Consider the following 72,089-nt stretch of genomic DNA (forward strand, 5'->3'; position numbering starts at 1 on the left):
GGCCTGGAACGGCTTTAGCTTCACTTCTCCACCTTTGGGCTCTTTCCGCCACAGACCTCAGGTGTCCACATTCCCCGCGCTTTAACTCAGGTCACCCCTGCACAGCTGGTGCTTCCGATTATGTGCCCACCTGTGTGGGGCGTTGATGCTCATTTAGTATTGGGTGCTGGGTGTGCCAGGATGACTCTGCAGTTTTATTTCCCACTGAGACCGGAAAGAGTATGTGCGCTGTAAAGGCATTTCTAAGCTGTTTTGGTCCGAAGGAGTGGAGAGAGAGAGAAACTTCTACTAATTATTTTTAATACAAGTTCTCTGGGAATATGCCAACCGTGGCTGTTTCTAGGCTTCCTTTGTCAAGGACAGTGCTTGTCATGGCCACCGGAACACCCTAGAAACGGGAATTTAAGGATTACTGTGGAACACGGAGATGCAAGGGATAATGGGGACCCCCTCTTCTCGCAAATAAATGCAATATTCTTCCAGTTTCTATGTTAACAGGGACCGTGGACGGCAACTTCAGCCGTGGTCTCAAGGTTTCTCTGTATGCAACCCAGGTAGTAGAGAGATTCACCAGCAGGCCACTAGGGGGAGTGCTGGCTGGTTGCGGAGTAGAGGGCCAGAAGCAAGAGCACAGGACCTTGTAGCTACTAGGAGCCAAAGGAAAAGGAGAGAAAAAAAATGATTGGTGGGGAAAACCCAAGATGCAAATTCTGCTGTCTTTATCTGCCTGCCCTTCTTCCCTTCTTCGAAACTATTCAGCCTTCTCTCTCCTCCTGAAATCCACAACACTCTTCCCACCTCAGCTGACCATGTCAAGGCCGCCACCTCCTGCGTCCGCTGTTCTGTGCCCATGGGAAACTCCCTCCTGTTACTAGTACAAAAGGAGACATGACCGTGGTCCCGTCCAGGACTTTATACAGGATGAAGGAGCAAGAATGGTCTAAAGCAGCGATTTTCAACCTTTTCCATCTCATGGCACATATGAAGTAATTACTAGTAGCACACCAAAAAAGGTATTTTTTGCAGATCTGACAAAAAGAAATGTATATATTTTTTCTAATCCTCACCTGAGGATATATTTTATTTTTTGAGAGACTGGATGGGAGGGAGGGGGAAGGAAGAGAGGGAGACGGGGGCGGGGGGGTGGGGGGGAGAGGAAGAGATGAGAGAAAAACATCGATTGGTTGCCTCCTGCATGTGCCCCGACACGGGCCAGGGATGGAACCTACAACCCAGATACATGCCCTTGACTGGGAATCAAACCCTCAACCCTTTGGTCCCTAGCTGATGCTCTTAGCATCACCGGCCAGGGCAAAAATAGGTATACTTTTGATTCATTCACACCGACATCTATTGTTGTGTTGGCTGTTGTCATTTTTAAATTGGACAATCTAAGGGAAAAGAGGTCAGTGCCCTTGGCTGGTATTGCTTGTTTTAAAAATTCTTGTGGCAACACCAGTTGAAAATCACTGGTTTCAGGGAATCAGTTCTAGGATGTTCACGGAGCCCCAAACGGAGTCGAAGCTAGGGCCTCTGATACCCTGCCGCCCACACAGACCTTCTTGCTACACAGGGAGCCCCAGTGCCAGAATCCTCCGGGGGCCTCACCAATACCAGGGCAACTCGTCACGGAATTACATTTCTAACTTCAGTAAGACAGTTGAGGCTAATTCCAAGCCTGCTGGAATTAACCCTAACAGCACAGTTTTACCCCAAATCTGTAGTCAAAGGATTTTTACAGCAAGGCACTCTTAATTTAACAGAGAGAGTGTGAGGGAGGGAATTGGGGTGGTGGTGGGGGGTAGGGAGAGAAACACTGATGTGACAGAGACACACAGATTGGTTGCCTCCCACACGTGCCCTGACCAGGGGGGTGGGGATTGGACGTGCCCTTGACCAGGAATCGAACCTGAGACCCTTTGTTGTGTAGGCTAGTGCTCTATCCAATGAGCAGCACCGGCCAGGGCCACCCCATAATTTTTTTATGAAGCACCCTTCAGGGACACCAGAGTAATTGTTCCCCAAATATTAGCACAATTCCAGAAGAGCTGCAAGCTCCCAGGAAGGGTTAGCCCATGAAATAATAAGTTGTGGGATAGGACAGTGTCCTTGCTCAATAGGAAGATGACAATTTACTTTCTTTTAATAGGTAAATTTAACATATTCATACCTATTGTAAAAATAGAGTTTCTGTTACCGAACCTTATTTTCTTTTTGTCATATTTCTCTGACTTTTTCTAGATGGAAAAAAAAAAAGTTCCCTTTACTCCTGGTGGTTTATCTCCCTGTTGGTTTGGGTGTTCTACAACCCATTCATTCAATTAATCTTTACTGAACAAGCAGAAAACAGCACACTTGGGGGGCCTCGCCACCTGCCTTTTCTCATTTAACCCAGATTTGCTTGTTTGTGTAGCTGTTTGGCTGAACAGTCCTGATTTGAATGGAAAGTTTGCCAAGCAATGTGGTCGAGTGAGATGTTGTGACTTTTGCTTAGATACTCCTTCCCTCACCTTTTAGCCTACATCGCTTCTCTGGAACTTTCCACGGTCAGCCACCCTGAGTGGTAGCAGCTGCACACGGGAAAGACATGAGAGGTAACGTTTCCTTTGGTTGTGGATATGATGAAAGAGTAGATCTAGAGTCAGCAGCAAGAGGACAGCCTGTTGGCTATTTTTTAAACATTGTACTGACTCAAATGTTTAAGCGTTATAGGACTGAGGCTTTCACCAACCACAGTCATTCACTCATTTCTGAAGGATGGATTGGACATCGATGCAACTAGGGACTCGCCCAGGCAGTGGGGTGATGGTGGTAAACAAGACAGACAAGATTTTCCTTCAGGAAGTGATGAGAGAAAGAGATTAACAGGCAAACACATAATTCAGATCGCAACAAGCTGATGTGAGAAACAAACTGGATAGTGAGCCGAGTTGGGGGAGAGGGTAGGCATGCCACTTTAACACCAACAGGTCAGGAAAGGCGGCCTCAGCGCAGAGGAGACATTTGAGTCAAGACAGAGGAGAGAAGTCAGCCCTGCTAAGAGCAAGTAAGAGAATATTTCAGGCACCCGGAAAGCAAGTGCCAATGTCCTGGGGCAGGAAAGCACTGGGCATCTTAGAGAAACAGCAACGAGGCCTGCAAGTGGGACACATTATGAGCAAAGGGTGGGTGGCCCATGACAAGGTAGGAGAGGCAGTAAAGGGACAGAGTCCAGAGGCCGTGAAGGCTTGATCCACAGGCTGTATTTCACTGAAAGGGGAGTGGAAACTCATTGATGGATTTAAATATGTTCTTTTTATTGAAGAGAGAGAGAGAGAGAGAGAGAGAGAGAGAGAGAGAGAGAGAGGAAGGGGGAGGAGACAGAGAGAGAGACATTGATCAGTTGCCTCCTGCACATGCCTTGAAGGGGGATCGAACTGGCGACCTTTTGGTGCATGGGACCACTCTTGAGTGGTGAGAATATAGGTCATGGATATTATCTTATTTAGAATCGTTTACATCTTCTAATTTTTCTATAATAAATATGTGGCATTTTATTATCACAAAGTTTATTTTTTAAGGAACTCTCAAAAATGTTAAAAGTTTATTATAACTACAACTGTTCAAAGCCCCCCATTCTAAATAAATATATGAAGAATATTAGCATATAAAGATTTTGTCCATGTGGTTAACCGATAATTTCTATGCTCTGGAGGGAAAAAAAGATACAACTGTAGACCAGTCAGATAAGAATAAGTCAAAATGCATGTACTTTTATTTTCCATTTATTAAACTAGCAAAAGTAAAAAGAAAATTGATGAAACCCCTTAAGCATCACTCTCATAAATAATAATATGCGTTTTGTCACTGGGAAAACTGTGCCCCAAGTTGCAGTGCTGCTGGTTCATGAATATTGTTTAATCTTGCAAAGGGCTGGACAGACTTTAGGTTCAGGGCAGGCAATGGACGCCAGCCACCAGCCTCTGGCTCCTCCCCGGTGCCAGGCCTTACCTGGGCACAGCCACACACCTGAGCACTGGGAACGGCAGCACAGCCATGGCCACCTTTGTGAGGCTCAGCACCCAAGCCAAGATGCCCATCGTGGGCTTGGGCACCTGGCAGGTAAATCACACACGATTCCCTGGAGGGGCTTTGGGCATTTTCTCTTGGGAGTCAGGGGTCTGGGGAGATGCGAGGTGACTTTCCTTTCTCAGGGATGGTTGAGCTGCAAAAGCAAGTCTGGCTTTTTCCGGTGATAGTAAGAGTTCACTAGCAAGTACCCAATTTCAAGCCGCTGTTGGGCTTCACAAAACCCTGGTGGTTTTCCAGGGCAGTTTCTCTTTCAGCAGCCTTCCCTCTGAACACTCCCTGGCTCTAGGTCACTGAAAGGGTGTGAGGGGGGTGTCAGGGCGCAGAAGGCCCCGGCGCTCCTTGACTCCTTGCTGTTCGGTGTGTGCCCGCATCCCTCTGCTCTGGGGCTCGCTAGAAATGTGGAAGGAAGCTCAGGCCGCATCTCAGGCTACTGAGGTGGAATCTGCAGTTTAGCAAGATCCCCAGGTGACTGCGGTGCACCCTGGGGTCTGAGAGGTACTGTGCCCACAGCGGGGAGGTCCCAGTGTGGGCTGAGGTGCTCCTCTCAGCCAGCAAAACCCAGAAAGGCACTGTGCAGAGTTCAGGTAAGCAGATCCTGGAGCCTCTCTTAGGCTAAGTTTTAAATGCCTTCCCATCACCTTCCTGGGCCTTCTTTCTCATTTCCAATGTAAAGCAAACCTTAATTTTAGACTGTAATCAAGAATAAGAACCATTTGTTTGGGTAGAAAGGAGCTGCAGCCCAGGATACAGATTCAGGTAGCAACCTAAATTGTGTTCCACTGAGACAAAGGGGAGGACACTCTTTTTAAATCCTCACTGGAGGATATTTTTTCCAATGACTTCTAAGGAGAGTGGAAGGGAGGGAAGGGGGGGAGAGAGAGAGAGAGAGAGAGAGAGAGAGAAAGAAACATCGACATGAAAGAGATTGGTTGCTTCCCAAACGCGCCCTCACTGAGACTGGGGAACCCACAACCAGGACACAGGCCCTTGACTGGGAATTGAACCCATGACCCTTCGATCTGCCAGCCAACACTCTAACCATTGAGCAAACTGGCCAGAGCAGGGGAAAGTTCCCACACAGGTTTCCAATTAGGTCCATTTTATGTAAACAAGGTATAGAAATTGTGCAGTTCTGATTGGTCGGTGTAGGTCTCAGAGCTTCCCTGCAGCTGTTGACTTAGATGGTGGTGTAACAAATGTAAATATCCTATATAATAAAAGCCTAGGTGGCGTGATGCCCTCACATGACGTCATCACAAGATGGCTAGTAGGGGAGGGCAGTTGGGGGCGAACAGGCCTGCAGGGGAGGGCAGTTGGGTGCAATCGGGCTGGCAGGGAAGCAGTTAGATGTCAATTAGGCTGGCAGGCAGAAGTGGTTAGGGGCAATTAGGCCGGTGGGCAGGCAGGCAGGTGAGCGGTTAGGAGCCAGCAGTCCCAGATTGTGAGAGGAATGTCCCAGATTGGAGAGGGTGCAGGCTGGGCTGAGGGACACGGCCCACCCCATGCTCTAATTTCATGCACGGGGACTCTAGTAACGTAAATAAGTGGAGCGGGGGTAGTGCAGGAAACGGAGAGTTCAGCCCACGGTTCCTCCTGCTATACAGAATGCCTGAGGAGCCCCTCTCAGCATCTGGTTCTAGACTCCTGTTATTTATAAAATGTGGGTCCTCAGTGCACCTATGGGGAGTCCATCTCAGCAGATTTGTTTCTCCCCAGCATTAACATCAAAGGAATCTTTCTTCTCACACCCTAACTAGTGATGGGAGCAATCTTTGCATTTCTTCTCTCTTGCCCCTCTGCTGATTCTTTCTCCTCTGTCTCCGCCCTTCTTTGCACCCAATCTTTTCCATCTCCTCTCTTGAGTTAGAGCAGTGGTTCTCAACCTTCTGGCCCTTTAAATACAGTTCCTTATGTTGTGACCCAACCATAAAATTATTTTCGTTGCCACTTCATAACTGTAATGTTGCTACTGTTATGAATCGTCATGTAAATATCTGATATGCAGGATGGTCTTAGGCGACCCCTGTGAAAGGGTCGTTCGACCGCCAAAGGGGTCGCGACCCACAGGTTGAGAACCGCTGAGTTAGAGGGCAGAATCCCGTGTAGTCCCAGGATCGGGTCATCCCCAGGAAGCATTCTTGGTCAGTCTGGGTGAGCAGTTCTCCTCCAGTTTACCTCAGTCCCAGCTTCTCTTGCTTGAATGAGGCTGTTTTGCTTCAAATCAGGGCTTCGACCTTGATACAGATGTGACGACAAATTGCTCCCTGCCGCGTTCCGGGTGCTGTGCTAAGAACTTCACATTCCTTGTGGCAGTTAACACGATGACCTCCGGGGCAGCAACTAGTATTATTCCCATTTTGCAGACAAAGTTTAGATAAAGTAAGTCATCTGCTCAGGTCTCACACCTAGTCTGCAATGAGCCTAGTTTTTGCTGCAATGACCACTTTCCATCGGTAGATTCCTTTGGGTGGCTCAGAATCCAGTTTCCAGCCTGGTCATTAGAAGGGTTGCTGTCAGAGCCGTCGCTCCCCCGCACACCTGGAGACATTGCAGAGCTGGAGGGTTAACCTGGATTAGAAGGAAATGGGCTTTTATGAGCTGGGTTAGGACATGAGGCCATAATCAGAAGTGAATTCACTTTTCCTCCTTCCCCTTTGGAAAGTCTTCCAAGCGTGTTGTTCTTCCCAGGTGACCCCAGTGAAGCCTTGGTTGGGAGAAGCCAGGCTTGGAGCAGAACCCTTTGAAGGTGGGCTGGGGATATGATATATGTGGTCTTTCTCTTAAGTCCCCCGTAGACAAAGTCAAGGAGGCTGTGAAGGTGGCCATTGACACAGGGTATCGCCACATCGACTGTGCCTATTACTACTGTAATGAGAACCAGGTCGGAGAAGCCATCCAAGAGAAGATCCAAGACAAGACTGTGAAGCGGGAGGACCTCTTCATCGTTAGCAAGGTACTGTTACCAGGAAACCCCCGGTTGGGCTGGGGCTGCCTGTCGCTCAGTCCAATAACGAAGGCAGGGTTAAATCATATTAGGCGTTTATTGAGAAGGCCAGCCAACCGAGAAGACAGGGTGCTTACAAGCATCAAATCCTGCCTTCCCAGCAAGGTACAGGGGACAGAATTATAAAGGGGAAAGGGCTGGGGGGCTATGTGCAGCCCTGGGGGGCTGCAGACATCAGCTATTATCTTTTAGTCATTGATGAGATGATGTTGATGACATGATGTTTTGACTCCTGGTGGGTCGGTCTGACTGTGCTTGTTGGTTCTGCTTGCTGGATTCACAGCTGAGTCACCTCCTCAGTTGCTTCACACAGGCCTTGAAAAGGAAACTAAGAAAAACGTAACCCCCTATCTATAATAATAAAAGCGTAATATACTAATTAGACTGGACAGCCCAACGACCTTCCTGATGAAGCCAGGGCTGCGAGGGCCTAGCCCCTGCATGAATTTCATGCATCAGGCCTCTAGTTCACATGTAAGAAAGTTAACCCCCTATTCACTTAAGTATTTGTGTTCTAAGATTTAAAATAATATGATTATTTTTCAGTACCAGTCTCCTTTGCTGGGAGGACTGCACTTCAAGTAAAGGTGGGAGGCTTTGGATGTGGTCAGCACCCAGAACTCTGCCAGCCTTTCCTCTGAGTTCTAGCATCATTTCCCAGCCCTCTTCATCCCTGCCTTTATGACATCCCTGGGTATACACATATCCACACTGTCGAACAGCATTGGCGTGGGGAGATACTGCTGCCACCCACCCATCTCCAGGCAGTTTTTCCTAGTGGGGAGGGCTCCACTGAGCCATGGGGGCACTATCCATCTATGGGATCTACCTGCCCCATGATAGTCAAAGGCTAAGGGTGCAGTCAGGATTGATCCTGAAGCCCTGCCTTTCAGCACTGGTCTCAGTGGCTGTAGCCGAGGTATTTTGGAAAATGACCAGATTGTTTTTTGTTGTCACATGCAAATTTTATTTTAGTTCAGTCTAGTAAAAGGTGAGTTACAGCCGAAACCGGTTTGGCTCAGTGGATAGAGTGTTGGCCTGCAGACTGAAAGGTCCCAGGTTTGATTCCGGTCAAGGGCATGTACCTTGGTTGTGGGCACATCCCCAGTGGGAGATGTGCAGGAGGCAGCTGATCGATGTTTCTCTCTCATCGATGTTTCTAACTATCTCTCTCCCTTCCTCTCTGTAAAAAAATCAATAAAATATATTTTTGAAAAAAGGTGAGTTACAAAATGTTATCTATATAATAAAAGCCTAAGCGACCATTAGGGCAGAACAACCAGAACGACCAGTAGCTATGATGTGCACTGACCACCAGGGGGCAGATGCTCAATGCAGGAGTTGCCGCCTGGTGGTCAGTGAGCTCCCACCTCCACTTAGCCAGAAGCCAGGCTCATGGCTGGCGAGTGTAGCAGCGGTAGCAGGAGCCTCTCAACTGCCAGCTTAGGTAAGGAGCGAGGGATCCCAGACTGCGAGAGGGATGTGCAACTGCTGGCTTAGGCCCGATCCCCGTTGCACATCCCTCTCGTAATTCATTACGGGAATTTCGTGCACTGGGCCTCTAGTTTTAAATAAAGGGCAGGGTGAGAGAGAGGTGAGAATCACTGGATCTGTATTATATCCAACTTGCAAAACAAACACTAGTTACAGGTACTTGGAAAGTGCCCAGATCCACTGTATGCAGTGGTGGAATCTGGATAAACTTCTTAAAGAGTCAACACTTGGGGCCCATGAGCCCGGAGACATGAAAATGCAGAGAAAGGACCATTTGCTCCCAAAGACTTAAAAATGCTTGACATTTAAAAGCTACACACAATTCCTGCCCTCAGAAAGCCGATAGCCGAGGAAGAGACTTAGGCATTACACAAATACCAAGTCAGGGCCCAAATATGCTAAACAATAGGCGAGACAGACAGAAGGACAGGAGAGTTGAAAAAATAACTTGTCCTCACACTTAAAAATGTCCTTGACTTGCTGAGCAGCCTGGTGATCTCCAATACCTGGATCACGTGTCTTAACCAACTTTGCTCTAAAAGGCCCGCCTCTGGTTAGATCAGGGTATACATCCACGGCAGGGAGAGTGAGTCCCGGAGCCCTTCCTTTCCCCAGTACTGACGTCTTGCCTCTCACTCATTAGCTGTGGTCTGGCTTCTTTGAGAGAACCCTAGCGAAGAAAGCCTGTCAGAAGACCCTCATGGATCTGAGACTGGACTACCTGGACCTCTACCTCATTCACTGGCCACAGGGGTTACAGGGATTACAGGTCTGAGCTACTTCCTGTCCCCATCTCCAGTTCCCAAGTAGGTGCCAGGGCCGGGCATGGGGCGGATGGAGCAGGAGGCCTTGCGCTTTGTGACTTGAGCTGCAGGTTATCGGGAGGAGACAGCCTGGAAGAAGAGCTGAGTCCACATGTGGCTCATGAAACAACTAGGCATTCTCTCAGTCTGGGAGAAACATGCTTTCTGGCAGTCCAGGCAAGCAGCAGCTGCCACATCTCCTTCATCCTGATCCCAGGCCAATGGTTCCCTTCCCAGGGGAGCTCTTCCATGCTGATATGTCAGGGCTCAACCCTCTGGTGCCCTGGGGTGCCACCTTGGAGAAGAGCCCAGGTATGGTCCTGCTGGAAGGTAGCCAGTCCTCGCTGAAGAAATGGCCCTCGTGGCCTGGGGCTCTGCTCCTGCCGGAACCTGGCAGACAGGCGGGACACAAAGTCCTGGCTCTCTCACCTCCTGACCAGCTATGGCGACGATAGTGTACCATCCCTAACGCCAGGCTTCTTAAGGCTGCAAGAATAGAATTGGGCCAATATATGGTATTCCCCCAGGACACCACTTCTTTGGGAGCTAACCCTTGTTGGTTGATTTTGAAATTGAAGTCTGTCCCCAAGTATCTATAGGGTCTGGGTATGAAGATAGTGCCCATGGTGACAATAGTGGCTTTTGGAATGTGCTCATAATAGATTTTAAAACCATCCCAGCAGTTTCTAAAATATAAGAATATATGTTTTATGCTACAGGACTTATCCTATAGTATTCAGGATAATTCAAACTCACATTCTTGAAGTTGGCACTCTGGAACTTGAAAAAATAGGATGAAGGTGTGGGTGTTTAGCATGAGTTAGGACCCGGAAGTCTCACTGAACAAACCAAGTGCTCAGATGTACAATGCACTAAGCTCTTCGTTCTGCATTTCCAGGCTGGACAAAACTCTCTCCTCGATGTTCCGGAAAGCAACGTCCTCTCCAGTAAATTTACATTCTTGGATGCCTGGGAGGTAAGTTCCATCTTCTTCTCAGTGCGCTGGGAGTGAACCCTTCCCTTCTGTCCACAAGGGCCTGTCTGTCTACACGGGTGTGAAGGAGCCCATGGACTTGGTGCTGTTTAATTTTATCATTGCCACCATTCTCTCATTCTTTGAACTCCTTCCTAATCACCTGTAGCTTAGGGTCCACCTGACACCACTTGTGTTTTCAAAGGCTAAGACTGAGTTCTCAAAGGAGACTGGAATACAGTGCACCTCACCTGGAGGATGCCCGTGATGTCCTCAAACCAGGAAGAGGGATTTGGAACAGAGGCCTTGCCCTCGGTTTGCACGTATCCACTGAATAACCTAGCATAAGTTGTTTAATTCCTCTGAACCTCAGTTTCTGCTCCTTAAAAAAAAATCTTATAATACATGCTAATAATATATATCTTTTAGAATATGGCAATTTAAAGATTAAGATCACTACCATCTATTAAGCACCAGGAACTTTAGTCACAGAGCTTAAGAGGCAGGTACTATGATCATCCCCCTTTACAAATGTGGAAATTGAGACCCAAGAGGTTGGTGACTTTGTCAGGTCATGTAGCAAGTGTGTGGCAGAGCTGGGACTGGATGAACCCCGGTCGATCTGTCCCAAATACCCCACCTACCAAAGCCGTTCATATAGAGCTTGGCATACAGTGAATACACATGTTCAAATATTGGGGGATACAAGCAACTCACTTCTCAGGTCAGATAATGACCTGTCCCACATAATTTGAATTCAAAATTGAATTAAGGAATGTCTTTCTCTGCTCATCACCCCCCCCCCCCCCCACCCCCTGAAACCAACATGTCCTCCTGCAAATGCTAGTAGAGATGAAAGTGAATGGACAAATGACAAATCAATAGTGACAAAAGCTTCCAGAGTTCACTGTGTTACTTTGTCAGCTTTTGGTGTGGGGCACATGTAGCTCATATTTTACAGCTTAAAAGTGTAGTAAGTGTTAAGCCTAACCTTTCTGAAGAGCTTATCCTATATAATAAAAGCCTAATATACAAATTGACCAAATGGTGGAATGACCAGTTGCTATGATGTGCACTGACCACAAGGGGGCAGACGCCCCCAGCCCACAGGCCTCAGGCCAGCCAAGGCAGGTGCCAGCACCCCCCCCCCCCCCATCATCCCACCAGTCGCCCCGCAGAGGGAGGCTACCGGCAGTGGCAGCAGATTGGCCTTGATTGCTGACCAGGCCTAGAGACCCTACTGTGCATAAATTTCATGCATCGGGCCTCTAATACTTGACATAATTAAGTGTTGACTTTTCTGTGGATTATTTGTTTAAAAGTATTTATCTGTAAGCACAGCATTATTGCTGCTTTGAACTTCAATGAGTAGCAGTAAGAAAATTTAGATAGCAAAATTGATTTGATAACAGAGAAAAGGTTAATAAAGCAGAAAACTAATCATTGAATAATGACAAGGTTAACAATTTGTAAATGTATTTGAAGGGAATTATCTTTGGCAAATAAATCATGAAATTTGTCTACTAGCAGTAGAAAGGCTACATTACAACAAAGTATGATGAAAACTATCCCGTTTTCTATGGGTGAGTTTCTAAGGCTGTTATGAAGCTCTCTGGGTTGTAGGTAAAAGGAAAAAAGACAGCAAAAACTACCAGCCATGCTAAAGAGCTTCAGTATTACCATTGGACTTGATGGACGAGGATATATCATTTACACGTAGGCTCTGTAAGTCAAAATTAGCAATAATAAGACAGCCATGATTTATGTAACGAAGATCCATACTAAGGAACATCATATTTTAGGAGCCAGAGACTGTAAATAGCAATAAATGAAATAATTTTGGGAAAATCCTCTGAAGGCATCAATTCATCATACATTCTACTATCTTGATCATATAATTAATGAATCCAAGGTAAATGCAACAGAACATCACTGCTGAACAAGGTATGAGCTGATGAGCCCACATTCTAGAAAGAGGACTCAAGTTTCAGGTTGAAAAATGCTTCTTTTAGATTTGCGTATTCTTTTTTACCTTAATTATCATACAAGTCACTACCTAATTACTGTGTCTTAAATATTTGTTTGATATACTTACTAAAATAAATGTACAGTACTAAGCCTGCATTTTCAAGAAAAGATATTACTTTTTCTTTGCTAATGACAAAATTGTAGCCATAAAAACAAAAAACAATAACGAATTCTCACACTTAACTGTAGAAAAAAAGTCTACATATTTATTTTACTACCACAAACAACCTCTTATGAGGGAAACAGGTCAGGATTGATGATTTCATAAACAATATAATGGTTTATGTACATGGACTCAACTCAATGAATGTTTTATTCCTGAACATGAACATTGTGGCAAGACCTGAAACACAGCTTAAAATTTCAGCAGACTCAGCCACTGCACTAAATTTGGTAAAGGCTCTGTCATATATATTACCCTGGTTAAATGTGAGTTCTTAAATATCTTAGGAATTATTTGTGAGATGTGGAGACTAAGATATCTCTAAGGTTGTTGGTTCCACCAGATTTTTCCTCCTAGCTTTTATGATGGTATTAATTATGGCAGTTCTGTCGTTTTTCTCTGCAAAAAAAAAAAAATTCTGATATTCACAGTGCTGTCTTTTGAATGGATTTGAGAATAACTGCTAAATAAAAAATTTTGAAGGCATGAAAAGATTTTTTTTTTAATATTTTTTTTTTATTGATTTCAGAGAGGAAGGAAGAGGGAGAGAGAGATAGAAACATCAATGATGAGAGAGACTCATTGATTGGTTGCTTCCTGCACGCCCCACACTGGGGATCAAGCCTGCAACCTGGGCATGTCAACACTCAACTGCTGACCCATGCTGGCCAGGCGGCATGACAACATTTTGATGGTCAAGCTAGAGGGTCTAAGATCAGTGGTTCTCAACCTTCCTAATGCCGCGACCCTTTAATACAGTTCCTCATGTTGTGGTGACCCCCAATTTCATTGTTACAAATTGAACATAATTAAAGCATAGTGATTAATCACAAAATAATATGTAATTATATATGTGTTTTCCGATGGTCTTAGGCAACCCCTGTGAAAGGGTCGTTCGACCCCCAAAGGGGTCGCGACCCACAGGTTGAGAACCGCTGGTCTAAGATGAAACAGACAGGTCTGAATGTGTAAGCCATAGATGGTTATGTGGACGTACATACCTCCAGGCCAGTAGAAATCTCCTTGACTAACCTGAGCAGATGGGAGGGGAAAAAAGGGTAAAGAAGTCAAGATGTAGCATACACACCACTCTATCTGATCTATGACACAGAAACATTTATATTGTGTCATCACTCAACTCCAGCGTTTCAGGGCCCTTGTGGGGCTCAGTACTTCTAACCTCTTTTGCCTGGTTGGAAGACCTGCAACACTTACCCTAGTGATCACAACGTAGGCTGTGCATTAAAATGACCTGGGCGTTTTAAAAGTCTCCGTGCCTAAGCTGCATGCCAGACCAATTTGGTAAGGAACTCTGGGGGCGGAACCTGGGCATCGGGATATTTGAAAGCTGTCAGGTGGCTCCGAATTCCAGCCAGGTTCGAGGACCATCGGATAAAGTGTCCCCTGAGCACCTCCCCCTTGTCCCACCTCCAAGCCTGCTTTCCTCCCACCTGCTCTTGTTTTTTCTCTTTCCTCAAAGTTATTTTTAAGTCCCAGTTTAACCTCCACCCATAAAGTCTTCTTCTCTGGCCCCCGATTCTCGGTGCTATGCCTCTGGCTCATGCTCTCCGGCAGCCTCAGTGCTGTGGCTCCTTGCTCCCCAGAAGGGAACCCAAGCTCTTTAACTGGACTGTAAGATCCTTGGAAAAAGGAAGCACATGGTATATTTCTATGTCCTAACAACTCCTGGACAGGATCTGGACTTGGAATAAGGGAATAATAAGTACCTGTTGAATTGGGGGCTGCTGTTAACACATATGGTATCTTTGGGCAAGTTCAGAAAAGTGCCCCTTATAGACTAAATATTATAAAACAGGTATCTTTCCTTGGGGTGCAGGCACCAGGGACACAGCTTGCTAAATGAATGGTGGCCAGATTATGGCTCCACTCAGCTCCTTGCCTGGGTGCCCCTGCCAGGGCACAGTCTGCATGACCTCCCCCAGTTTGCTTGATGTGCAAAACCAAGCCACGGTTGGTATGCAAGAGGTTGACCCAGAACCCAGACAAGTGATGCATCTCCTCTTCCAGGGCTACCCGGAGCCACCAGGTTTGGGGGAAGAGGAGAATGGCAGGCATATAAAACCTTCATCTTTTACTCTTAATGTTTCATCGGGTCTGAGGAAGGGCAGGCGGGCTGGAATCGACCCGCAGGTTAGATAGAAATCTCCCTTAACTGCCTCAGCTAACCCTACGATGGTGGACATTGTACCAGCTTCCCCTGTCCCAGAGAGGACTAAGCCAAGCCAAGGTCCCCGGAGCCCCTCTGGGATGCCCAGAGTTGTTCCTCTCTGCGACAGGCCATGGAAGAGCTGGTGGACGCGGGCCTGGTGAAAGCCATCGGGGTCTCCAACTTCAACCACATCCAGATCGAAAGGCTCTTGAACAAACCTGGACAGAAACACAAACCAGTGACGAACCAGGTAAACTGCTTAGTAAGGTGTAATGATCCTGCCCATTACGTCTTAAAATGTTGGGGCCAAGTTCTGTGTTATGTACTGAGTCTTATTTATCTCAGGGCTCAGTGATCAGGACACTTTGGGGAGATATGAGACAGCTCTTGGGGTCTGGGTTAGGAGGAGGCAGTCCTTGTCTCGCAGGGTGTGTGTGTGTGTGTGTGTGTGTGTGTGTTTAGAACGCCCTGAGAACAGCTCATAAAGCAGGCCAGCTGCCAAGTGACAGGGATTGCTTGCTTTTGCAGGTTGAGTGTCACCCATACCTCACGCAGGAGAAACTGATCCAGTATTGCTACTCCAAGGGCATCACTGTCACGGCATACAGCCCTCTGGGCTCTCTGAGTAGACCTTGGTATGGCATCTGAAGGGTTTTTCTCTTGATACCCTAAAAACGTATTTCATAATGGGTTCATGTTGGTCTTAGACTATAAGCCCTCAGAAAGAAAAACGTGTCGAAGGCGATGTGCCTGGCACAGCCAAGCAATGGGGGGAAATGGGAACTTTCAAAAACAGCAACGTGCCTGACCCTTGAGGAATGCTCCAGGTCAGCAACCCAGGGCTGGGTCTGCCTTTGCAAAATGCTGTGGCTCAGAGCCCTTGGAGCTCAGGGGCGAGACCTCGCGCTTTCAGATCCTCCCGCCTCATCTCCCATGTGGAGAAGACTGACGAGCAGCCCTGGGCCCCTCACGGTAGTAATATTCCCCCGCATATGATAAAATGGTGATCCTTCTGCCTTCCTTCTGCCTGTAGGGCCAGGCCGGAGGACCCTTTCCTACTGGAGGACCCCACGATTAAGGAGATTGCTGCAAAACACAAAAAAACCGCAGCCCAGGTACAGTGTGTGCGTGTGTGTGTGTGTGTGTGTGTGTGTGTGTGTGTGTGTTTGCCCCAGTAAACCATTTCTGTTTTTTCTTCCTTATGTTGCCTTCATGTAACTCCTTGAAAGAGAAGTGAACAGGAGAGGAAGCCCTCCAGGCCTTTCCTTGGAAGGGTCTTTGCAGCCCAGGAAATACCATGGTCATCAGTGAAGGAAGGCCAGCGTCCCTCTCACAGCTGCAGTGAGGCCTTTGAGCTGAGTGGCAAGGGTGTGACCTTTGGAGCTGGTTCAGATCCCAGTTCCACCACTTACCAGCTGTGTGACCCCGAACACTGTCCCAAGCCTCTTTCTTCTTTTTTTAAAAAAATAATTTGTTAAAGGGAAGCATAGGGTGGTTGTGAGGATTAGGGGAGATAATCGAGCAGAGGATTGGCAAGTGTCGGATTGTCACGAAGTACTCAGTCAATATAGCTGCTGTCACGAGAGGCACAGTGAGCGGCAGGTTTTTTATTTTTCCTTTTCGTAGGGGAGGCATCCCTGTAGATAAGTGGGAACACGATGTCCCTTTCTGCACAGGTTCTGATCCGGTTCCAGGTCCAGAGGAATGTGGTCGTGATCCCCAAGTCCACGACACCGGCACACATCGCTGAGAACTTCCAGGTCAGATTCTGGCTGGGTGGCCCTGGTTTTCCTCGGTGGAGGAGGGGGCAGGAGAGACTCTGTCGCTGCGCTTCTCATCCCATCCCTGCGTTGTCTGTGGGCCTCACCCCCTTCCCACCACCCTGCCATCTCTCAGGCCAGGGAGCTGTCCTCAGTGGAGCTGAGAGAATGATCTGTGGGCCCAGGATGTGCTGGGGGCGCAGCGGGCAAGTCCTGTTAGGTCTGAGCACAGCTGTGCCTCTCACCACTGAGAAGACCTGCCGTTGCCCCTGAGCAGTTAGGTTCTGGGGCCACACACGGCAGTGGGCAGGCATGGACCACCCTTGAAGACCTGCCCATCAGGAGCGCAGGCATGGTTCGTGCTGATAAGCCTGGTCACTCTCCCCTTGGGAACACTAAACCCTGTCAATACTGCGGTCTTTCCGTAGGATCTAATTTAGAGCCTAATTCATATCCAGTGGACATAATGGGAGCAATGCTGTGGCCCCATTATGTGAGTTTGCTTCTGGTGAGAATGACAGAGATCTCAAAGCATACCAGGAATGGGCTTGGCGTTGATGTTTTGGAATTCTCTCTTTTCCAGGTCTTTGACTTTAAATTGAACGATGAGGAGATGAGGACCATTCTAAGCTTAAATAGAAACTGGAGGGCCTTCGATGGGCTCTTGTAAGTGGCACTGGGTTAAGTGAAGGAGGAGGAGGGATCATCAGGAGTTTTTCTAAATGGATAGAGGGTCAGCTGGAAGGATTGGAAGGCACCTGGGACTACTTTTATCTTTACATACTATTTCCTGGTAGTTTGGCAATTAAATTGGAGTACCTGGAAAAGACGCATCCCTAACAGCTGCATATTGTCTGAACTTCTAGATGTAGAGCTAGAACTTTAAGAAAGGACATGTAACTAGGGAGAAGGCAGAATCATTAATTTCGTTCACTCAATAAATGTTTATGGAGCACCTACTATGTGCCAAGCACTTTCTAGGTGCTTGAGATAGCACACTGGTCAAAGTTCTTGCCTTCACAGGCGTGCATCCTGGTGAGGGACTACAGGGACTACAGTTAAACTCAAAATAAACATGCAATTAAGACTGAATCCTATAACTAGAAACAGAGGCATGGATATGGGGAACAGACTGACAAGTGTCAGAGGGGAGAGGGGTTGGGGGACTGGATCAAAGTCGATGAAGGGATTGAGCAAAAAATATATATATATAAATACAGAGAGAGAGAGAGAGAGAGAGAGAGAGAGGCAACAGTGAACAATGTTATGGCAACCAGAGATAGAGAGAGAGATAGAAACATCAATGAAGAAAGATAATCATTGATTGGCTGCCTCCTGCACACCCCCACTAGTGGTCCTGACCTTCTGGTTCATAGGTCAATGCTCAACCGCTGAGCAACACTAGTCAGGCTGCGATTGATACTTTAAATAGGATGGATCAGGGGAAACTTTGCTGATAAGATGCCAGTTGAACAGAAACCTGGAGGAGGTGAGGGATGAACCATGTGGATGTCTGGGGGAATAGCATAGTAGGCGGTGAGAACAGCAAGTGCAAAGGCCCTGAGGTGGAACTGTGTTTAGAGGAGTTGAGTAAGGAGGCCACTAGGGCTGGAGCAGGATGAGTAAGGAGAGGCTTAATATTAGCTATTATTATGAGTTTATTCTGTGCCCGGTTCCTAGCACACCCACCAGATCAATTTGATGGAAGATCAAGGTGGGGCCTCCTTTGTGTTCTTACAGAATTTTGTGGGGGAGACTGAGAGAGCACAAAGACCATAGGATACACCAGAGAAGAATGCCTTTGAACCAGAGTTTAATATTGACATATTTTTCTTTGTGCTTGCTCTCTCCATAGCTTATCTCATTTGGAGGACTTCCCCTTCGAAGCAGAATATTGAAGCTGAATCTCTTGATGGGATGACCCCACAGAGTCTCTCTCTTCATTTCACTGAACTCTCTTGGCCAGAGTCCTATTTTAGCTGAGCTTGCCTGAAATCACACTGAGCCTGGCCCTCCTCTAGACCAGAATCCAGGCAGCCTTGTATGTAGAGCTACACATTCAACCAGGAGCAGATTATCACCAGGAAATATGACCCCAGCAAGCACACCACAGGTTCCCCCCCCCCCGCACCCCCACATATTTGATCTAATCATGGGACAATTCTGTTTACACTGTGGGTACAAAGATTAAAAAGATAAAAGGATAATAATAATAGCCAACAAGTATTGAGAGTTTACATAGGCACAGAGAGAGGACTGGTGGTTGCCGAATGGGGATGAAGCCTGGGAGACTGGGAAAAAGAGGTGAAGGGATTAGGAAGTGCAAATTGGTAGTCAGAAAATAGTCACGGGGATGCACAGCACAGCATAAGGAACATAGTCAATAATAATGCCAGGTGACTACTGGAAATACTGGGGGCAGGGACACTGTGTAAGCGATGTGGTTGTCTGACCACTATGCTGTCTACCTGAAACTAATGCAAAATAAGATTGAAAGAAAACTGTGATTGAAAAATTAAAATTAAACTTCTCAGAAACATTGAGAGTTTACTATGCACCGATACTATTCAAAGGTCTTTTTGTTTGAGTTAACCCGTTGAATGCTGCTAGTACCTCCTGGAAGTGGGCACTCTTATTCATGGCTCGCAGAAGAGAAAATGCAGCGATGCTCAAGACCACCCAGGTTGTAAGTGGCTGAACCAAGTTTCAAAGGCAGGTGGGCTCAGGGGAGCTCCCTGTGATTTGTCCCTCCCATGTCTTCCAGAACCTTCTCTCCTTGCCTTTCTCTATCCTTTCTCCTTCTCACTTTCCCTCCTTGCCTTTCATATGTTGTCATACCAAAGAGTCAACTACAGTGGTGGCAGTGCCTGTAAGAAGCCACCTTTCATTGAAGGAGAGGCGCAGCATATTCCAGGGGGTGGGGTGGGAAAGAGTGGCATGTCTGAGCAAGGAAAAGGCTTACTGTTGCCATTAATCTGGAACTTTTTTTCTCTAATAATTTCTTCTTATGAAATATTCCAATGATATAGAAATGCACAGAGAATAATATAATGAGCATCTGACCACCCACCTTACTTATTTAACAAATGGTTATATTTTGCCATATTGGCTTCAAACATTTAAAAAATTATTAATGAAATAAGTGGTTATTGATATGGTTGAAAACTCTCTGTACCCCTCCCCACTCCCATTCTACTGACACCCTCCCCAGAGGTAATGCACACCCTCAAGTTGATGAGGTGCCAAGTCCTTCCTCTGCTGGTCATGTGCCTACTTGCTTCCAGTCCTCGCCCTCCCCTATTCGGCGTGGCGGAGGTCTGCGAGCAGCAGGAAAGGACTACCAGTCCCAGGGGTAGAGGTTACAGGAGGAGGTAATGTTTCCTAATCCCAGAAGTCGGGTCATCTGGTGGGAGACCAAATCAAGGTAGAGGCTACCTGGCGGAAGCTGGGACCAGAGAGGAAATGTGACTTCTTTTGGAGAAAAGGAGAAAGTAGGGCCTCCTGTCCCAAGTATGGTCAATGCGAGGTCCTGTTAGATGATTGGAGGGCAGGAGGAAGAAACACTAGGTGATTCTTCCTCTCTCCCTTGATTATCGGCTTCTGTGTTGCACTGCACAGTTCTAGACTGTCCCTAAACATGATCTAAAGTTGCCTTGAGGCTTTAGTTATGAACTACAAAGGCAAACACCATTCAAGTGTTCAGATGAAGCTCTGAGTCAGGAAGAGTTTTTTTATTTATTCTTTTGATCTGAATATTAACAGCCTGTTTCTATTTCAAGATTAGTTTCTGACCAAAGCATGTCTGCCTGTGAGGGCCTAGCACGGTTCCGGGAGTGCACGTGCACTTGCTGGTATCCAAGGAGCCTCCGTGAAAGTCCTCGTCACAGATGTCATAAAAATCTGTAGAAGGATAAAGGTGACCTGTTGTGAGGGGCAAGGACCCAAGGACACTCTCATTCATTAGCACGCCTCCTGAGTTCAATCCTGAGTTTCTAGCCAACATCAAGAGGTTTCTCATTGTTCAGGGGTTACATAAACTCAACGGAAAGAGATACTACACAGGGACATCTTTGTGTCATTTTGATCAATGATTCCAACTTCAGATCCACAGGCCCTTGGGTGGCCAGAGTTTCTGCAGATCTAAGACTTCATCAAACATGAGTTGTGGACTAAACAAACAGTATGCCTTTTTAAAAACTATGCAAAAATAGGAGGCAGTAAAGAAACTTAGAAAAACAAACATTTGCCATAAATGTGACAAAAAATGAATTGGTAATTTTCTTATGATTGAAAGAGCTTATTCAAATCAGCAAGAAAAATTTAAGATGCCAAAAGAAAAGTTGGTACATGAAAACTGGCCAAAAAACAATATGAAAAGTTGTTCATAGTAGCAACCAAAATGCAAATTAAAATAGGTTATTTTCACCAGAAAATCAACAAAACGTAAAAAGAAAAATAAATCTAGAAATATACAAATATTTACAGATTTTTTTCCTATGTGGTAACAACTGAATTTTATTTTTGTTATTCTTTTGCATAGTTCTCAAGTTTTCTACATTAGGACATTCACTTTTGCAATCAGAGAAGCATTAACCATTTTAAAAACAACAAATAGCCTGACTGGCATGGCTCAGTGGTTGAGCATCAGTCTCTGAACCAGGAAGTCGGGGCTTGATTCCCAGTCAGGGCATGTGGTCAGGGCACACACTCGGATTGCAGGCTGGAGGCAGCCAGTCAATGATTCTCTCTCATCACTGATGTTTCTATTTCTCTCTCTATCTCCCTTCCTCTCTGAAATCAATAAAAATATATTAAAAATAAAAAACAACAAATAAGGATTAAACTCAATTAGCTATTTCACACACTTACTGAAAAGCCAAACACTTTTACTCAGAACCATTTTCATTCACTTGATCTTTCAACTTTAGGAAACAAATATTCTGAATGTACTACACTGTAATTTGATAATATTTTAAATTCTATACAGTTTGTTGTTCCTCATTTGTTGTCAGTGGATAAATGTTTCCCCAGCAATTGCAGGAAAGTTTTTTACTCCTGGATATTATAATGCTGCCTTTCAGCACTTTTGTTGGTGCAAAGAAGTTAGCCCCCAACTAAGCTAGGAAGAGTTGGCAGGGACCAAGAAGACCACCTTGTCAACAAATTTTGACCAAGAACTATAAGCCAAATGAAAGCTTTATTTGGAGGTCTTAGGAATTGCAAGTTGGTACACAGATTTGAGTAGAAACTCAACTGTGTTCCAAGGGGGAAAGAAAGAGACAGAATTTAGAAAAAGGGAGCTTTGAAAGGGGTTATACAAGTTTCTTTGAAAGAGCTGTGGTTGGTGCTGGAAAGCAGACTTACACTATAGTATATGATATGATTAATTGCTTTTGTTTATTGCTAGGTAAAAATTTATTTTTTAATTAGAGTGTTCAATGCTGCAGAGCCAGTTCCAGGAACTATATTAGGATATAATTGTTATGGTTTAGCTTAGTCCAAAAGTTCAGTTTCACATGGAGGGGGTAAGTTAGCTCAGCTTCCCAAAGGCCTCCTGGTTCCATTTTAGATTGCTCTCTTGACAATATCAACTCCATGTTGCTACAAGGCCATAGTAATCAAAACAGCATGGCACTGGCATAAAAAGAGACATAAACTAGTAGATCAATGGAACAGAACTGAGGGCCAGAAATAAACCCAAGTTTTTACGGTCAATTAATATTTCACAAAGAAGGCAAGAACACACAATAGGGTAATGCTAGTCTATTCAATAAATGGTGTTGGGGAAATTAGATAAGTACCAAAAAATGTAGCTAGACCACCTTCTTACACCATACACAAGAATAAACTAAAAGTGGATTAAAGACTTACATGTTAGACTTGAAACCATAAAAATCCTAGAAGAAAATATAAGCAGTAAAATCTTGGACATTTCTCATAGCAATATATTTTGTGATACATCTTCTCAGGCAAGGGAAACAAAAGAAGAAACAAACAAATGGGACTATACCAAATATAAAAATTTTGCACAGCAAAGGAAACCATCAACAAAATGAAAAGACAAACTCACTGAATGGGAAAACATATTCACCAATGATATATCTGATACGGAATTAATATCCAAAATTTATAAATAACTTGTAAAACTCAACACCAAAAAACCCCACACAATCCAGTTAAAAAATGTGCAAAGGACCTGAATAGATTTCTCCAAGGAAGACATATGGATGGCCAAAAGAAATATGAAAAGATGCTCAACATCACTAATCATCAGAAAAATGCAAATTAAAACCACAATGAGATATTACCTCACACCTGTCAGAATGGCTATCTACACTAATAAAAGAGAAACATGGTAATTGGCATACGACCGCTACCCTTCCCATTGGCTAATCAGCATATCCTTATGCAAATTAACTGTCAGCCAAGATGGCGGCCTGCAGCCATGCACTGAAGCAAACAGGAAGGCTTGCTTGCTCCAGTGATGGTGAACTCCAATGTTCCCCGCCTGACTTGCCGGCCTCTCAGCTGCAACTCTAAGCAACTATGTTGCAAATATAGAAGCTAAGCAAAACCCTAGAAACCGGCTTTCAGTCAGCCGGGCTTCAGCCAGCCGGACCGCAACATTGTATCAAATACAGAAGGTAAAGGCCAGAAACCTGCTTTCAGCAGCGAGGCCTCAGAGCTAAAGCTGGCCCAGAATAGAAAAAAGAAAAAAAGGAGCAGTTGGGAGCTTCAGTCACCCGCCAGCCTGAAAACAGCCCTCAGCCCCTCACCCAGACTGGCCAGGCACCCCAGTGGGGACCCCCACCCTGATCCAGGACACCCTTCAGGGCAAACCAGCCGGCCCCTACCCGTGCACCAGGCCGCTATCTTATATAGTAAAAGGGTAATATGCCTCCCAGCACCAGGATCAGTGGAGCCGCGAGGCCTCCCGGCACCGGGATCAGCGTGATGGGGGCAGCGACCAAACCCCCTGATCGCCCTGCGGCTCTGTGTGTGACGGAGGCGGGGCCACAACCTCCCTATCCGCCCTGCTCTGTTCGTGACAGGAGAAGGCGCCCCAACCCCCTGATCAGCCCTGCTCTGTGCCTGATAGGGGGGAGCTCCCCAATCCCCTGATTGCCCTGCAGCTCTGTGTTTGACAGGGTGGGGCGCACCAACCCCCTGAACGGCCCTGCTCTGTGTGTGACAGGGTGCGGCCCCCCCCCCCCCCCCCCCCACAGGCCCTACTCTGTGTGTGACAGGGTAGAGCCATAACCTCTCCATCAGCCCTGCCCTGAGTGTGACAGTGGTGGAGCCCCAACCCCCTGATCGACCCTGCTCTGTGGGTGATAGAGGGTGGCGCCCCAACCCCCCCCATGGGCCTTGCTCTGTGTGTGAAAGGGTAGAGCCATAACCTCCCCATTGGCCCTGCCCTGAGTGTGACAGGGTGCAGCGCCCCAACCCCCTGATCCGCCCTGCTCTGTGTGTGACAGGGGGCGGTGCCCCAACTCCCCTATCAGCCCTACTCTGTGAGTGACAGGGGGGAGCTCCTCAACCCCATGATCGGCCCTGCTCTGTGCATGACAGGGGGGAGCTCCTCAACCCCCTAATGGGCCCTGCTCTGTGCGTGACAGGGGGGAGCTCCCCAACCCCCTGATCGACCCTGCTCTGTGTGTGACAGGGTATGGAGCCCCAACCCCCCTGATGGGCCCTGCTCTGTGAGTGACAGGGGGCAGCGCCCCAACCCCCTGATCGGCCCTGCTCTGTGCGTGACAGGGGGTGGCGCCACAACCTCCCCATCGACCCTGCCTTGAGTGTGACAGGGGGCGGTGCCCCAACCCCCCAATCAGCCCTACCCTGAGCGTGACTGAAGGTGGCATCGCAACCTCCTGATCTGCCCTGCTCTGTGCATGACGGGGCAGCGCCCCAACTCCCCAATCGGCCCTGCTCTGAGCCTGACCAGGGGCTGCACCTAGGGATTGGGCCTGCCCTCTGCCACCCGGGAGCAGGCCTAAGTCAGCAGGTCGTTATCTCCCGAAGGGTCCCAGACTGCGAGAGGGCACAGGCCGGGCTGGGGGACCCCCCTGCCCCCCTGAGTGCACAAATTTTTGTGTACCGGGCCTCTAGTCTTATTTAATAGAAGAGAAACATGCAAATTGACCGTACCTCCACTACACTCACAAGCCACGCCCACCAGCCACACCCGCCAGCCAATCAGGACCGAGTATGCAAATAAACTCAACCAAGATGGCTGCAGCCACAGAGCTAGAGTGAACAGGAGGCTTGGGTTGCCCCTGGTGATGGAGGAAGCCAAGCTTCCTGCCTGCCCTGGCTGGCCCTGAGCTCTGCTCAAGGCTACAAAGTTTCAATTATATAAGCTAAATAAATCCCAGATACCTGCTTCCACCTGCTGTGGCCCCCACTGAAGGAGGGTCTGGGAGCCTGGGTGGCCCGGGGCCATGGCTAGCCTGCAAACAGCCATCAGCCCCTCACCCAGGCTGGCTAGGCACCCCAGTGGGGACCCCCACCCTGAAGGGGGTGTGGCCAGCCGGCAAACAGCCATCAGCCCCTCACCCAGGCTGGCTAGGCACCCCAGTGGGGACCCCCAACCTGAAAGGGGTGTGGCCAGCCAGCAAACAGCCATCAGCCCCTCACCCAGGCTGGCCAGGCACCCCAGCAGGACCCCCCCATCGTGAAGGGGGTATGGCCAGCCTGAACACGGCCCTTAGCCCCTCACCCAGGCTGGCCAGGCACCCCAGTGGGGACCCCCACACTGAAGGGGGTGTGGTCAGCCTGCAAACAGCCCTCAGCCCCTCATTAACGCTTGCCAGGCACCCCAGCGGGACCTCCCATCCTGAATGGGGTTTGGCCAGCCTGAACATGGCCCTCAGCCCCTCACCCAGGCTGGCCAGGCACCCCAGCAGGCACCCCCTCCAAGAAGGGGGTATGGCCAGCCTGAAAACAGCCCTCAGCCCCTCACCCAGGCTGGCCACACCCTCATGGGGTGAGGATCCCCGCTGGGGGGCTTGGCCAGCCTGCAAACAGCCATCAGTTCCTCATCCAGGCTGGCCAGGCACCCCAGCGGGGACCCCCACCCTGAAGGGGTGTGGCCAGCCTGAAAACAGCCCTGAGCCCCTCACCCAAGCTGCCACACACCCCCAGCAGGGACCCTTACCCCATGGGGGCGTGGCCGGCCTGCAAACCAACATAGGCCCCTTGCCCAGGCTGCCCCATGCCTCAAGGGAACCCTCACCCTGATCCAGGACACCCTTCAGGGCAAACCAGCTAGCCCCTACCCGTGCACCAGGCCTCTATCTACTTATATAAAATCCCTGGGTGGTGTTCATGACGACCTCAACAACTGCGACCAAGCGGAAGGAAGTCAGTCCTGAAGGGGTTGTCTTGGCAATGGCTGTGCCCTTCCCCCACCCCCCAGCTGTTTCCCAGAGCTGTTTCCTGTAGGGGCGGGGTTGAGTTAGGAACCCACCCTCAGAGAGTGGAGGCATTATATCTTTATGAAGTGTGCCGCGCCAGCATAAGGGGTTTACAACATTCTCCTGGGTTTCAATCCTACTCAACTACATGTACCTGAACTCTATCAAGCCTACATCACTCAGGCATGTGGGGCCACGTGTTCCGACCATAGGTTCAAGCTTACAACTACAGCTGTTGGCTATAATTGTGCTGGGAGGGCCAATGAGAGGACTGTGCCCTCTCATCAGTCCAAGGCTTGAACCTGTCCAAAACACTGTAATCATCATGCTATTGAGAAATCTCAATAGTAAATGGGGTCTTTGTAATGGTACCAGATTTAGTATCAAAAGATTACGACCTAACATTATCGAAGCTGAAGTATTAACAGGATCTGCAGAGGGAGAGGTTGTTCTGATTCCAAGAATTAATTTGTCCCCATCTGACGCTGGCCTCCCATTTAAATTGATTCGACGACAGTGTCCCATGATGCCAGCATTTGTGATGACTATTAATAAATCACAAGGACAAACTCTAATCAAAGTAGGCATATTCCTACCTGAACCCATTTTTGCACCTGGTCAGTTATATGTTGCTTTCTCTCGAGTTTGAAGAGCATGTGATGTTACAGTTAAAGTTCTAAGTACTTCATCACAAGGGAAATTAGTCAAGCACTCTGAAAGTGTTTCCACTCTTAATGTGGTGTACAGGGAGATATTAGAATAAGTTTAATCACTTTATCAGTCATTGTTTGCATCACTGTTGTTTTCATATCATATTTTTGTTTTCATATCGTTGTTGTCATTTTTATATCATGCCTCTGTTGTTGTTATATCCTTTTGTTACTGTTTATTTATTAATAAATTTATATATTATTTTCATATACATTTCACTAATTTCCTTTCATCTCTCACACTTCTATTATAGAGAAAGGGCAAATAGCAATATTAAAATATCTCTGCTAATTAATTCCCTTTTTAAAAAAAATATATTCTATTGATTTTTTACAGAGAGGAAGGGAGAGGGATAAAGAGTTAGAAACATCAATGAGAGAGAAACATTGATCAGCTGCCTCCTGCAAACTCCCCACTGGGGATGTGCCCACAACTAAGGTACATGCCCTTGACCAGAATCGAACCTGGGACCCTTGAGTCCGCAGGCCGATTGATGCTCTATCCACTGAGCCAAACCGGTTAGAGCAATTAATTCCCTTTTAATGTGCATGAATTTCATGCACCAGGCTACTAGTCTATACTAATAAAAGGACAATATGCTAATTTGACTGGGAGACCTTCCAGGAGACCTTCCGGACATTCTTCTGGACAAAGCCATGGTTGCGGGGCCAAGGTAGAGGCAGTTAGAGGCCAAGAGGGGAGGGCAGTTGTGGGTGATCAGGCTGGTGGGGGGCAGGGCCATTGGGGGTAAGCAGACCAGCAGGGGGAGCAGTTGGGGGCAAGCAGGCCATCAGTGGGGGTCAGTTGGAGGTGATCAGGACAGCGAGGGGGCAGTTTGGAGTGAGCAGGACAGCAGGGTGACAGTTGGGGGCAAGCAGGCCAGTGGGGAGGGGAGGGAAGGTTGGGGCGAGCAGACTAGCAGGGCGGGCAGTTGGGGGCGAGCAGGCTGGCAGGCAGGCAGGCAGGCAGGCAGGTGAGCGGTTAGGAGCCAGCAGTCCCAGATTGCTGGTTTAGACCCGATCCCTGTAAACTGGCAGTAGGACATCCTTCGAAGGGTTCCAGGTCGGAAAGGGTGCACGCCGGGCTGAGGAACACTTCCTCCCCCATGCACGAATTTCGTGCACCGGGTCACTAGTCATCAATAAATCAACAAACCAAGTATTTGCAAGGATGTGGAGAAAAGGGAACTCTTGTCTACTGTTGGTGGGAATGCAGATTGGTGCAGCCACTGTGAAAAGCAGTATGGAGTTACCTCAAAAAATTAAAAATGGAACTACCTTATGACCCAGTGATCCCACTTTTGGGACTTTTTCTGAAGAAACCTGAAACACTGATTTGAAAGAATATGTGCACCCCTGTGTTTACTGCAGCATTATTTATAATAGCCCAGATTTGGAAGCAGCCCATTTTGCTATTTCTCTTTCACAACCTTGACCATCATTTAAAAATTACACAAGAGAGATGGTTTGTGCTTACCACTGTGTTTGCCCCTTGAGTTCTTCTTTTTAAAATTTCTTTTCTTTTCTTTATTGATTAAGGTATTACATATGTGTCCTTATCCCCCCCACTCATGTCTTGCTGTCTGGTATATTCTACCTTCAGGTAGCTGAGTGATTCTCTGCTACATATTCTTCAGGCCTTTGCTCATTTATCATCTTCTCAGTGAGGCCTTTCTTCACCACCTTATTTAAAATTAATCCAGCTCCTCTGCTTCTTTCTCTTTCCCTTCTGTTTTATTTTCTGCCACAGCATTTATTTAACTAACATATATATTTTACTTATTGTTTGTTTGCTTGCTTGCTTGTTATGTTTCTACCCAGTAGAATGTAAGCTCTATAAGAGCAGGAATTGGTGTCTGTTTCATTTATTGTCGTGTCCCCTGTGCCTCAATATCTGTTGGATGGATGAAGGATAATGAATGGATGAAGAATAATGGATGGATGGATGGGTGGATGGATGGATGGATGAAAAGTATTTATTCTGGATTTACAGTTGAGAAAACTGAAATCATGTCTCTTAATTGTTACAACCCATGGTGCCTACCCACATACTCTGAGTGAGCCATGAAGGACTCTACAAATAATCATAAATTTCAGGGACTGCATGACACTCTTAAACTGGGACCAAGATGATCACTTTGCAGTCCAGGGTGATATGTGGAGAATGTCAATCTTAATTCATGATCAAATTTTTACTCCTATCCTCACTCGGGTCTAATAATGAGGCTAAAATAGGAATTGAAAAACTGTCGCTATTCCATCCCTTCCATTCTATTTGTTCTACTCCAAACTTGAAACAGGTATATCCCCCACCCCCCCTACTATCAACTTCCTCCTAACTATGATTTGAACAGGGCTTGGTGATAGGCCATAGCACTAGGTCTGCTTTCTACCAGGACACAGCTTTCAGGGGGCCAGAGAAGCATGAGTGGAGGAACACCCACAGTAGTATCTATCTCTATTAGTCGAGCCATGCTAATAGCTCTGGTGAGAAGCAGGGACAAAGACAGCTTGTGTATGTTAGCTTCGCAGCGGCCTTGGGCCATCATAATCAGCAAAATTATACCCTTACTGCCCAGTCTTTGAAGAATCCTGGAAATTAAAGATAATGGCTGTCATATTTATTGATAAGCTGAATTCATACCCCTTGCTGTTTTCCTATGAACAGCAGTATTCTAATTATTCCAGCTTTTATTTCTTCCTCCAGTATAGCAGTTTCCCTAGGGCTCCATCACAAATTACCACACAAGTGGTGCTTCAAACACCAGATACATATTCTTTCACAGCTCCGGGGGCTAGAAGTTCAAAATCAAGGTTTGGCAGGGCCGCACTCCCTCTGATGGCTGCAGCCATTGTCTATTTCAAGGTAGATGTAGTAGGCAAAATTCTAAAAGGTCCTCCAATATTTGAATGTGATAACATTCACATCATTGTGTTATATTGTATGATAAAGGGGATTTTACAGATATAATTAAGGTCCCGGATCAGCTGACCTTAAGATAAGGAGGTCATTCGGTGGTCCTGACCTAGCCACATGAACCCTTCCTTGTGTTACTTCTGTTTGTTAGACAGTCACTTGTACTGAAGATGATATAGAAGAAAAAAATAGGGCAAACCATAGTTTCTTTTCCTTTTGGCACATCCTTATTCATCAGTAAATCAAATGAAGAACATGTTGGAAGAACATGTGTACATCAAGAAGTGAAATAAAAACAGTTGAGTTAGTTTTGTGCAATGTTTCCACTGTCCTGGTAAAACAACATACATCTGTGTGTATGAGCTCCAAAATATGAGTTGTGTTATGTTCTCCTGATTTTCCATATGAGTTCAATGCTCTCCTATTTGCATTTAAAACTGGTACTGCATAATAGAAAGATGAACAGTAAAATTCATGCTAATAACTTACCATTTTGACATTAAATAACAAATAAAAACAGGTATGACTAGTTGAGAGAGAGACAGAGAGAGAGACCCTGGAACAAAGGAAAAAGATTTATATGCAGTACCTTTATTGGCATCTTTCCCTTGCTTTTTGGACAAGGGCCCCTGCATTTTCATTTTCCACTGGATTCTACAAATGACTAGTACGTAGTCAGCCACGGAGTCAGATTTCTCACTGTAAGAGATGACAACTATGAAAAGATACAAACCTAGAATGGCCCCTGTGGAATTGGATTAGAATTAGTGTGAACTCGTGGTTTTCCACAGAGATAGATTGGCATAGAAATTGAGATGTAAAGATTTGTGGAACTATAGATGTGTATGTACCATTCTCTATTAAAAGAGACTAGGGTTGCTTGGAGAAATATCTAATTCCAGGGTTGAAGCAGGAATATATTTTTCCACCAGAAAGTGAGGGAGTGCTCATGAATGAGGGGGTCCTGGCTACAGGCACAGAGGCCAGCTCATTTAGAGCATAAAAATTAATGATGACACTAATGGATTATGACCCACTGAATAGGAGAGGGGTCTGTGAGACTGAAATAAATAAATGAAAATTAAAAGTTTTCCTCACAGCATATTGCCAAGTATAAATATAGAAGAAATGATGGGCAATCATATTAATAACTAGTCCATCCAAGAAACACCAGCGGGTACTGAGGAATAGGATATTTACCTAATCTCAAAGTACCTCTTCACAAAATGCTTATTAATTACAATTATGGACTGAATGTTTATGTCCCCCCTCAATTTCGTATGTTCAAATCCCATCACCCAATGTGATGGTATTTGGAGATAGGACCTTTGGGAAGTAATTGGGTCATGAGAGGGACACCCTCATCAATGAGATTAGTGCTCTTATGAGGAGATGTGGGAGATCGATCTCTCTCTCTCTCTCTCTCTCTCTCTCTCTCTCTCTCTCCTTCCCCTCTCCACCACATCAGGACACAATGAGATGACCATCTGCAAACCGAGAAGTGGGTTCTCACAGCCTCCAGAACTGTGAGAAATAAATGTTTGCTGTGTAAGCCACCCTAGTCCATGGTAACTTGTTACAGCAGCCTGAGCTGACTAGGACAATTACTAAGGGGCAAAGAGTGACTTTACAGTGGAGAAGCCTGGCAGATCCCTTATTAATTTTTTTTCTTTTCTTTTTTTATTGTCTTGCTAACATTGCAAACGCCAGTCTCTGGACATCACTAGAAAGAGCAGGTTGTGAGGCTCCACTTTTTGAGCAGCCCTGTTGCCTTCTGCGTGTTGGCTCTCTGCACATTGCACTACCACGTCCAAATACAATCTTATCCATTGTGAAGTTGTTGGTCGAGGTCGCCACACCATGACTTCACTTACGTATCTTCCTCAGCCTGTCTCTGGATTTGGGGCTTTGGCCTTCTGTTGGCACAAGCAAGACACATTGTTGTCACTCTTCCACCAAGGCAAAGGCTGTGGAATCATAAGAGGGGGCAGGCTTCTGAAAATGAAAAAATATCCACAAGCCCCAGCTCATTCTTTCTCTTACCAACCTCTTTTAATGGTTTTAATGGTTCTAATAAAGCAACACAGGCCTCACTCCAAGTACCAAGTATTTTCTTAAAAGTCCAGACACTGAGCCCTACCCTGTTTTGCTCATTGGTTAGAGGGTCTCGGGTTAGACTCTGGTCAAGGGTACATACCTCAGTTGCAGGTTTCTATCCCTGGATGCATGTGGGAGGCAACCAATCTCTCTCTCTCTTTCTCTGTTTGTCTCTACCTCTCTCTCTTACACTCTCTCTAAAAATCAATGGGGGAAAAATGTCCTTGGGTGAATATTAACAACAACAACAACAACACACAGAACTAGGTTAGGAAAACAGTGAAGTTAGAAACCACTCTCCAAAGTATTCGCATTTTCATACCCACCAAAGTAGTCCCTTCGGGCCTGCCTCTCCGGTAGATCCAAAGATCCACACTCTCCACCTGCCTCTCAGATCATGCCGGCCCAGAAGACTCTGTCCCTTTGGTCCGCACTCCAGCTCCTGCTGGAACTAGTCCTAACGGCACTAGAACTCCTGAGCCCATTTCCTTCATTTCTGATTAAGCTTTCAGAGGAAAAGAATGATTTCAGGGAAATAATCTCTTGACTCATTTCTTCTCTGATTTCAGCACTTTATGGGTGCAGCGTCTGTCTTCCAACTTTGTTTATTTCGAAACAAAAAGGTAATATTGTAAAGCAGAAAATACTGCTGTCGTTGTTGTATTCTAATGTTCTGTAACTTAATAATTGAGTTCTACCTCCAGACTGGAAGCCAGGTACCCAAACAAGTAGTTCAAACAGTTGCTTCACCATAATTATCAGCCTTGCACTATCGTCCTTGGGGAATCTAACAGATGCAAAGCAGCGCTCACAGGCGTAAATTCTGATAAACAGGTTTGTCTCCCTGCAGCCATGCCCTCTGTTTGTGTAGGAAGTGAGCCAGGGTCAGGGGCTGAGGTGGCCCCAAAGCTAACCAACAATGCTGTGCTTCTGGCTGCAGTGGAAATGGTAGGGCTGACTTAACCGGTTCAGCCTCAACCAGACAGTCTGTTTGGTGGTGCCTTGAGGCACTGAAGGTCGTCCAGATCTTCAACATCAGACTGGCCCAACCACTTCCAGTGACCAGGAATTCACTTCTCCAAACTAATATTTAGAAAAATGTTGTGTTCAGAGAAGCCTTTTTTTATGCCAAAATATGCCTTCCTATATCTTCCACCCGTAGGACTCAATTCTGTATGCTGGGACTACACAGAACAAGTCTTAGCCTATACCTTGTGAGAGCCTTCCAAGTACTTGTCATGGCTGTATATTCCTACGCTATATCCAATTTTTGTGTGTAAATAATGCCAATTAATCATTAGTGTTTAAATTAAAGCTTAATACTTTATTTTCTTAAAGCTATTTTTAAAAATATGTTTTTAAATGATTTTTTTAGAGAGAGAGGAAGGGAGAGGGATAGAGAGATAGAAACATTGATGAGAGAGAAAGATCGATTGGCTGCCTCCTGCACGCCCCCTATTGGGGATCGAGCCTGCACAGGAATAGAACTGGAGACCTCTCCGTGCATGGGATGACGTGCAACCAACTGAGCCACACTGGCCAGGGCCTCCACCTGATTAATTTGAAGCAAATCCCAAAGATCATACCCTTTCATCTATAAATATATCAGTATATGTCTCTAAAAGATAAGAATTCTTCATACCAGATCACACATAAAAATTAGCAAAAAAATTCCCAAGTCATTCATGTTAAACAATAGTGGTTTGAGGGTAGTTCCTCTTCTTCAGAAAAATTTCAATTTCAGCCTTGGGCTAAAAGAAAAATCTCAATTAAACTTTACCATTACTAAACCATCACACTGCTGTTTGGTAGGGCAAGTCAGGATATTCAGCTTCTATTGCTGACAGAAAGTTCATAGAAGTGAAGACGCTCAAATTCACAAAAGTGAATACAGTTAATTTTTGTTATTGGTTTAATAATACATGACAGACTCAAATACAATCTTGCATCACATAATGATATTTTGGTCAACTATGGACCACATACACAATGGTGGTTGCATAAAATTATAATGGAGCTGAAAAGTTTCTATTGCCTCGTGACACCATAGCCTTCGGAATGTCATAGGACAATGCATTCCTTATGTGTTTGTGGTGAAGCTGGTTTAAGAAAACCTACTGCTCTGCCAGTCATACAAGAGTATAACACAGCCCTAGCTGGTTTGGTTCAGTGGATAGAGCATTGGCCTGCGGACTGAAGAGCCCCAGGTTCAATTCCAGTCAAGGGCACATGCCCGGTTGTAGGCTCAATCCCCAGTGGGGGGTGTGCAGGAGGCAGCCAATCAATGATTCTCTTTCATCATTGATGTTTCTATCTCTCTTCCTCTCCCTTCCTCTCTGAAATCAAGAAAAATATAATTTAAAAAAAGAGTATAGCACATACAATTATGTACAGTGCATAATACTTGATAATGATAATAAATGACTATGTTTCTGATTTTTGTATTTACTGTACTTTTATTGTTATTTTAGAGTGTACTCTTCCTAATCATAAAATAAGCTTGCTGTAAAACAGTATGCCAGGTTATGTTGGCAGCAGCCTCATACATATCATGTTTACCATGTCTCTCAATTGCATCATTTTCTCTTGTGCTTGATTCAATTTTGTGTTGTTATATAAATTCAGTAAGTGTACGTTTATAAAATCTACCATAGCATACAGTAATGCCCTAGGCCTCCACTTTCACTCACCACTCACTCACCCAGAGCAACTTCCAGTCTGCAAGCTCCATTTATGGTCAGTGCCCTATAGAGATGTATCATTTTTTATCTTTTCTTTTTTTATTGATTTCAGAGAGGAAAGGAGAGGGAGAGAGAGATAGAAACATCAATGATGAGAGCGAATCCTTGATTAGCTGCCTTCTTCATGCCCTACACTGGGGATCAAGCCTGAAACGTGGGCATATGCTCTGACTGGGAATCGAACTGTGACCTCCCGGTTCATAGGTCAACACTCAACCACTGAGCCATGCCGACCAGGCTATAATTAATATGCTTTCCCTACTATTGGATTGAATTCAATTTAATAAACTTTAGTGCAAATATGGTGGCATAGATAAAGTTAAAATGTGTGGATAGACAAGCATTTGAATAAAGGAAAAAGATTGATTATTGAGTGGTAAAGATCTGGGAAGCCTTATAAAAGAGATGAAACTTGATCTGAACTTTAGAAGGTAAAATTTAAACTAGAGGAAAAAAATGGAATGCTTCACAAATTTGTGTGTCATCCTTGCGCAGGGGCCATGCTAATCTTCTCTGTATAGTTCCAATTTTTAGTATATGTTGCTGCCAAAGCGAGCACCATTTTTTATCTTTTACATTCTATTTTCTTCTGTACCATTTTTATGTTTAGACATGTTTAGATACACAGATACTTACCACATTGCCTACAGTATTCAGCACAGTAACACGCTGTAGCCTAGGAGCAATAGGTTATCCCATACAGCCTGGGTGTGTAGTAGGCTATGCCATGCAGGTTTGTGTGAGTGCACTCTGTGATGTTCATACAACGACAAAATCGCCTAGTGATGCATTTCTCAGGACATCTCCCTGTTGCTAAGTAGCACATGACTGAATTTTCTGCAAAGTATCGGCTGATAAATCACACAATGAATAACTGCAGGCTTTAACCTTTTACTTTTTCATAAGCTTTGTAAATTTGTCCAATTAAACCTTTTCTGTTCCACACAAATTTTTACCACTAGGAGTTGTAACACATCTTAGCAGATTCCACTTCAGGTTGTTCTGTATTAGAGATTTTCTCAACTTCTTTGAACATATTCTCACTTGTACTTGTTCTACACAGACTATGGAACCCAATTCTTCAGTCACTTCAAACCTGGCATTGCTACCTCAAGTAAACAACAACTGAGCAGTGTCGGTAGCATCTGTCAACTCATTAAGATACAAGGAAAAATACTCAGAACCATCAGCCTTCTTTTTGTAACAATTGTTGATGTTGCAAAACCAAGGTCCCCAACTCTTGGACCAACTGTTCTTACCATAGTTTGATTGTTTTAAACAGGTTTATTTTCTCTGGACACATTTCTTCAACTTTTGCAAACAAATACAATCTTATTAACTTAATATTGGTAAACCACTTTCTTTGCTTGCTAATAAGCCACTTGGAAACTTGCTTTGGTTGCAGCTTCATTTACATTTTTAATTCTTGTGAAGAAATTCTAGCTGTCCTAATTTTTTTAACTGTCACTTTCCTATGAGTTTGGAATATTGTGATTAGTGCTTAATCTGGTAATGTTGACACATATTGTGCTTAGCACAGTTGTAGCAAAATTTGAAGTCCACTTTTCTTGTTTTGACATAAAAGATATGCACTGGTAAAATAAAATAAAATAAAACAAAGCAAAATAAAATAAAACAAAATGTCATAAAATATCATGGTACAAAACTATGCTTGGCACTTGAAATGCTTTCTGAGTGCATCATGACTTACTGAGCAGCAGTATGAAGGGATGAGAGTTCCACGTATGGTCTCTGCTGCAACTTTTCAAGTCTGCTCTTAAAACTCGAATACAACCATAGACAATATGAAAATAAATGCATGTGGCTATTGTAATAAAACTTCATTTACTGATAGATATAACCTTTAATTCCAAATATTTTTCACATGTGACAAAGAGTTCTTTTTCTTTTTTCAACGATTTTAAAATGTAAGACTATTCTTAGCTTTAGGGCCATCAAAAAGAAAAAAGGCGCCCTGGCCAGTGTGGTTCAGTTAGTTGAGTGTCATGCCATTCATTGAGAGGTGATCAACTCCATTCCTGGTCAGGGCATATGCCCGAGTTGGGTTGATCCCAGGGTGTGGGGTGTGGGGGCTGTGAGGGGTGTGGGGGTGTGTGTGTAGGAGTAATGCCGGTGGTCTTGATCCAGCATCTAGAAGGGCTCAGGAATCTGGAGAAGGTGCTGTGCTTAAATTAATAAAGAGTCCAGAGGCAAAACATAATTTTGAAAGGCATTATGGGGAGTCAGAGAAGATTTAGCTAAAGGAACTAAGTTCTCCTTGCCTAAGGACCCCTTCCTATTTATTAACACAATGTGTCCTAAGGCAAGGTAGATATACATCAAAGGCCAGGGTTTATATACACAATCCATTGTCAGATTGGGGAATTGCCTACGGTTGTTCAGGTGTTTGGCCAGTAGGAGGCAATAACATGTAGACTGACACGTCTGGCAGCCAGCTGTCATTTTATGCATTCTTCTCAGGTTTGGAGAAATGCCCTCAGCCATTTCCAGATGATTCAGCCCTGCTGACGTGTTGGAATTGGCTTCCGGCACAGGAGGCAGCCGATGGATGTTTCTCTCTCTCCCTCTCCCTTCCCCACTCTCTTAAAAAAAAATCAATAAAAACATTTTGAAAAGTCAGTGGGCTCACAGGCCATAGTTTGCCAAACCCTGGTCTAAACTATTATACCTCTAAAAAATGCCACAGATGTGTCAGATCCCTGAATATTCACAGGTTTATTCCCTATCACCCGAGGAATATATCTCTTACCTAAGCATTCACAGCTCTAGTCACTTTCTGCTACCGGGTCCAACTGGCATGGTGTCATCAGTATAGTGGACCAGTGTCCAAAATGTCCAGGTAATCAAGGTTCATTGTCATCCTCCACGATCTATTTAATTTAAGCAAGGATTAAACTGGTTAACTGAATGGGCTATTATGGAGATAATCACTCCTGCTCCTTTAAGTGGTTGAGAGTGAGCAACTCACTGCAGGATGTTCTATTTTCTTCAACTTACCATCTTTGCCTAGGGTTGCAGATCAGGGAGAACTTTTAGGGGTTTCCTCCCAGTGATAGTGAACCTATGACACACGTGTCAGAGGTGATTCATTTTTTGGTTGATTTTTCTTTGTTAAATGGCATTTAAATATATAAAATAAATATCAAAAATATAAGTCTTTGTTTTACTATGGTTGCAAATATCAAAAAATTTCTACATGTGACACAGCACCAGAGTTAAGTTAGGGTTTTCAAAATGCTGACACGCCGAGCTCAAAAGGTTCACCATCACTGTCTTAGCCTTTCCAATCACTCCACAGAGAACCAATGAGAGGGCTCTTCCAGCTTCTAAGTATTCCACAGCCTTTGGACTTGGCCTAGGACTCCATCTATCACTTGGCCACTAAACATCCTCTCTAATAAAGAGGCTGATGATATTTGGGGTCACTTGGTATCCATCTCAGCTTATCCACAGCCCTTAACATACTCAAATATTTACTTTACTCAGTGTACAGTTAATCTGATAAAAATCTGTTAGGTCCCTTTGAGGAAGAATTGTTAAAAGCTACTCACTCTAAGGACTTGCTATGGTGTTTCAGTGACCTTCCTCAAGGGGGCACAACAAGTCAATCAATGGATTCTGAATCTGAAATCCACCTCAACTCTTGAAACTAGACAAGAGACCATGATTTTCTTTGTGGTACTAACCCACTCAAGATCTTTTTTGGATATATAAATCAATTAGTACCTCATTTGCCTGCCCATACATCTTGCTCCTAGATACCATGGTTTATTAGTCCTTGCCACAGATTCTTGAGAGTCAAGGCCTCCTGGTTATCACTCTGGCCTTGCTATTCACTCAGAGAATTGCATTAACCTGTCTTCTTAGAGGCTTATTGTGGCAATTAATGCAGCCAATTAATTCCACTAATCTTACCTTCGCTCTGATAGTTCTATGCTGTGGACTTGCTTCTGCTCTTCCAGAATCCTATTATCTCCACTGACACCAGGGCGCCCAGTTCCCCAGAAATATTTCCAAATGTCAGCGTTGGCTATGCCATCCAGGTTTGTGTACGTGCACTCTATGGTGCTCATACAATGAGGACAGACAACACTGCCTTTGTCAGATGCTGGTGTCTCCCCCGTGAAGCATCCCTTCCTGCTTTAGTGAAGACAGTGCCTCTGTGTCTCGTGGTCAGTTAGTGGTTCTCTGGCGTTGCACCATCAGTCAGTTCTAAGATACTCACCTTTCTGAGCCTTTGACCTGTTCCTCTACCAAGGAATTTCCAGCATCTCCGCCTGATTTACTGTAGGCATCATTTTCCCCAAAGCGACTCCAGGAGACCTTGCCAGAATGAACTGGGGGAGGAGAAAGCAAAGAGCAAAAATCAGTTCTGAGCTGAGGCGAGGGTGACACCTCGAAATGGGTGACAATTTGAAGTCTTTAGCTAGGTGTACCTTTTAATACCTGAAAAGGGAGACTGTTTTAATACCCAAGAGTGAATTGAGAGTCATTGGATCTGCCCGAGACATCTCCAAGGCACAGGAGAGAGAGCCAACAGTGTTTTTGAAGGCAAAACTAGAAGAAAAACAGAGCTGTTCCCTCATTGTGCACTACCAATTATAGATGGTTCAAATAACCTGTTGCACAAGTGCTGAGGGCAAAATGTGTTGCTGCCTTCCATTTCCTTGAGTTGTTTTTTCCACTTAGAAAATGTGTTACACTGAGTCATTATGCAGTATAAAACCATTAGGGCACTCTGTGTTTATAAACCTAGGGGACAAAATACGTTAAATCTGCATACCACACTGTGTGAGCTGGTCTTGGAGACTGATTAAGTAGTAACCTAAGTGCCATACAAATAGTCTTAGACATGGGCTGTGGAGCTCAGTGAAGAAAACATCTCACCCATGGTGTGGGGGTTGCTGGTAAAAACGGGTTTCATGAAGGAGATGGTATTTTGAAGTGATGAGTATGATTTTGAAAGAGAGAGAAAAAGTCTTTCCAAGTAAAGAGAACAATAACAGGAAAAGGTGTGGCAGTATGATACTAGGGATGAGAATTTCAGTTTAGATGAAACAAGGGACCCATGTAGGGATGTTTCAGAAAACAAAGTCTGAAAGATGCATGTGGCCTGCATCTGGAAAGTCCAGGACACCAGAAAGCAGGGTTTATATTTCCTATGGAGGTGCAGGAATGATAGATTGAAATTCAAATACTTCCTTTAGTATTTTTTTTTTCAAATTTCTTGAATATGATCTTCAAGTTCTCATTTATAAACTAAACCTCAAGATAGAGGTTGGTTCAAACTGGCCTTATGCAGCCTAGGAGCACCCTGAATCATCTACCTCCCTTTCCTTTGCAGGTCCACCGCCTTAATCATGAAGCCCCCAGGACAATGAGGTTCTGGCCAGCATCACATAGTCTTAGGAACAAAGCCTTGAGTCTGTTGTCCACAGAGACAGAGTTTTGGTCAATCTATAGATATCATCTCGGCCTCAGTTATGTTTCAGCTCCAGACCTGGAAACCAAAACCATCCCACTGAACAAATCCTTGCAAAACTAAGCAGAACGACACCAGGGCTGATATCAGGACCAGATGCAATGATCAACTCTTCTCTACCCTAGTGCTAACCAATCAATGGAGACCACGAGCCTAACTCCCTTCGTCCCTTATGCAACCCATTTCCTAGAAGCCACCAGGGAGCCAGGTCTTAGAGCAACAGCTCACCTGTGACTCTGGTTTTGGTGACATTTCCTTCAATAAACCTTCACTTCATTTGCTGCAATCTGCTCTTCTCGTCCGATTTTGATGCATGCAGGCGCATGGAGTCCTTTCGTTTGGTAACAGAGGCAAGTCCTGTTACTCAGGCACTGCTCCTGGATTTGGCAACCTCCTTGAAGTTCACTTACTGCCTTGCCCCCTTCTGATTCTGGTCTGAGTACAGAAAGTAAATGGGTTCACTACTGTGTTGGATCGTGGGATCAACTTCTTTCTGAAGTTGATCATGAAGCTTCAAGTTGAATAGTAGGATCCAGCATCAAATAGTGTGTTTACCTTGACAAGCATATGCTCTCCCCTCGCTTGATCTTCAAAAGGCAGAGTTATTAGAATACTGGTAAGGTGTCAGAAACATACCGACAACTGTCTCGGAGAGTTGGCGTGGGAATGTAAAGTGGTTATTACTTCCTGGCTCACAGTAAGCACTCCACGTTAAGTTCCCTTTACATAGATTTTCTACAGAAGGGAGTAGCACAGAGTAAGTAATTTCTCTCTTATGAACTCTCTCTTTGAACACTGCCTCCCATCGGCACCTGCCCAGATAATTGAAGACATTACATCCCTGACTAATTATATTTCCCATTCCTACAGACAGTCTTCATGAGATAGTTTCAGCCTTGCACCTTTCTATCCCATTCTGGACCCCTATGGTTTGATGCTTCCCCTCCATGATGCAATACCTGAAATAGTACTCAGTTCCCAGGTATGGGCTGACTAGTAGAACAAAGAGTTCTTTTACTATAATTCTGTTTTTCCAGGCTAAGATTTCTTTAGGGTTTTGTTTTGCTTTGTTAAGTAGCCGCAACTTGCCATTGACTCATATTTAGCTTCCAGCCAACGGAAACCCTTAGGTTTCTTTTCTTTTTTTCTCTCCCCCAGGTGATGTTGTTAAGCCATCTCTCCTCAACCCAGATCTCGGACAGTTTGTTTTTCTGTATCTGAGTAAAGGACTTCTCATGGCTGTTAAATTCCAGCTTGTCAGATTAATTTTCTCCATTCCAGCCGTTAGTGTGTTAACAACCCTCTCCCATAGGATCAGTTACATATCTCCTTCAAATTGGATTGATTTTCTAACGATGTCCTTTATTGACAACTATAGGGCGCGACTACAGTGTCTTGGCCAGGTTCAAGCCTCGGACTAATGAAAGAACAGGGTCCTCTCATTGTCACGTGCAAGTCCCAGCTGGAGGGCAGGGCCCTCCCAGCACAATCATAGCCAACGGCTGTGGTTGTAAGCTTGAACCTATGGTCTGAACATGTGGCTCCACGTGCCTTGTGATAGAGTTCAGGTGCATGTAGTTGAGTAGGGTTGAAACTCATGAGAATGCTGTAAACAACTTGATCACGCCCCTACTTTGCCTCGTGGCATCGGCTATAAAATAAAGACACGGCTTGTGGGCGCTGGCGCTGTCTCCTCATCAGGGAGCAGGGTCCCACCGAGACCCAGCTTTCATTCTCTTGTCTGTCTTTTCTCAATCCTTTCACCCCCACACTCAGGATCACCTTTGGCTGTAACAGACAACATTGCTAAAAAGTTTTACTAGGACTTGAGGCAGCACAAAGCCCTGTGACCTGCCACAAGAAGCTTCCTAACAGGTTGAAAGGAAATTCAGTAAGTACCAGTCTTTGGATATGGTCATTCAACTGGATATGAATTCACTTACTTGATCTAGAAACCAGCTTACATTATTACATACTTTCTAAAATAAATCATGAGGCATCTTGCCAAATGCCTTGTCCACAAACACAATTCATGCTGAATTCACTCCTTTTTCCAGTCTAGAAACTCTATCAAAAACAGAAATAATTACTGTGGAATGGTGTACTGATTGTCAATACTGTATTTATCACTATCTGGGGTGCACTTTCCATCTGCCTTCCCTCCAAAAGGTGGTTTCTAAATGTACCCCCTTTTGTATAGAGGCAGTATGGCACTGTGATTAAGAGTATGGAGAGTTTAAATCCTGGGCTCGAGTCTTGGCTTCCCTAATTAGTGGCTGTGTGAACTTGGGCCATTTTCTCACCAAACTATGCCTCAGACTTTTCATCAGTAAAATGGGGAAAATAATAGAACCCACAGCAGAAGGTTGGTATGAGGATTAATAACTTAATATTTGTAAAGCATTTAGAAAATCTTCTGGCACATTAGTAAGCAATGTAAAAATTCTTGTTTAAGTGAATAGGTGGAAAAAATAGATTTGGTAAACAGACGTCAGACTGCAACCAAAAATATGCATTTAGGATATCCCTCAGCAACAGACTATAGCAATACAAAACCTCATAGCAAATGTATAAGCTGTAGTTTTTTGTTTTGTTTTTAACAAAAATAACCCACAAGCCATGTAATGACTAGAGGTATTAGAGTCTCTGGTAACTTACCAACACTTAGATGAAATTTTTTTTTTCAGGAGAATATATTGAATCTCCAGAACTTAGGGTTTATTACTGTCCAGTATGCATATATATCTATATAATAAAAGCCTTATCGGCCATTAGGGCAGAACAACCAGAACGACTGGTTGCTATGATGTGCACTGACCACCAGGGAGCAGACGTTCAACATAAGAGCTGCCCTTTGGTAGTCAGTGTGCTCCCACAGGGGGAGCTCCACTCAGCTGCCAGAAGCTGGGCTCATGGCTGGTGAGCACAGTGGCGCTGGTGAGAGCCTCTCCTGCCTCCGTGGCAGCACTAAGGAGCAGCAAGCAGGTGGGCAGTAAGGAGTGAGGGGTCCTGGAGTGTGAGAGGGTGCAGGCCGGGCTGAGGACACACTCCTCTCCCCGCCACCCACAGTGCACAAATTTTGTGCACCAGGCCTCTAACATATTCATATTAATGAATGTATGCTTTCCTCCTCCAAATAATTTTAATACTTTAATTGGTACTAGATAACTAAATACACAATTTAATACTTTTATTACTTTTCTTTCATCAGAAAAAAACCCATAAACCCATATAAAGTTGGTTTACCTCTTAAGTTCCTGTGTATTTTATACTCTATTTTTTTTAGATTGAGGTGACATTTACATAACATAAAATTCACCCATTTTAAAGTGAACAATTCAGTGTCAGTACATTCACAATGTTATACAACCATCACCTCTATCTGGTTCCAAAACATTTTCATTACCCCAGAAGAAAACCCTATTACCATTAAGCAATTGTTTCCCTTTCCCCCTGCCCCCAGATTCTGGCAACTACCAATCTGCTTTCTGTCTCTGTGGACTTATCTGTTCTGGACATTTCATATAGATGGAATTATACAATATGTGACCTTTTGTACCTGGCTTCTTTCAGCATGCTTTTTAGGTACATTCATGTTGTAGCATGTATCAGCACTTCATTCCTTTTTATGGCTGAATAATAACCCAGTATATGGATATACCACAATTTGTTTATCCATTTACACACTGATGGACATTTGGATTGTTTTAATCTTTTGTCTACTGTGAATAGTGCTGTTATGATTATATATGCACATGTATTTGCTTGAGTACCTATTTTCAGTTCTTTTGAGTATATGTCTGAGTGAAATTGCTGGTTCATATGGTAATTCTGTTTCAGTTTTTGAAGAACCACCAAACTGTTTTCCAGTGTTTGCACCATTCCCACCAGCATTGTTAGAATGTTTAATTTATCCACATTCTCACTAACATTTATTATTTTAAATTTTAAATTTATACATATCCTGCCCAGCTGGTGTGGCTCAGTGATTAAGTGTCTACCTATGAACCAGAAGGTCACAATTTGATTCTGGGTCAGGGAATATGCCTGGGTTGTGGGCTCGATCCCCAGTGTGGGGAGTGCAGGAGACAACCAATCAATGATTCTCTCTCATCATTGATGTTTCTATCTCTCCCTCTCCCTTCCTCTCTGAAATAAATTTATTTTAAAATAAATAAATTATAGACATCCTAGTAGGTGTGAAGTGGTATTTCATAGTGGTTTGGATTTGCATTTCTCTAATGAGTAATGATATTCAGCATCTTTTCATGTGCTTGTTCTCCATTTGTTTATCTTCCTTGGAGAAATGTCTGTTGAAATCCATTGCTTATTTTTTAATTGCATTGTTTCTGTTGTTGTTGAGTCTTAACAGTTCTTTATATATTCTGGATACTTTGTAAACCCTTATGATTTGCAAATAATTTCTCCCATTCTGTGGGTTTTCTTTTCACTTTCTTGATAATATCCTTTAAAATTATTTTTTCTTTTATTGCATATGCCTTTGTTATCATATCCAAAAAAAATGAGGCTGAAACGGCCCCAGTGAGGTCAGGATGGCCCCAGTGAGGTTGAAACGGCCCCGGTGAGGCTGAGACGGCCCTGGCGAGGTTGGGACTGCTCCAGTGAGGTTAGGACAGATAATGGGGACCAGTATAGACTGATGAAGAGGGGTAGATGCAGAGGCAGAGCAACATTGAACAGACTGTCAAACTACAGTGGGAAGCCTGGGGAGGGTTGGGGGGATTAAGAGATCAACCGAAGGACTTATATGCATGCATATAAGATTGACCAATGGACACAAGACACGGGGGGGAAAGGGGGGAGGGGCTAGGGGAATGTCAAGGGGGGGGGGGGAAGGAGACATATGTAATAATCTTTTTAATACTTTAAGAAATAAAAATTATTTTTAAAAAATCCATAGCCAATCTAAGGTCATGAAGAGTCATACTTATGTTTTCTTCTAAAAGTTTTATGAATTTAACTCTTACATTTAGATGTTGATTCATTTTGAGTTAACTTTTTGGCTCCTCTTTTTTTATTGATTAGTATAGTTAAAGGCTTTGTCAATTTTGTTGATATTTTCAAAAACCAACTTTTTGTTTCATTGATTCTATTGTTTTTACATTTTCATTTCATTTATTTCAGCTTTAATTACTTTTAGTGCCTTCCTTTTGCTAGCTTTGGATTTAGTTTGCTCTTCTTTTTTTAATTCTAGGATATAAAGTTGAATTATTGATTTGAGATCTTCCTTCTTTTTTAATATAGGCGTTTACTGCTATAAATTTCCCCCTGAGCACTGCTTTCACTGCATCCCATAGGTTTTGACAAGTTGTGTTTGTATTTTCATTCATATAAAAGGATTTACCAATTTTTATTCTAATTTCTTATTCAACTCATTAGATGTTTAAGAGTATGCTATTTAATTTTCATATATTGTGATTATATGCTACTTTAAGACCATTCTTCATAATCTACATTCTACCTTAATTCAGGATCTTACATGTATCCTTACTAAACCTTATTTTATTATATTTGAGTTATCATACTGTTTAGCCAATTTTTTTTTATTCTGATTGTATCATTTAACAATTTGGCCTATCTGAGGTCCCTTATCAAGTGAATGATAAAAAGGTGGAACATGGTTGGCTAAGGATAAACCTGTGTTTATATTTAGGTTAACAGGAGCAAGTTCATTGTATGAATTTTTCTACCTTATGAAAAAGTAAAGGGTTAGGATTGAAAAGCCCAGCCTATTTTCTTCAAACTATATATTCATAATCTAACTTGTACACTACAAATCTAATTTAATTTAATACACTATAATCTTGCTGTGATGGTTAACTTTATGGGTCAACTTGGCTGGACCACAGTGCCCAGACATTTGGTCAAATGTTATTATAGATGTTTCTATGAAGGTGATTTTTGGATAAGATTCACATTTAAATTGGTGGACTTTGAGTTGAGTATGTCTCTCCATAATGTGGGTGGACCTCATACAATCAGATGAAGGCCTTATAGGGAAAAGACTCACATCCCCTAACAAGAAGACTGCCTTTGGACTCAAATTACAACCCTTCCCTGAGTCTCCAGCCTGTTGACCTGCTCCATCAGATTTTGGATTCACCAAGACTCCCTAATCATGTGGGCCAATTCCTTAAAATAAATCTCTGTAGGTACACACACATACTTGTTGTTTCTGTTTCTCTGGAGAAGTGACTAATATACTTGCTACATAGTTTTATTTTCTGAAACCAAAATATTTCCTTTAAGCCCTGTGATTTGTACTTTGTTCCCAGAGTAAGATTTTACTGCATATCCAGAATGTATTTTCTCCTATTGGATTCCATCATTCATTCATTTGAAAAACATTATTGAACATCTATAATGTACCAGGCACTGAGCATAAGGCAGTGAACAAATGAGGAAACGTATAGCATATCAAAGGGTGGTTAAGTGTTGTGGAGAACAATAAAGGGCAGGATGGAAAGGGTGTTTACCATGATATGTAAGGTAGTATGTTAGGTACCATTCATTTGCTTCTCCAGATCTGTTCCCCACATTTCTCCATTCCATTATCTACCATATGTGGTTGACCTGTATGGATTACACAATGGGCACTTTTTCTTTCTGGTTTAAGTTGGGTTTGGCCGGTGGGACCACTGGCAAGAGATCAAAGGGAAAGAGAAGAGTAGATTTAGAATACTTCTTCTTCTGGCCCTTCTGAAGTGCAATGGTGTGGCTATCTCTTTCTATTAAAGGTTTGTCTAGTTGATGGTCATCTACTTACACCTTTCTCTCTTAGGGTTTCCAATAGCTGTTTTGCCTAGTGGTTTTTAACCTTGGGCTATTTTGGCCCCCACAGTACTTTTGGCAAAGTGTGGAGATAATTTTGATTGCCCCAACTAGGGGAATGCTACTGGCATCTAGTGGGTAAATGACAGGGATGCTGCTAAATATCCTACAATGTTCAGGACAGCCCCCCCATCAAAAAGAATTGTCTGGCCCAAAATGTCAATAGTGCTGAGGTCAAGAAGCCCTGCCTTAAACTCTTAAGCCTGGAGGTTGGTGGTGGTTCCCAGATGTTACTGGCCCAGAGTTACTGCACCATCCCTGTTATTTCCCCAGACCAAACCAACACCTATGTAATCATTTAATTATTAATTTTTCCTCAAATTACAAATTTCCTTCTGGAACTGAAACTGATATAAGTTGTCAGTCAAAATCCAGTAAGTAAAACAGAAATAGGTCTGAGTATTTCAAAGAGAGGAATTTCATGAAAAGAATTGGTTGCATGGGTATTGGAAGACCTGAAAGGCCAAATAGCAGTAAAAAATCCAGAAATCAGCAACAGTTGGAAGCCACTACCAGGGAGGGACAAAGAAAATATATCAGGTTACCAACTCCTAGATGCCGGAGTTACCTGGAAGAAGCTAGAAGCTAGTTAAAAGGAAACTAGAGCCATTGGAGAGATTTTCTGCTGCCTGAAGATGCAGCCTGAGAAAGAGGAACATATGCCTTCCTCCCTTCTCTCTTCTGCCATTCTCCAATCTTATGTTGGCATTCCTAGTGATGAAACCCAACTGAAAGCCAACTGACATAGGATCCTGAGAAAAGCAGCCTTCGGGAAAAAGCAGAATCAGCGAACATAAAATTCTGAGAACACGAAGGCTCAGATCCAAGAAGGCCCCTCTAAATAAGAGGACATTTCAGTAGAGAGGCAAAGCATGCAGCTATTTGGAATAAGAATGTTCTGGGTTGCAGAAAAAAAGTGCAAAGGCCCTAGAAAGCAGCATGCTTGGTGGGCAAAGGGGCAGTTGGAGCCAATGCTCCAATAACAGAAGAATGAGCAGGAGAGTGGTAGGAGATGAGATCAGAGGGAAGACCAGCAGCAGATCACATAAGGCTTTATGTGCAATACCATGGACTTCAGATTTTGCTCTGAGATGAAGTCATTGGAAAGTTTTGAAAAGAGGGACATAATCTCACTATGATTTAAAAGGATCCTTGTGGCTGCTGTGAGGATAATAGACTTTAATAGGGCAAGAGACAAAGAGAGAGGACAGTTTGAAAATTATCTCAATAATCTAGGCGAGGTAGCTTGGACGAGGGCCCAAGAAGTAGATGAGGAGAGGTAGGATTTTGGACATAGATTGAAGAAAGAGCCAACAGTTTTGTTGTTGGGTTATATGTGGGTGTAAAAGAAAGCCAGGAGTCCAAAATGACTTCTACTCGAGAAGTGCAGGTTTGGAGAAATTGGGAGCTCACATGTGGACACATTTAGTTTGAAATGAATATTAGATATCCATGCAGAGCTGTGGTGGAGCTATATGATTTGGGTGATGTTTGGATTGGAGATGTAAATATGGGCATTGTTGGCATATCCATAGCATTTGTCTTAGTTTGGGTTCCCCTAGAAGCAAACCCTGACAAGAATTTAAGTGCAAGTAGTTTATTTGAAAGGAGAGTCCAAGAATTACTAGTAGAGGAGAAATGAGCCAGGGAAAGGGAGGAAGTCAATAAAAGGTGCATTATAAGGTAAGTTATCCCTATTGGAAACTGGCATTGTGGAATTCTGGGAAAGTACAGAACAGGCCTCAAAGGTCCCTAAACTGAGAGGCCAGAAAGCTAGATTAATTATTCACCAAACTGCCATTTATCTTTGATTAAGGATTGCTCTAGGTGCATTCACTCCCCAGCAATTTGCAGCTTCTTACCAGGAGAGCCCAGTGCTCTCTGGGCCAATAAAAGGTCCCAGGCAGAGAGTCAGAAGCAAGTCTCCCCCAAAAGCAGTCCCTGTGTGTAGAGGTGAGTCTTGCAGGGATACTGGTGAGGTGCCCACAGGATGAGACAATCTAGCATCAGCCCAACAGTGAGTGATAGAAGGTGTCCAGCCACCAAAGCACTATAGGTTTCCAACGTTTAGAGGTCAAGGAAATGAGAAGGATCAGCAAAGGAGAGACTGAGGAGAGGCCAATGAAAAACAAACAGTGGAGTTCTGGAAGCCAAGTTAAGAAAGTGGTCTTAGCAGCAGGAGGAGGAAGAGATTAACTGTGTCAAAAATGCCACAGAAGAAACAAGTAATGTGAGAGCCCTTGGTGACCTCAACATGATCAATTTTGGAAGTGTGATTCAGGACAGGGAGTGAGTTAAAAAACCAGAGACAGTCTGTACAGACAACTTTTTCAAACAGTTTTGTGAAAGAGAAATTGAATGGAAGCTGGAGGGAGATGTGAAGGTCAAAAGAGAGGGGTGTGTGTGTGTGTGTGTGTGTGTGTGTGTGTGTGTGTGTGTTTGTATGCGCACCTGTGTGCATGCCTATTTAAGATGAAACACTGTAGCATGTTTGTATGTTGATGGGACTGATTCAGTCAAGAGGGGAAAACCGCAGAAGTGATATCCTTACTAAATTACAGGGAATGGGATCATGTGCACAACTGAACAGGCGCTATGTTAGGTGCACGGATACTCACTGATCATAACAGAGAGGAGGCAGAGGGTATGGCTATAGATGTAGATAGGTGATGGACTGTGTGGAAATTCTCTTAATTGCACTATCTTTCACAGAAGTAAGGAAGTCAGCTGATATTTGAGAATTGAACAGGAGGAGCTGTTGGAGGATTGAGGAGAAAGAAGGTGTGGAATAGTCATTCAGGGTTGGGAAGAGATAGATAAGAGAAGTGGAGAAGGATGGCAAGTAGCACCAAAGGCCCACTTGAGCTGAGTGATCTTAAATTTGAAGTGAGAGCAGTCAGCATGGTTGAGTCTCCAGCCATGCTCAGCCACCTGGGTGCAGGCCTGGAATAGGAGAGATTAGGTTTAACTGTGGATGGGTATGTTTTATTTACAACCTCTAATTTTTTTGTGTTTGCTTCAAGAACGCATTATATAGTAATTAGATAAGAAATAAGCATTTCTCGGGAAAATCATCCTGAATGCCAAAAGTCTTGAGACTATGTTATAAGCAAAGACAGATAAAAGTGAAGCATACGTTGTTTTATTCAATCCATTTTGAAAGCGTAGCTCTGCAAATATTGACCTTTACCCTCAGTCAATGTGGTGAACTGGCTTCCCTCCCTGAGCCTCCTGTCTCTGGTGGACCCTATAGCCACTGCTTAGCTAAGGCATAGAACCCAACTGTAAGAACTGTAAATACTTGTCCCAGTTTACAAGAGGCTGAGTCTAGTACAACCACAGGGCTTGTAAAAAGCAAGAAAGATGTGTTTGAGGTAGCCCCACCTTCCTCTAGTAAAAATGTCTTAACTCTAGACCTGCTGCGGGTAGAGCTCACATCCTTTGATGAGCCTTTGGTCAAAGATTCAGTAAGAAAGCCCTTTGAGACCTGAAGCTGGATAATTTGGACCCATATTTTACTCCTGGCCAATGGGAGTTAAGACGCTGTGTCTTTCTATCCTAATATCCAATTTCTGAACAAGGTCAAACAGCCCACTTACAAGTGCTCTGAAGACATCCATGGCAGATGTGGGCAAGGAAAAGGGGGTTGGATACTGTTTCCTAAAAAAACATGTCTACGTTCTAACTCCTGGAACCTGTGAATGAGACTTGACTTGAAAACAGGATCTTTGCAGATGTTATTAAGGCTCTTGGGATGCAATCATTTTGGATTGAGGGTGGGTCCCAAATCTAGTGACTGGCCTCCTTATGAGAAGGGAGAGGGAGACTTGAAACATGCGGAGACACAGAGAAGGCCGTGTGACTATGGAGGCAGATAATGGAGGGCTGGGTCTACAAGAGTCAGGATTGCCGGCCGGCACCAGGAGCTGGGACAGAGGCAGGGGGAAGAGTCTCCCCCAGAGTGTCCAGAAGGAACCTATCCTGCTGACATCTGGATTTCAGACTTCTGGACTCCTGAGCGGTGAGAAAATACATTTCTGTTGTTTTTAAGCCACTGAGTTTGTGGTATTTTGTAATGGCAGCCCTAGGTAACTGATGCAGGGAGTAAACTCGTGTTTTAGTAAAGTGAGAAGTGGGAAAACAACATGGTTGGGAAAACAGCAATGAAACATCATTGTGACTAGGGAAAAGGCTGAGATCACTGGTAGTTCCTAAAACCTCGGGGCATTTCCCTGACGTTCTCTCTAGGAGGAGATGTCTCCTCCCCCAGAAATCATGTTTCCTGATTGTCTGGAAAACCTGCAGTTATTTTGAGTCTATTGTCCCATTTCTATGACAGTGTTGGAAATATGTTGCTCCCCAGGAAGTCCTACCCTTATCCTTCACCAGCCTGGCTTTTCAATACTGACATTTCTGCTTGCAGCTGCTCTGAGAAGCCTGTACTTGAGGGCAGCCTCCCAGGCACCTGTCTCTGCCTGGCTGCCTGACTTCTCTCCTCTGGGATGAGAAATAACAGCCAGCACTGTCCTGTGATGTTTCGGTGTTTTTGTTCACTCTGTTCTCTGCCTGGAGTGCTCTCACTCCCCTCAGGGAGCCCCCCTGCCGGTTCCTGGAGACTTGTCCAAACGACTCTGGCTCCCAGGACGCCTCCCTGGAACCACAGGATCAAGGATGTTTTTCCTTCTACGTCCCACAGAGCTGGGGCACTTTTATTACAGGACTTAGTAGGCTTTATTACAGCTTATTGTTAATGTATCTATCTTGCCTGAGACACTCCAGAGGAAGTGTTATTCATGTCTGAGTTACCAGAATGTAGTCTAGAAGCTGGCTCAGTAAGTGCTTTTTATATAAGTTAAGGAAAGCACTATCTCCAGTAACCAAAGTTTCCTGAAAACACACAACTGCTATCGTTTAACTTCATCTATTTTGGATTTCAAGCCATTAGAATTTGGCAACAAAAGGAAGTAACATAAAACTTAGTGTATCCTGTCTGAGCAAAGAGTTCAGTGCAGAATTCTGGAGGTAAGTGTTTGCTGCTTTGCAGTTATGATCAGAGAACTTATTTCCTGGAGATGACAAGGGCAATGTCACCCCTAAGACTGCAAAGGTTCTGAACACATGGGAGGTAGGCTCTTTCCATTTTGATTAGAGCTTAGAAAAGGCTTTCCAGAATTAACCACCGAAGAAGCACACTGTGCTGTGTTTCCTTTATCTGGTCACCACAGAAAGCTGCTTAGCAGATGGCACTCAATGAGATGTTATTACTCCACGGTCTATTCAAACACCTGCTTTCATCGTGTTCTGTTTGGAGTTATACCTAGAGTTTCATGTATTTGAAAAAAATTCAGAATGAATCCTCAGCTGTAGAAGAAAAATTGACTGTGCTCTAAGCTTATATGTAACTATGCCCCATAGAAAAGATGAAAACGTTCAAGTGAACAGAAGCTGAGGGCAAACAGAAGAGGAAGGTTTGGGTAGGTATGTCTGTTCCCATGGGAACAAAGGGCTGCTGCCAACAAAATCCATGGGAAAGGCTACAGACTTTTTCTATGATTCAGGCTAAAATTAAATTTGTAAAGGAGTCAAAATACACATGAATCATCTCCTCTTTCAACCACTACGATTATTATCATTTCCCAGTCAAAAGCTGGCCAAGAGTCACAACGACAACCAGCCTGTTGTGACAACTGAAGATGTTTGAACTAAATAATCTCTCCACCAAGAAATCCCAGCAGCTTCTAACATCCACCACAGGCCATCTACATCCCTTCACCTATCAAGACCATCTGGTACAATGGTCTCTATACCACCTAATTTGTGACCAATTCCTCATTTTGGTCAGGATGGTCTTCTCACTGTCCCCTGTACATTCGTATTTGTTCATAATTCCAAAACTTTACTTCTATTCTTTGTCTGTCTTCCAGTGCATTTTTCCCTTTCACCATCTGTTCAAACCAATTTATTCTTAAAATCCAGTCCCAGTATCACAACCCTATGACTGGAGCCTGTTTGACAGCTAGTCCAGGGACTGCCCAATGGTAGCTGTAGTTTTGGTGATAAGTTCATTGATAGAATCACAGTGAACAGAGTAAGTGGGAGGGAATAAGTACCCGAATATCTCTCCTCCTACATTCTGATCTCCTCCTGGTACCTCCCACTGGCCAGAGGGTGACATCGTCCATGCAGGTCAGCCTCCCAAGACAAAGAAAATAGTAGAGAGGAGTCAATGGTCTGGGAAGAATAAAAGAATAACCAGAATAGTGTTTATTAACACTTTCCTGCCTGTTTCCTCAGGAAAGAAAAATTGGGGTGGACAAGAAAGGTGTTAGGTTTACAAGGACATCGGTTACAGAAAATGTACAAAATCTGTCATTTTGAATTGATGAACATCTGTGACATGGACCCATAGTATCTTTGTGTTGTACAATGTTGACCTCAATGATTTCTCTAGAAGCATGAGAAACCGGCACTAGAAGTTTCATTTATTCATATAAACCAGAGAATATAGTTAATTCAAATTTAATAGAAAACTATAACAATGTTCAGTCCTTATCAAGCAGCAATTATATATATTTTTTTAATTTAAAAAAATAGTGAAATTAACATTAAATTACCTGGAAGATAATATTTGGAGGAAGACTATGGGACTAAGCCTCAGACCTGAATCTCTGCATTTGGAATTGGGATTTAAGAAGAAATATTCTAATGGGTAGGGAAGCAAAATGTATCCTGGTGCCAGATTTCTAGCATCTTGAGTCATGGAAACCTGACATTGCTTCAATTTTGTAATACTCCTCTGATCCCTGACCTATAAAAGTATTACGTGGAGCTATTTACCAAACTCATCAACCCATGACACATCCATAAACCCAAACTTGCCACGGTATTTTAGTTGTGTTAATGTTTTTGTGAAGGGCAAAGGGTGCTGAGGACTCCTGCGTTCACACATACATACATACCTATACACCCCAGCACTAGCCATCTTCTCTCTTCAGCAAAATTACTCTTGCTTTCCATTTTTGTTTTCCAAAACAGGCCCAGGTAAGTAAGTAAAACCAAAACATCAATATGTTGAAGATACCTTTTATTATACCCAGAAGTATCTTAATATGATGGGAAACAATAAACATTATACCAATTTGCTTTGAGAAATCAAGTAGCTGATTATCCATCTGAACTCAAATATGTGAGATACCCACTTCCTTGGTTTGGGGGTTATTCTTTAAACTAGATCTTTTCCTGAAAAGAATTCTCTAACGATATCTCAGGGAAAACACTGGCTGAACTCAGGAGTTAGTTCTGTCTTTAGGAATGCTAGAGGTGCAGTGCAGCATTTTGAGTATCAGAAGATTAATTAACAACTTGTTCATCCTAATATTATTTTATTAGTGAGTTGACTTGATACTAAGCTAGCCCAGATTGGGTTTCTCCAGAACAGATCCTGATACTAACATTAAGGCTAGGAGTTATTTGGAAGGTAATATTGGGAAGCATTACCAGGGAAGGGAAGGGAAGGAGCCAGTTAGAGGATGTGTTCATGAGGAGGTGACTGTGTGGGGAACTGGACTCATGTCTACTGTGTAACTCTGGGAGGTGATGTAGAGCATACCCGAGAGTGGTACCACCCAAAGGATGAGAAAGATGGAGGATTTAGCCACTAATTCCCATCTGTCATTAGTTTGAAGGCTATTCCTAGGGATGTTAACTCCCTGGCACTTCAGCCTGCCTGGCACCCAGCATCTCCTGTGGTCAGAGAAAGCTCTTGGGCTAAGGGATGCAGGCATTGGCAATAGAAAGCTATCACCATGTATAGGAATGTTGAGTAACAAGTGAATATGAGCAATGCACCAAAAGTACAGGCATAACTGATTATAAACACACTATTAAAGTTTCCTCTTGGTGGGAGGAAGCCAAAAGGCCAGCAACAGATGGTGGCAAGATATGGAAAGCAGAAACTGTAATTCTTCTGATAGCAGTCCTGTTTCTTCCCACACATGATCACTGCAGGCTTCACCTCAACCCCAGACTGAAGGTCAGGCTAAGGGAAGCCTGAGAAAAGTTTCTCCTTATCTTCTCAGAAGACACTGGGACAGGTTAGGAGACTAGCTTTATAAAGCACAGCCAGCAAGAGTTTACAGTGCCTTTCTGATAAACGGAAACTTAGTGTCTACACTCCAAGGAAATAATATTTCTTTTTTATGCTGTAAATTTTAATCATTTTATTTCTCTACAGGCTTAAAAGGCACAGGATTACCCCTTCAAAGGGAGATATTGTTCTTCAATAAAACTTCCGCACAGTACTTTCCCTTTATATTTTTTGGTATGGCCCTGTCTCCACTCAAGTCTCAGCCTTACAAGCTCTTTGTACCTCTTAACATCAAACTAAATGAGCAACTCAGACTTGCATTGTGTTTCCTGATCTGGGAAATGGAGGAGGGTGCAGGAAAGGAGAGTTTTCCTGCTCTAAGATTCCAAGGTGCTACAAAAAGACAATGGTTGATGTTGTTCCTAGAAAACTGGTTCTCCTATAACTTTTAGGCTGATTTCCTTATCTCTCCACTTTGCTGGACAAAAGATTCCTTTCAATAAAGTGAGAAGGACAAGATAAGGAATACATAGTTAACTAGGTATGTGTGTGGTAGTAAATGTTCTGGACAAAGGAACCTCATGTGAAACATGTTAGGCCAAAGTAATAGCTCATGACAACATGATTAATATTTCTAGTCATTAGGGAAATGCAAATTAATACTAAATTGAGATAGTACTTCACACCCACTAGAATGGGTAAAATTGAAGACTGACAATATCAGGTATTGATGAGACTGTGGAACAATTAGAATATATATATATATATATAGTGCTGGTGGGAGCACTATAATGATATAATCACTTTGACAAAGGGTGTTGGTTTCTTATAAAATTTAACATATGCTTTCTCTATGATCCAACAATTGTAGTCCTAGGTAATTATCCAAGATAAGGGAAAATATATGTTCTTGTACAAGAACATATATATATCTTGTACAAATATATATATCTTGTACAATATATATATCTTGTACAAAATATAAGGTCTTGTACAAGAATGTTCATAGCAGCTTTCTTCACAATAGCCAAAAATGGAAAGCACCTCAAGTGTCCATCAACAAGAAGCTGGGTAAACAAGTTTTGATATATTACTACTTGTCAATAAAAAGGATGAATTAGTTACTGATACATGCCACAACATGACTGCATCTCACAAATGTAATACTGAGAAAAGAGGTGGACACAAAAGGGTAATAAAAATGGCATTTCCACTTATATGAAATCCTAGAATAGGCAAAACTAACATAACGTGAAAAAAAATCAGTGGTTGCTTTTGGGGGGTTGAGAGAAAACATGGGAAGAAAGGAGGAAGACCTCATGAAATAGAAATCTGGTGAGGGTGTAGGTACACAGGTGTATCTAGTTGTCAAAACCATTCAATTAACACTTGTGTATTTCATTGTATGCAAAATTTACTTTAAAAGCTGTAAAAGTAGTAATAACCAAATGAAGGGGCTGGCAGTGGGTGGTATAGATGAAATGAGTGGTAGAATATTTGATTGTTGAAGTTGTGTGAAAAAGTGGGATTTAATATACTATTTTGTTTAAGTTTGAAGTTTTCCACACAAAAGAAGTTTTTAAAAAAGACAATAAGCAAAGATCACCAAAAGGCTTTTATAGAACTAAAAAAAGTTCAGTATGTCTGGAGTGGAGAGTGTCTTTTCCATTCTTTCATCTCATAGGAATCTTCCCAGACAGCGGTGGGCCGAAGATACTGAACCTCTTAGTCACATCTCATTCCAAAGCATGGATGGTTACTATGACTAGCTAACATAAATGGATAATTGTGGTGGGAAAACAGATGTGTATATCTCATGTGTAAATATAACTCACCAACTATTGTTCCTTGAGGTACCTTGCAGTAATTGGAATGAGAATTCAAACGTGAGCCATTTAGCTACCATGGAATATAGACATGTTTACAGGTACAGGCTCAGACCAGCATAATCCCCTTTTTCAACTTGGTAAAGCTCCTGAGGTTGTAGTAATTAAATTATACCACAATCAGTCACCAACTAATTTAAAAAAAAACTATAAATTTAACATTATGTCTGAGAATATATAAGAAATATGTCCAATAAATCATCACCTCATCACTTTGTTTTAAAACAGATTAATGACAATGCTGTGTTTCATAAGAGTCTACATTAAATTCCCTACATCTTAATGCAATGCATGTGTATGTGTGTGAAAGCAGGGGTCTGTGTAGACTCGTTAGAGTGAATTACAGATTTATTTCTTAGGAAACATTTGAAGTTCCCTTTAATGTTACATATGAGGGAATTGAAACCAGGAGCAGTGAATCACTCGTGCAAGGTAACAAGGGATAAGACTACCACCCAGATCTTCTGATTTCTTCAAATTGAGGTAGACTATTGCCATGTGCATGACCATGAAATGCTTTTTATTAGCTGTGTCCAAGAAAACTTTATCTTGGCAATTCATAGAATACTATACAAATACAGAATTGTTCAAAAGGTTTCCAGTCCACCAGTAAAACTACAGGATGTCTCAAAAAATGTACACACAATTCAACATCTGTAAGTTCAATTTTTTAAAATGAAATGAGTATTAATAAACACTGCTTTTATAATTATTCAAAGTGTGTGTATACATTTTTTGAGGACAGATGGAGATTACAATACTGGATCAGGGTGATGTCTTTTTTTTCATTTATTTTTTTAAAATATATTTTTATTGATTTCAGAGAGGAAGGGAGAGGGAAAGATAGAAACATCAATGATGAGAATCATTGATCGGCTGCCTCCTGCATACTCCACACTGAGGATCAAGCCCACAACCTGGGCATGTATCCTGACCAGGAATAGAACCGTGACCTCCTGGTTCATAGGTTGACGCTTAACCACGGAGCCATGCCAGCCGGACTGCCCATTTTTAAAAAAAATATGTTTTTATTGATTTTAGAGAGAGTGAAAGGGAGAGGAAGGGAAACATCAATGTGAGAAACACTCATCAACTGCCTCCTGCATGCCCCCTACTGGGGGTCGAGCCTACAATCCAGGCATGTGCCCCAACTGGGAATTGTACTGGTGACATTTTAGTGCATGGGTTGATGCTCAACCAACGTAGCCACTCCAGAAGGGCTCTCTGTCCATTTTGGGTTAATTTTTGTATATGGTGTGAGGTAACTTGATTCATTTGCATGTGGGAATACTAAACTGAGTTTAGAATTTTCCCTTCTTTCTGAAGTACATTCTTTATTTTTTAAATAGTTTTATTGACTTTTAGAGAGAAAGAGAGAAGAGAGCAGCATTGATGTGAGTGTAACATCAATCGGGTGCCTCCTGCACACACTCCCACTACTGGGGATCAAGCCTGAAACATGGGCATATACCAGAATCAAACCAGCAACCCCTTGGTACATGGGACAACGTCCAACCAACTGAGCCACACTGGCCAGGACTGAAGTACATTCTTTAAAAAGTTCCTTGAGGGAAGGTTTCTTGGTAGTAAATTCAATCTACTGTATGTTAGTCTGAAAATGTCTTTATTGTCATTTTTCTTGAAAACAGAAAAGCTAATCCAGAAACCTAGGTTGACAATTATTTTCTCTTCAGGACTTTGAAGATATCATTCCATTGTGTTCTAGCTTCCATTGTTGCTATTGAAAAATTTGGTATCTACTTGTCCTCCTTTGTAAATTGTCTACCTTTTTTCACTGCATACTTTTAAGATGTTCTCTCTTATTTGATATTCTTGGTTGTACAAAAAATATATATCTTTTCTATCTTGGACTCTTATTTCTTCTATTTGTGGGTTCATATCCTTTGATCAGTTTTGGGGAATTCTCAGCCATTATATTTTCAAATACTGCCTTTTTTCTATTTTCTTCATCTCGGACTCCAATTAGATATGTTATACTTATTATATCCTTCATGTATCTTAACTTCTTTCATATTTACCACCTTGTTTCTGTGTATTATAGTCTGAGTATTTCATTCAGATTTAATACTCTCTTCACCTGAATACATTCTGTTCAATTCATTCACTGAGTTAATTCAATAATTATATTTTATTTATAAATGTTCTAATTGGTTCTTTTTTCAAATATGCCTAGAATTTTTACTACATTTATATTTTGATCCTTTTTTCAGTTTTTATTCCACCTTTAATTTCTTAAAACAGTTGAACCATAATTATTTTATACTAACTACCTGATAATTTCACTATACAAATTCTCAAGAATTTAAATGTGTTATTGTTCTCTCATGACTTTCATTTGTGGTATGTTTGTTAATTTCTTATTATATTTTATTGTATTTAAGTTTTGTAAATCAGAGGCCTCGACTGGGGAATTGTATTTGTTTTATAATGGATTCAGGGAGGCTACTGATCTGTGATCCTTGTAGTTCTCTTCAAAGATTCTGGCTTAGTGGAAGAGTCTCACTCCCCATTTTGCAGAAAGCTCAAGCTTAATCTTCTAATCCCAGTAGCTGGTATTGACACTTCCCCCCCAAGGCAATCCCAGCCTTTACATTTGTTTAAACTGTTCATTCCAGTTCTAGCTGTTTTCATTTTCCTATTTTTGGCACATGGGGATATAATTTATTTCTTGTTTGTCAGCAATGTATTAAAATTATATTTGAAATATATCCAGGTTCTAGTTAGTCATATTGTAATGGGAGAGTCATTCATCTTATCTAGTCCATCATAATCATAGCAATGAAAAGCATAAGAAATATTTTAATCTGTATCAGTGGAAGGTTGTAACTTTGGAAGAAAAAAGAGGAAGTGAGAAGTAAACAATAAGCCATGTAGATGTGTTGAATAATAGGATTTGATTTCTTGGACCATGATTATATCATACTTTTTTTTCTGAAGGCTAAAAAGAGGAATACATGAATTGATGGAGAAAAGTTAGTTATAAATTGTGTTATAATGTCTTGAACCAAGTTCACCTTAAATAATGAGAAAAGAAAAATGTTATATTTAACTACTTAAAATAAGTCATATTTTTATGAAATGATATCCTTCTTAAGACTAAGACTATATATTTCTTCCATATGTCCAGGGCCCCAACATAGAATAAGCACTAAGTATTCCCTGGGGTCTGAAACTGCTGAGCTAAAAATGTCTTTAAAAATCATATAGTTTAACATTTTAAATATAGAGACAATTCACTTGAACTACAGTTTTAAGCAATTTATCACACGGCTAGTATAATAGGTCATGAAAGTAGACCCAAAGTCTCCTAACTCCAGACCATGCCTGTATATTACATCACATTATACCACTGAGTTGAATCGATATGAAATGTTCATGTATGTGCCATTGCATATCAAAAGAAGGGGGGAAATGCTCTCTTTGAACTAATTGTATTTTTTTCCTTCCCCTTTACAGAACTGATGACTTCATGCTGAAAGCACATTTTTTCTATGAATATAAATCCTCTACAGTACTGTGTATTTAAAAAAATAATTTACACTTTAAAGACAAAATCTTTTCTTTCACTCCTCCCACCCCGACCCCCCATCCCTTTGGTAATAGTTCAACTCCTAATCTCAGTGGTTAAGTATGGATGCTGCCCAGGAGTAAGCAGGACTCACAGGTTAGAGACCAGGAAAGAGCCGATTTGTGCATCAGACATAAATAGCAGATGTGTGATGAAAGAGGTTAAGAGGGAAAAAAGAGCTGTACATGTGTGAAGTGTGTCAGGCTGGGATCTGAAATTTTAAAAGATGGACATGCTTAGTGACTTGGGGGAGGTTTACAGGGGTGAAGAGGGAATATACACCAACTTTGTTTATTTTTCTACCTCCCTTCATTTACTTCAACTCCGAGGCCCTAATATTCTCATCTGTAAAATGAGGATATATTTCTCAGAATTGTTATGAGAATTAAATGAGATAGTGAAAATAAAAAAGTGAATGCAGAACTTGTCACATCATAAGGCATAGAAGCCCTTAATTTATATTATTACTGCATTTGCTGAAACTGAGGCCCAATAGCCAAGCCCTTCACATGTGCTTTCTCCTCTGACCACCAGAGAGCACACCAATACTGCCCTTCTCAAATGAGAAAGGCCCCCTAGTCCTACAGCCTGAGGCTGTAGAAATGCTATGGCTAAGCCACTCTTGCATGAATTTTGCAGAAGAGCAAACCACCCTTCTTGAAAGGCATAAGCACAGTATCTGCTTTCCTCTTTATATATTAGTTGAGCAAGGAATGCACAGGATGTAAGTTAAACAGTAACTGAATATAAAATTATACATAAATATTGAGATACACTAGGTTTCTGGTGTTAGGAAGCAAAATAACTTGAGTATTAACTTTCTTTTTCCTTTATATTTTAGAACACTTTATTACTTTTTTGAAGTACTATACCATAGGTATAAACATTCCATTTTATCCTCACAATAACACTGTGAAGTATAACTTTCTTTTTCTTTTATATTTTGAAACACTTTATTGCTTTTTTTTGAGCTACTATTCTACAGGTATACCTCTTTCATTTTATTTGCAAAAATAACACTGTACACAGGGCAAAGGGCATTTTTTCCAGTTATCTGGTATGAAAAGTGAAGTACAGAGAAGTTTAGTGATTCACCCAAAGCCAAACTGATACTTAGGGTCAGAATCTGAACTACCACTCAGATCTAAGATATCATGTATAGGAATGCTTTTCTCTTCCCCTCACTCCATTCTTCCCTTTCTCTTTCCCTCCCTTCTTCTTTTCTTTCCCTTCCTCTAGCTGCTCTCCCCCTCCTTTTCCTTCCCCTGCTTCTTCATTATGCATATTTCAGACATACATATGTCTGAACTAAATAAAATGCCCAATAACCCACCATTCAAATTAAGAAATATATTACCAATACCTCTGAAGCCCACTGCATTCTACCCCCTATCTTTAACCACTATCCTGGATTTTGTAGTTATTGTTCCCTTCTCTTTCTAGTTTTATTATCTTATCACTTGTGCATCCCTACAAATACCTAGTTTGTGTGTTGATGGACTTTATGCAAATGTAATAATACCAATGTATCCTTTTTTTGCTCGATATTATGTGTCTGAGATCCATTCATCAATCAACATAACGAGTTGTCACTGCTTTAGAGTACTGCATTTTATGAAGACACCACACTTTATTCATCTACTAGAGGCCTGGTGCACAGATTCGTGCACCGGTGGGGTCCCTTGGCCTGGCCTGTGCCCTCTCGAAAACCAGGACCCCTCAGGGGATGTTGGACTGCCGGTTTTAGCCTAATCCCCACAGGCCAGGCCAAGGGACCCCACCAGTGCACGAATCTGTGTACTGGGCCTCTAGTATGCATGTAAGATCTTTGGTTAATCTCTTCCTGCCTCCTCTCCTCCCTTCCCTCTGAGATTCATCAGTCTGTTCCATGTTTCCATGCTTGTGTGTTGAGCATCTGCCCTCTGGTGGTCAGTGTGCATCATAGCTACTGGTCAAATGGTCGAATGGCCGGTCACTTAGGCTTTTATATATATAGATTCTACTGAGGGACATTTTGGTTATTTTCAGTTTTGTGCTATTCTGCATACAACTCCTGTTGCACATCTGCAAGAATTTTTCCACAGTGAAATTACTGGCTTACAGAATGTAACTACCTACAACTATATCAGCTAATGCAAAATTGTTTTCCAAATTGATTGTACCAATTCCCATGAGTGTATGAATTCCACATTTTCATCAACTTGAAATTTTCAGAAACTTTAGCCAATTTCACAGCTTGTGTTCAGATCGTGGTTTCTAAACAACACTCTCTAATAAAAAGAACTAGAGTTTCTTGGAGAAATAAGTTGATTCCAGGGCTAGGGCAGGTAATACTTAAGATGAGTCTGGAATATCTTCCGGTGCCTAAAAGTAAGATCATGTTTCAAAACCAAAACAAAACACAGGAGCCAACTCAAAGTAGCTCCTATGTGCCAAAACTGAAACAATTTGAGCAGCAAAATAAAAAATTATAATATTAAATTATAATATATAAATATAATAAATATCCATGAGTCCTTACTGATAAGAGTAATCAATTAAATAAAAAAATGGGGGAGATGGATCAGATTTTCCTTATGGTAGAATTTGAAGTAATAAATATAAAAGGAAAAAGAAAAATACAAAATTATAATGAAATACCACAATAATAACAGTTGCAATAAAGCTTCATCAAGAGATGATAAAATTAGTGTATGAAAGTTTGAGGAGATACAAAGTTTGCACCATTTCAAAATATCTCCTCTGAGGGAGAAGGGGGAGCTTTTGTTTGATGAGTATAAAGTTTCAGTTTTGCAAAATGAAAAGACTTCTGGAGATGGGTGGTGGTGATGGTAGCACAACAATATGAATGTACCTGATGTCACTGAACTATACACTTAAAAATAGTTAAGATGATAAATTTTATGTTATGCATATTTAACAATAAAATTTAAAAAAATATATTTCCCAAGATATTTATTAATTACAATGGGATAAACAGCAATTTTATCGTAGAGAAACTTGGCAGAGACCACCTTAACCAACTGATAAAGGTTAACGTCACCAATAATAATACCTATCAATATCATGAACACTGTGATATGATACAGTGTGAATATAATATTTCCTGGTATTCTTACCTATCATATATAACGTCACTTCAATATAAAAACATCAGGCCAAGTCATATTGAGAGACATTTGACAAAATAAACTTTTCAAAAAATAATTAAGGTTGTGAAAGACAAGGACAGACTGAGGAACTATTATAGACTCAGGGAACTAAGGACAACTAACAACTAAAGGTAATGTGACATCTTGGAAAAGATCCTGGAATAGGTGGGAAGAGATCAACCAAAGAACTTGTATGCATATATGCATAACCCATGGACACAGACAATAGTGGGGTGAAAGCCTGGGACAGGGTGCAGCTCCTAGGGGTCAATGGAGCGGTGGAAGAAAGGAGACATGTGTAGTGCTTTCAACAATAAAGATTTAAAAAATAAAAAAGGAGGAAGAAATCAACAGAATTATTACTTATATTTTTAAAAAGAAAAAGGATGGCCGAAACAGGTTTGGCTCGGTGGATAGAGCATCGGCCTGCAGATTGAAAGGTCCCAGGTTCGATTCTGGTCAAGGGCGTGTACCTGGGTTGCGGGCACATCCCCAGTAGGAGATGTGCAGAAGGCAGCTGATCGATGTTTCTCTCTCATCGATGTTTCTGGCTCTCTATCTCTCTCCCTTCCTCTCTGTTAAAAAAATCAATAAAATATATTATGAAAAAAAGAAAAAAGAAAAAGGATGTTAGTGGAAAATGAGTGGCAAATTTGAATAAGGTCTTCAGTTTAGCTAGAAGTATTATAGCAATGTTAATTTCCTGTTTCTGACTATTGCAGTATGGTTATGGAAGATGTTAACAATAGGGGAAGCTGGGTGAAGGATATAGTCTGGCAAGTTTTCTATCAGTCTAAATTTAGTTCCACATAAAAAATTTTGAAAAGTTTTTCACCAATCCAAAATTGTAAAATTGGTAACTAAGATTGTATAGAAACAGATAGAGACCAGAATATCAGCTATATTGCTGTTAAAGTTTTTGAATAATAGGACTCAAGTATGAGGCAACAATAAGCTGCTTAATACTGTCCCAGATCTAGAAAGATCACCCACCCAGACAGGTCTAATCTGTAAGGCCAGGGGCTTAACTGCTAAGATCACTCATGTATTTTCTCATTGCAAAGAGGCTAGGCCTCATACATTCAAAGCTTTCTCCCAAACTCATTACTTGGATAAACTGTTCCTTTTCCTCTGGGGATAAGTGAGAAGGCCAGAAAGAGGCCAGCTATGCCACACCAATACATTTCCTTCCATGTAGAAGGAAATATCAAGCACTAAGAGTAAGTGATTCCTGCAAATTACTCATCTATAAGTTTCTGGGCCAGTGTTTTTAATTTGTTTGCTTGGTATGGGAAGATTTTAAACTATGGATTCCATTTGTTTGTTGATTGTAGAACTATCCAGATCTTCTATTCCTTCTTAAGTCAATTTTAGTAAGTTATGTAGTTTTTATTAACTTTTTCATGTCATCAATATTTTCAAACATACTGTCATAGAAGACAACTTCCACTGCCCTCGCTCCAGAAGCGAAAGTGGCCTTCTGGACTCTGGGGCACTTTCTTCTCTCTTGGCACATCCTACAAAGGCTATTCAAGTCCCCACCTGGGTGACAAGCTGTGGCTTAACCTCACAGGCAAGGAGAAAGCCTGTACTGAGAGAAAGGATTGCAGAAGTGAGCTCCCAACATCTGGAGACTCTCCTCAAAGACTCTTGACGCATATTCCGATGGACATATACCGGTAGAGAATGAAGACCACCACTTCAGCTTCCACTTCATAAGGGGAAAGAGGAAGAGAAAATGGAATAGAAGGAGAAGGAGATGCAATAGTAGCAGCAGTCTAAATGAAAGCACCAGTCAAAAGGAAGGTTCAAGAAAAGAAGAAGTTAACAAAAAGCCCAAATGACAGTGACATGGATTGAAAAAATAAGAGGAAAAAAGTCTAAGAAGAGTTGGAAAGGAGACGGTGACTCAATCTCTAAAGATTTCCAATAATAGTCTCTGGAGAATTCCTGAAAGGATCAATCAGAGATTGAAAACCCTTCAGAACCATGTTCTGTTACCTGATTAGGTTGCAACTGTGGCTAAATATGCAAACACTGGGAAACTGATCTCACAAAGATAAATTTTAAAAAATACATAATTTAAATGGTCAGGTTATAAAATGGGTTCTGTGGCTGAAGGGAGGCCATGTAATAGTGAAAAGCAAACCAGATGCATAGGGCTGAAGCAAAGAGAGCCCTGTATCCTTTAAACAAGAAAAAAGAGAAGGATGACAAGGATTTTCTGATTGTTCAATAGATAGTTTACTTTGACAACAACAAAAAACGGGACACACACACAATCTGAAAAAGCCTTCTAGTACTTCGGTGACTTTTATATAATTCTGTCAGTTATTCCAGAAAATGTTACTAATTGACATAACTTTAGCAGTCCCCTTGGATAATTTTAGATGGACTGAAATAAATTTGTGCTTCAAAACTGAAATCATCAGTGAAAGGGGAGGTGACATAAAGTATCCATAAGATAAGAAATTTAAATCTCATGCCATGGGATGGTGCTATTAGTCCTACATATGCCCCACTCCTACCCTTCAATGAACTTGTGGAAAATTATCACTCCTTTATTGAATGTGTTATAAATAGAAGTGACAAAAACATATAGGAGATCTTGCTAAACAAAAATGAAGTTTTTGCTGAACAAAGTTAAGCTAAAACTTAAAAACTGATTTATATAATTCAGAAATTAATATAATTTGATTCTAGTCCCTATTCCACCACAACTCATCTCAAAATAAACAAGAGGAAAAAGTCAACTAACCCAAAGACTTGTTTCCATGAAAAGTTCTGAAGTAAATATGGCAGAATGTTAAGATGTGATAAAGCTGGGAGTGGATACACAGTGTTTATATATCATTCTTCATTCTTCCCGGTATGTATTGAATATTATACAATTTTAAAATCCTAAAAAACAAATGAAAAAATGATTAAGGATTAGTTAAGTGAAAAAGGATAAGAAATATAATGCAGATAGAAATAACAGCATGGGCAAAGGCACAGAGAAATACCATTGGAAGAATAGGTAAGATGCTTGATGAAGGTGCTTAGCAAGGATATAAGAGAAATGGGAAAGTAATCAGTCAAGTTCTAGTGAAAGGAAGTCAGAAGACACAGCGAATAGAGGTGTCTGGTGGACAGCAGGAACAATTAAACACTCATTACACATTCCAGGGACAAGAAAGGGAACTATCATAAGCTGAGCATGATAATGTAGCAGGCACTTTAAATACACTGTCCCATTTAATCTTCCCAACAGTACCAAGCTAGATATCATTATTTCTATTTTACATATGAGGACCATGAAGATCAAAGAGGTTAACTAACTTGACCAAGATCACACAACTATTAACGAGGATTCTGTCCACATGTATCTGTTTCTAAAGCCAGTATTCTCTTTTTTAAAAATCAGGTCTTTTTTAAAGTTATAAATTATATACCATAAAGTGCCCCCATTTTAGCATACAATTTAATGAGTGTGAGTTTAATATAATTGTGCACCCATTACCACAATCCAATGTTCAATTGACTGAAATTCTATTCATTCTTACCATTGCTCAGACTTTATCTCTTCCATTATGTATCTAAACTTCTCATATCCCTGCCAACTTCTCACCTTCAACCCCTCCCTCCGCATAATTAAGTACTCCCCTCCCACCAAAACACCTTGTGAGTCTTAATTAATTGCACCTGCACTTACACTTGTTGGACTGTAATTAATAATTCATGAGTTGGTCTCTCTCCTACTAGGCCATGCCCCTTGGCGATAAGGGCAATGTTTCATTTATCTTTATCTCTTGCTCTTGGCACAGTTCATGGTAGGTACTAAAAGTATTGTCAATTCACCTAATTCAAAACTCCCAACACAAGTTCTTAAGCGTCAGGAGACATTCAATGAATAATCTGTTACTTTTTGGTTTAATTTGCTGGTTGAGACCAGATCTCAGGCGTTTCTCAAGGTTTTAATTGTTTTCTCATTTTCCCTTTTCCTTTTTGGCTCTTCTCTACCTCCTATCCCCAACACACACACTTTTTTGAGAAGTTAGAGATGCAACAAAGCATAAGAAAATATATAAGTTTAGGCAAAGAGGAGTACATATAACATAATAAATTTGCTAAATTTACCCTTTTGGGAAGCTAAAAAATGTAATATTTTCCATAATATGTCGCTAAAGTTGGTCTGTTTTTAATATTTTGTCTAATATAGTTGTTTTGGGAGCGGAGGACACAGGTTCTTTCCTATTGGTCTTAAAAATAATTTCTAACAGAAGGGGAGTTTTGGCAAGCTATAGATGCCTGGCCTTTATATACTTGCTTATGTTCCAAGGTGAAGAAATGTAGGTCATTTGGCACTGCGGTTCTGTGCTCCAGCTGTCACTGAGTGACCAGGGATTGCAGCAACCTGAGTTTCAGCACGTCATCTCACCAGGAATCACCAAGCATCAGAGCCTTTGCCATTACCCACCTTATAAATCCTAAGTAGTCGACAGAATACGTATGGGCTAACCTTACTTGCTAATTTTTACAACTTGTGGTTGCCAACAGGTGTTTTACCTATTTCTCTTATTTGACACCTCACAGAGAGATGATGTCAGAGACTAGTTAGTATCCCTTCTTCCTCCCTCAACTGGCATAAAAAGACCAACATTCAGTTGTTGGTAATGACTGATGGTTTTTGTCATTATTCTTTACTTGAAAACTCACTAATAAATGAGGCCAGTGAAGCTATTTTCTTAATTTACTTAATTAAGATTCTGTGAGGAGTCAACTGAGAAACATAAAAAGCTTTGCCTCACTGATGTTGGAGTCACAGATCTATAGGTAAAGTAGCTTCTCTCTGGACACAGCATAGCACTTACAAGTAGCTATAGAAATGACAGCTCTCAAAGCCAAGTTCTGGGATCTCAGGTAGCCTAGAAAATGTTTACCATACAAGAAAAAGATGTTTTATAGAACAAGCCTTAGTTTAGAAGCTTAAGATGATTTCATTTATAAATAGAATGTCTTTTGTCTACTGTTGTGATTTTTTATACCATTTTAGATTTCTTTAAATTTTTTCCCCTTGTGTATTTTTTACATCCCTTAGGCTTCATGTTATCTCAACTCACTAGCATCTGTGGCCTGGCACTTGTTTTGACTACGTAATCACATGTCTTTCCCTACATAGTGCAGCCTCTGAAACCTTATCTGCTAGGACCAGCCTTCCCTGCCCTTAGGAGGGCCTCCTAGTTATTTGCTGTATCTATTTTTCTTCAGAAGAAAACAGGAGAAAATCAACAAGGTTGATTTTGTTCCACACCTAAAAAATATATATTTTTAAAGTTAAAATGTATTGAGCTCTTTCTATGTGTCAACTTGTTTAAATAATGTAACTTCATAAGGTAGGTATCATTACTGTGCTCATTATACAACAGAAAAAATGAGGCAAGGATGTTAAGCAAGTTGCCCACGATCATATGATCAGTACAGAACAGACTCAGAGGTGGACTGACTCCAAAGCCCACACTCTTGTCCATTATTGTACTTCTTTTGAACCACTGAATCACATTTCCCTATTGGATAATTATTAGTCCCCAGTAGTACCCTTGCATTAGAGACTCAGCCTGAGAATTAGGAAACTTGGATTCTTGTTCTGTGTTTTAACTTGGGAGGAAAGAGCATTCTAGGTAGGGAAAATGCATGTACAAAGGTCTAATGGCCAAAGGGAGGAAGAAGAAAGCCAATATTAGGAGCAAAGGGAAACGACTGCAGTGTTTTAAGCCATGGGAAGTGGGGGGTTAGCTGTAATCTGATCACAAATATATTCTTTCTTTAAAAAAGTAAATTACATTACATTTGGATTCTTTTATTTTTTAAATAAATGTATCTTAGAGAGGGGAAGAAAGGGAGGGAGGAAAACATTGATGTGAAAGAGACACATCGATTGGCTGCCTCCCATATGCACCCCGAACCAGCAACCTGCATATGTGCCCTGACTGGGAATCAAATCTATCACCTTTTGGTGTACAGGACAACACTCCATCGAACTGAGCCACGCCAGCCAGGATGACCACAAAGATATTCTACCAATATCACCTTGGCTGCTTAAAAGAGAGCAAAGGAGTCTATTGAGAAAATCCAGGCAAGAGGTGATGGTAGCTTGGGCTAGGGTACTGGTAGAGTGTGTGTGTGTGTACAAGAGTGGAGTGGGTGGGGGGGGGATGGGAAAATATTTTTTAAAACATGTACCATGGATTAAGACTGATTTTGACTGATTTAAACATTTTAGAAGTTTCATTTCCAGTAAGTGTTACTGCCTTCAAAGTGTCATAGTGGGAGGTTCATACACCCATTTCAGTGATGCTTCATGGCTCTAAACAATTTTGGAAAGCCTCTTCTAGAATTTCCTTCAGAACCAGTTTATGAGCTAAACTAGAAAAATAGGCATACTGCTAAATATATATCGTCATACTTCATAAATCCCAGAAGCTAAGGGAACTATGTGTAGTGCTGTTAAATTGCTGCAGGGTTTATAAGAACTTCCTTTTATGACTTTGACCTTCCAATGTATACAGTGAGGTCAAATAAGTAAATACCTCATCAAAAAATGAGGATATATTCTTTTGACTAAGAGTAAGCCAACTCAGGAGACTCAAGGCAGAAGAAATTCTTGGATAGTCAAGATTTTTATTTTTTTAGAGAACAGATAATGCATATATTCCAGAAGATTGACAACAAATTTCCCATGGGGGGTGGAGGGGGGGGGGAAGAATGGTGTTATATCTATCAGTTTTTAGGAACAGTGGGAAGCATGGTGGACACAGTTCAAATTTCAGACCCAAGCTGTGCCTAGCTGTGCAGGCTTGGACCAGTTCCCTCTTTGAGCCTTACTTTCCTCATCTGTAAAATGGAAATACATATACCAGGAGTTTTGTGAGGTTTTACTAATGGAACTCTGATTTCCAACCCATCCCCCAATTTTCTCTCACCTAACCACCTTTTCTTCAGGTTAAAGAACAGGAAACCCTGAGAAAAGCAAGGATTAAAAGACAACCCTCCAGGTGTTTTCAGGCTTTAACTGGATTTACCTTTCTTAGCTCTGCAATACCAGGGCCCAGAAAAAAGAATTCCTAGTGCTTTATCACCTTCAGCAAAGAAAGGCTGGGGCTCCCCCAGTAGTGCTGTGGTTCAACAGACATTCCCAGAGCACCCTGTCATTCAAGGAAACAAGCAGCCCGTTTAAATACCTGAATCTTTTTAAGAAAATGAAACAAATTCAATGCTCAAGAGTAGGAGATTGGTTGAACTGTGAGATATAATATCCAAAGGCACACTCACACAATGGAATTATATATATTGAAGAATATTAAATGGCATGGGGAGATGTTCATGATAAGTAAATACTGCTGTAAAACAATATATATACTATGGATCCCAGTCTTTTATGTTTAAAATATATTTTATCGATTTTAGAGAGGAAGGGAGAGAGGGAGAGAGAGAGAGAAACATCAATGATAAGAATCATTGATCGGCTGCCTCCTTCACTCCCCACACTGGGGATCGAGCCCACAACCCAGGCATGTGACCTGACCAAGAATTGAACCATGACCTCCTGATTCATAGGTTGATGCTCAACCACTGAACCATGCCGGCTGGGCTGAATTCCAGTTTTTTAAAAAATAATGTATTTACAGGGACAAAATAGAAAAAAAATAAAAGTTGTTAATAAATTTTGAGTGGTAAGATTATGGGTGTTTTAAATTCTTTTGTAAACCTAATACAATAAATGTAATATTTGTTAATAAAAAGTTATTAATACATATGATAACAGCATTTGAAAACTCCACAGGGCAGAAATTGTGACTACTTTGTCTACTGCCACAGAAAAAACAGCATTTAAAGAAATTAGTGTTTTTCCTAAGCAGAATTTGTAAAAGGGGAAAGTGCCTCTTTTGATTTTCTACAAGTTTCCTCCTTTTTCAGCCAGTTATTTTTTCCCCAGAATTAAGAGTGGAAAAAAGAAAACCAGCCTGCCTCCTTTTCTGCCCCAGGATGCTCACTGCTGAGATTTAGAGTAGGGAAATTTCACATAATACAGTACTGGAGGCTCCTGGATCTGCCACTGGTCTGTACCCTCTTGGCCATTCACTTCCTGACAGGCGCCTCTGTGGGTAGCAGTGAGGTAACTGGGGAAATTCCTGTCTTATAACCTCTACAGATATCCTGCAAAGGGGAGGAAAGCCCAAGGCCCAGAGTTTCTTGAGTTTTTAAAATAAGGGTACTTGTAAGTAGTTAAAACACTCTACTGTAATTGTTAAGAATCAATATCATTTACTGAATGCTTTCCAAAAGCCAGACATACACTGCATTATCTCATTTAATTTTCACACTGGTCACTTAGGTATTATCTCTATTTCACAAAGAGAGGCTGAGGTCAAGCAATGTACCTTCAGAGACTGCAAAATTATTTCAAAATTGCCTCCATTATTCTCCTCTGTGAGATGAGGATTCTCCGTTTTAAATGGTGAAAAGAAAGGACAGGTGGCTTTCAAATCCCTGGTGTGGGTCTCTATGGCTGCTCTGTTGGAGCAATTCCAGTTTTTTTGGTTTCAATAGATGAGTCCTGCCCTAACCAGTTTGGCTCAGTAGATAGAGCGTCGGCCTGCGGACTCAAGGGTCCCAGGTTCGATTCCGGTCA

At 42.4% G+C, this 72,089-nt stretch overlaps 1 protein-coding gene and 1 non-coding gene across 3 annotated transcripts; one reads left to right on the forward strand and one right to left on the reverse strand.

Moving 5' to 3' along the window:
- The first annotated feature begins 4,021 nt into the window (after positions 1-4,021).
- AKR1B10 (aldo-keto reductase family 1 member B10) lies at positions 4,022-19,009 on the forward strand. 2 transcript variants are annotated; one of them, XM_070423923.1, is made up of 10 exons: positions 4,022-4,101; positions 6,857-7,024; positions 9,213-9,338; positions 10,271-10,348; positions 14,834-14,956; positions 15,235-15,341; positions 15,740-15,821; positions 16,383-16,466; positions 17,050-17,132; positions 18,322-19,009. In XM_070423923.1, the coding sequence occupies exons 1-10, from the start codon at positions 4,036-4,038 to the stop codon at positions 18,362-18,364; spliced, it is 960 nt and encodes a 319-aa protein (XP_070280024.1). In that variant the 5' UTR covers positions 4,022-4,035; the 3' UTR covers positions 18,365-19,009. The 2 variants fall into 2 exon arrangements, with proteins under 2 accessions (XP_070280024.1, XP_070280023.1); XM_070423922.1 differs by lacking the exons at positions 16,383-16,466; positions 17,050-17,132; positions 18,322-19,009 and adding an exon at positions 15,936-16,365.
- Positions 19,010-34,800: 15,791 nt separating this feature from the next.
- Positions 34,801-34,909, reverse strand: LOC139017176 (U6 spliceosomal RNA). Its single transcript, XR_011472827.1, has one exon. It is a non-coding gene; the product is annotated as a U6 spliceosomal RNA (small nuclear RNA).
- Positions 34,910-72,089: the final 37,180 nt, after the last annotated feature.

This window comes from Myotis yumanensis, unplaced genomic scaffold (assembly GCF_028538775.1).
Source record: "Myotis yumanensis isolate MYYU_CA2020_CCGP unplaced genomic scaffold, mMyoYum1.0.hap1 SCAF_9, whole genome shotgun sequence".
NCBI classification, from domain to species: Eukaryota; Metazoa; Chordata; class Mammalia; order Chiroptera; family Vespertilionidae; genus Myotis; species Myotis yumanensis.

Coding starts and splice junctions, on each gene's coding strand:
- AKR1B10 (XM_070423922.1), top strand. CDS start 4,036: ATGGCCACCTTTGTGAGGCTCAGCACCCAAGCCAAGATGCCCATCGTG. Junction 14,957..15,234: donor ACAAACCAGTGACGAACCAG/GTAAACTGCTTA, acceptor TTGCTTTTGCAG/GTTGAGTGTCACCCATACCT. Junction 15,342..15,739: donor GGCTCTCTGAGTAGACCTTG/GTATGGCATCTG, acceptor TTCTGCCTGTAG/GGCCAGGCCGGAGGACCCTT.